The 72,089-nt window shown below is 40.9% G+C and overlaps 1 protein-coding gene across 1 annotated transcript; it reads right to left on the bottom strand.

Moving 5' to 3' along the window:
- Positions 1–34,319: 34,319 nt before the first annotated feature.
- LOC131248678 (protein TRANSPARENT TESTA GLABRA 1) lies at positions 34,320–39,660 on the bottom strand. The gene is made up of 2 exons (XM_058249063.1): positions 38,551–39,660; positions 34,320–34,840 (listed from the first exon to the last, which is right to left on the bottom strand). The coding sequence occupies exon 1, from the start codon at positions 39,563–39,565 to the stop codon at positions 38,552–38,554; it is 1,014 nt and encodes a 337-aa protein (XP_058105046.1). The 5' UTR covers positions 39,566–39,660; the 3' UTR covers positions 34,320–34,840; position 38,551.
- Positions 39,661–72,089: the final 32,429 nt, after the last annotated feature.

The following is a 72,089-nucleotide window of genomic DNA, read 5'->3' on the forward strand; positions in this document are numbered from 1 at the left end:
AACACCTAAGTATGAGCCTCATTTTTCTCCCAACATGGTGAGCCCCACATAGCCCTTCGTGAACCTCACCCATTACCAATAAGGCTTCACATCAGAGCAAAATTCCATCAGTCCATTTTCAATAGTTCACTGTCAATCATGACATAATTAGTGGCTGATCTCCTCACATCTCTACTGACCTTAGTGCGTGGGCTTTAAAGATAACCCATGAGAGAAGCTCTCCAGTCTTCTTCTTTTGTATCAACTCGACATATCTCCATAACGATCTCCCTTTCAAAATTTGATTCTTTTAAATGGTAATCGTCCTCTCGACCGATCCCCTTAGGACATCGAGCCTTGCAGCTAACTACGCTATTTCATTACCATTCATGTTATGATCCCTAGTAACATGCATTAGTTTTACTTCATCAAAGTTATCCATCAACTAAGATGCTAAGGCATAGTACGGTAAAAGGGCTGCACTAGTACATTTGAAGAGGCCCGCCATTTGGTTTATTATTAATTGTGAATCACCCACAATCATCACACTTCTTGCACCTAACTCGATCAATAACTCTACACCGATTATCATAGCTTCATACTCAGCCTGATTATTAGTGCACTCAAATTATAGTTGGAATGCGAACTCCTGCCTATTTTCATTTGGTGCAATTAGGATGATTCCAGCTCCTGAAGCTTTGTGAGTCTTTAATCTATTAAAGATCAACCTCCATCGAGTTAAATGTGTATAATACATATCTAAATCCTGGAGAAAGTTGATTTTCTAAGTCAGATGGATGGACAACCAGAAAATTAGTTATGGCCTGACCTTTTACTGCCTTTTGGGGAATTTAACAAAGATCAAATTCAAACAGAGCCAATATCCATTTGCCAATTTGACCATTCAAAATTGTCCGATTTAACATTTATTTCACTAAATCAGTCATTGTTATTACATTTACTCTCTTGGCCTACAAATAATGCCTTAATATGGTAGTCACGAAGTACAATGATAAATATAACTTTTCTATGGTAGAATAACATCTTTCGGCATAGAGGAGCGTCTGACTTCGATAATAAACTACATGCTCTTTCCAATTATCGTCATCTTGGGTTAAGAGGATTCTGACCGACTTTGTCGTTGCTCCAACATACAACTTAAGTGGTCGACCTTCAACTGACCACATTAACACTGGTTGTTTCATCAGATATTCCTTAATTTCTCAAAAGCCATTTGATGCTTTGCCTCACATTTAAATTTGAGCACCTGCTTCAATTTTACCACTAAAGAAAATGCATTAGTCTTCCCTGTACAGTTAGAAATAAAGCTCCGTATAAAGTTAACCTGACCTAGAAACTGCTGCAGTTCCAGTTTGTTCTTTGGTGGATGGGCATTTGTAATTGCTTGATCCTTGTTTTGATCCACCTCGATCTCTTGTCGATGCAACAAAAATCCTAGAAAACTACCAACCGAGACCCCAAAAGCACATTTAAGGGGTTTCATTTTTATCTTATGAAGTCACATCCACTCGAACGATTTACACAAATGAGTAAGATGACCTTCTATGTCGGTTGACTTTACCACTACGTCATCGACATAAACCTTTATAAACTGGCTGATCATATCACGGAAAATAGTGTTCATTGCCCTTTAGTATGTGGCCCATGCATTTTTAAGCCCAAAGGGCATTACAACCCAATAGCAAGTCCTTAAGGGGCCTGGGCACGTAAATGCCATTTTTGGCACATCATCCAGTGCTACATAAATTTAATTATATCTTAAATGCCTATCCATGAATGACACAACTTGATATCTAGCAGCCCTATTAATTAACTGATCAGCCACTGGCATCGGGTATTTGTCTTTTGACATTGTTATATTTAAATTTCAGAAGTCGATGCAAACTCACAGATTACCATTCTTTTTTATAACTTGGACCACATTCGAGATCCACTTGGTATACTTAATGGGCCTGATGAAACCAGCCTTCAATAGTCGTTCGATTTCTTCTTTTATTTTCTAGGTTACTTCTGTGGTTATCCTCCTAGGTGGTTGCTTATGCAGTCGATATCCTTCTTTTATAGGTAACCTATGCTCGACCAAGCCCTAGTCAAGTCCTGGCATCTCATGGTAATCCCATGCAAAGCAATCGACAAACTCTTTGAGCAAATGGGTCAATTTCAATTTATCTTGGGACTTGAGTAGTCCCCTAATAAACGTAGGCTATGAGTCTTGCTCGGTCCCTTTGTTCACCTCTACTAAGGGATCTTGGACTTGGGCCTGGGAATCCTCCAGCTTATCAGGGACTTCCCTAAGTTTCGTGTCTTCTTCTTCAACTGAAACATCTACATCAGCCATATTCATGAAACAACCATCATCGACATCCTTCATGCTTTCTTTAAGCCTTCTTATTCTGGATGTAAAATTAGCCCTACACTAGTTTTCTTCGGCATACCAATCATGGGATTTCATTAATGATATAGTGTGGAACCAACCGAAAGGGAACAATGTCCCTCTGTAGGTTATCAATCGGACAGATTACTTCCGTAATATCTTGCACAACATTGTCTGGATTCTTTTTTTTATAAATATTCCAGTTGGGTGGTTGTGCTTGTTCCTTCCAGTGAACTGAATTGGACGCACCTCTTTCCATAGTAATATGTTTCATTTGCATTCAAAGTGATTAAGAAGGGTTTATTATTGGCCAAAAGCAATTCAACTTTATCCTAGTTCTAGAAGTTTGTGAGCTGATGTAAGGATGATAAGATACATGCAAACGAATGGATCCAGTCCCTGCTAAGCTAAGCATTATAGTTGGATAAGGTATTGACCATGGAAAATGGACCCATCACTATTTTAGTCCTGATAGTCAGGTCGACTAGAAGAAACCCATGCGTATTTGTAACATGACCGGTGAAATTATTGACAGTGACCTCTGACTGGATTAAGTCGGTCATTGTCTTTCCCAATCGTGGCATCATTCTTAATGGTAGAAGATTGACGGCAGCCCCATGGTCAACCAGAATCCTAGTGACTAGGCAACCTTCAAGGTGAACAAATATATACAATGGTTTCAGATGTTGCATCATGCCGTGAGTGGGTCTTTCTATGACTACTCTTTCTAATGTAGCTCCTAATTCCACCGTAATAGTGTTCACATGTGGCATTTCATCCACTCCTAGTCTCCTTTTATTCATTTCCTCTAACGAGAAAGAAGTGTGTTGTATCACCACAAGAGGACTGGATTCCTTTACATCACCCGCGTCTTACTTGTTTGGGTTGGCTTAGCTTGGAAACTAGAAGGAAAAATTAGTACCATATTACAATGGAAAACGACCGGTGGCAATGTCCCAAACACAATCTCTGAACTCGGACATTGCCCCCCAAGTGTTTCTGGGTCATCTTACATATTTGGATTTTTGTCAATATGCTCAGCGTTCTCATCAACCACAATGGCAAGTGATGTGGTCGTCATTGAGACCACTTGCAATGCTTTAGCAATTGCCGCTAGTTCATTTACTAGCCACTCATCCATTGGGAAACATCCATTAATGAGATAATCAAACATATTATCACCGTCACCCTTATCCTCTAGACCAATTGACCCATAAGGTTGGGCCAGAATGTTAGTATCCTGATCACATAACACAGGTGGTAGAACTGCCTCGATCGTGTTAACAACCAACTGTTCTCCTGATAAAGGAATCCTCTAAAATGGTCGCGACTGCACTACTTCCGATTGGGACACACCCTTAACCATTGCCGACTCTTTCCTCACGACCGATGCCTCTGCCAACAACGTTTTTTAGTTCAAGTCATTGCTTCTAGTACCGCAGGAAATTTAGGATGTGTGATCCATTTCTAGACTCCTTTCTAGGTTGACGAAGGTTTAACCATTCTCTGATTTGACGCTTTGCCTCAGGAGTACTGATTAAGTAGAAAAGGCATCCTTTGCGGCCAATGTTGACTGGTCCCTTCAACCCTCCTTAGAGCTATGTGTCGGCTTTGTGTCCTTAGTCAAGAAGTGTCTCCCCATCTCGGAATAGTCCTTCTGACACATTAGTCACACAATTATGAGGCTCAACCATCTTGTCGAATAGTGTTCAACTGCGTGGCGATCGAGTGGCGTAGTCAACGTTGCCCTTGCCCTGGTCATTGTGGTGCGTCTTCGCAGTCAGTTGGACCAAGATCAATCTTCAGTTGTGGTTAATTAGCCTTTCTTAGATTTTCCGTAAGCATATTAACCTTAAGATTAGGTAGGAATGGATCGGTATCGATCAACATTGCTTCCTCACCTTTTTCGGGAGACTTCAGTAGGCTGCGGTCGATATTATCTTGAACCATGTTCCTGAATACCACACATTTGTTAGTTGAATGGGAATGAGTACTATGACATTTACAGTATTTAATTTTTTACAATTTCTCGGCTGATGGTATTTTATGGTTTATGGGAATCTTGATAAACTACCCAACCAATAGATTTCGAATATCTCATCAGCCCTTGCGATATCAAAAGTGTATACTCTTTGGGCCTTTTGTGCAATTGATGCGATCAATTCTCCTTTGGCCAACATCAAGCATATGAGAGTCTTTTTAGCCACTACTTTGGCAATCGCGACCTCATAATTTGGATCATGGTAATATGTCCCAATTGACAAGTTCTTTTGCTTAGAAGCCTCCTTAAGAAGTCTTCATACCTTGAGACCTTGCTAGGCAGGTCATATAGGTTCATGAATTTTGTTCCAATGAATTTCTTATGGAGTTTGTGTTCAATCTCGTCTTGTGCAATTTGTAAAAATTCAACCTCATTCATAACAAACTTACACTGGCTTTTTTCTCTTTTAAACTAGTTGATATTGCTCTCGCAGGTTTCTCCGGTTAGATGTCGGAAACAGGCTAGATCAGCCATGTTTATTTCCATGTTCTTAAAGAAAATCTGAGCATAGAATTTCTCTTCCATTTCTTGCCAAGTATGAATTGAGTTTGGCAACTAGTTGGAATACCATGTGAAAGTTGCTACTAGAGATTAGACGAATAATTGCAACTTATGATGGTCATCATTTTCTAGATCCCCACACTGCATGGTGAATCATCCAACGTGCTCGATAGTCGATTGGTCGGTATCACTTGAAAATAGGGCAAAGTTCGGTCGATAATTCAATGACAGCAGATGTTGTCGATCGATTCATTTAAGATAGGGCATATGGTAGACCGAAATAATATTGTGGCCAAGTACTTGGCTTGTGACTTCTTGGACCATATGCATGTTTAGGTCATGATCCACTCACTGAGGTTCAACAATCGGTGGTGGATTGGGACCTAATCGGTTTGGTCCCTCTTGGAACAACAGTTCTTAGGGAATTGTTGGATGTTATGCCCTCCCGGTAGGCCCTGATTCTGGACTTCAGGGACAAAATTCCTAGCCTCCCGCTTTGAGCGCCTGGTTTCAGTGGGCGGCGGAGCATTCTGCATCTCTTAAAATGGAATTGGTGGCAAGTTCCTCTGCGAGGGCAACATAGGTGGCAGCTGAACCACGTTATACCAACACAACTTCCCTCGGCATTATATTGCATTGTCATAGGCATTATTATGGCAATCATATCCATTAGCCAATGCATGGCCTTAGTCTAGATGGCCATGTATTTGTTAGTGTTCTTAGTTTGAATACGGAATTGCTCAAACTGGCTCTTTCATATTCCTGAATGTATTGGATGCTCAGTTGAACATCTTAGAATACGACCGTTATCTCTTTAGGAGAAATGGTCTGAGAGGTCAACGTGTAACGCCCCGATTTTCGAAACCCGAGTACAGGACTCGTTTTCCAAAAACTCGAGTGTTAGCTTTTAAAATTCAGTCTAAATTTGAACCGCTTATCATTATTCAAAGTTAGCAGCAAATGTTAGTGAAATAAACCATGCATTGTATAAAAATATTTCAATTACCATAAATATCCAAATGTAGCTCCCATACAGGACTCATACAATCCCAAATAACAAAGTTCATTAAATAAAAGATAGAAATCTATCATCTAATGATGGAGCTCAATATGGGCTGAAGGGACCCCGTCTAGCTCCTTAGCTACCTGATTTGCTCTAGCAACCTAGTGAACAACATCGGCTCGCTTTACTCCTGCATTAACTGATACGGTTTGATAACATCAATGGCTATCACAGTGAGGAGTACCCTCTAAGATTACACACTCATCATTCATAATCCATGATAGATTGCAAGTCATGAAAATGGATATATTAAACAATGCAATTCATAATCATGATCATGTACTAAAAAATTAAGCTAATCAACATAATATCATTATAAGAAAAATATAATAGCAATCGTAATGCAAGTGAATGTGTACAGAGAGTCAAATAATCAATCGTACGACTTTCTATTACACCCAAAATCACATTGTACATGAACTCTACAAGATAGCTAGAAAATCGATAAGTGCACTCCTGCTCCACTCGAAAATCACAGTACAAGTGAACTCCATATGGTAAATAGAAAATTAAGCTTTAAACTTCTACTTCACCCGAAAATCATATTGTACGTGAACTCCATAGGATAACTAAAAAATCGATAAGCGAACTCCCACTCCATCCGGAAATCATGGTACGACTAAACATCGCAAGATGAAGAGAATCAACAAGTGGCATTCCAACATTATCCAAAAATCGTATGAACTCAGTAAGATAGCTAGAAAATCGATAAGCGAACTCCTACTCCACCCGAAAATCATAACGAACTCTGCATAATGGGAATCAACATACAAACATCTACTTTACCTGGAAATCATATCATACGTGAACTCCGCAAGATGGATAGAAAATCGATAAGTGAACTCCCACTCTACTTAAAAATTATGGTATGACTAAACATCGCAAGATGAAGAGACAATCAACATACAAAATCTAGACCACCCAGAAATCATATCGTATGTGAACTCCACAAGATGGCTAGAAAATCAATAAGTGAACTCCCGCTCCACCAGAAAATTATGGTACGACTGAATACCGCAAGATGACTCGAAAATCAACATCCAAATCTCTACTTCACCCGAAAATCATATCGTATGTGAACTCCATAAGATTGCTAGAAAATCGATAAGTGAACTCCCGCTCCACCTAGAAATCACCATACGACTGAACACCACAAGATGAAAAGAGAGTCAATATAGGAACTCCGGCGTCATTCGTAGGGCAAATATGTGATCCAAGCAATGCAACGCAATGTGCGATCCAAACCATACAAGACAAATGTGCGATCCAAGCCGTGTAAGTCAAATATGGACAGCAATATGGTAAGTTCATGACAGGTTCCATGCATTCAATCACTTAATTGCAAATAGTAAACATACAGTTAATTAACAAATGTACAACTAAAGATAGCATGTTATTATCAAATTATTTATGCTTGCTAAAATTAAAGAGACATGTTTATTATCTAACATAGGAATCAATTGCACAATAGATTAACATATTCATATAGTAAGATAAGTAACTCAATGAGAGAAATCAAGGTACCATCTATGTTTAGATTGATGAATTTAAGTGGAAAGCTCAAAGGGTGAGTCCTCACCTCAATCAAGTAATCCAGTTATGTGGCCTGCTAGATAGCATGACTGAAGTCCGATAGAGTCAAGTCTAGTCGATAAACATGTGACCACAACCCAATTAAAACATCAAGGAAAGTAGTTAATACTTGCTTCTATGGTCAGTATTCTTAGTGAAAACGAATGGAGTGAGTTGTGATTTACCTCGACTTGATAGCCTATCTTGGCAACGTGAGTCGACTCAATCGAGACTCGGATGTAGCTCCTCTCTTCCTCCCTTCTTTCCCTTCTCTCTCTCTCTCTATCTTCTGCTTCTCTTTCTTCCTCCTTGCTGGAATGTCCAACAATGGGTGTGGACAAACCAAACCCGAACCAGGTCCAAGCCCAACTTGGTTTCGGCCGAGCTAACTCGGCAGCCTCCAAGGAGTTAAGCTCTCTCTCTCTTCCTCTTTCATTTCTCTCCCTTTTTCTTTTCTCCTTTCCCTCTTCTTCCTTACCTTTAGCTTCTACTTAAACAGGTCCAGCAATGTCTGGACTTATGTGGTGTTTGAGCTGACAACGTCAGAGCAGCAACTCAACCCGAGTCGTCCCACCCGACGCAACAGCAACTCGAGGAAGGGGATCAACGCCCCATTCTCCTTCTTCCTTCCTTTCTCCTTCTGTTCGGATGCTTAAGAAGCTGAGCAAAACTCGGACAACAACTCCCCCTGGCCCAATGAGTCAATGGGTCGCAACTCGGGCAACGACCCAGTGCGGCAGCAACCCAAGCCAACCCAGCACCCCTTTTTCCTTCTCTTCTACTTCCTTCCTTCCCTGCTTTTCACCTCTTCCTATGTTGCTTCCAGCAACGACTAGACCTAACACAAGACTCAGCACGAGTCGAGTTGGTGCGGTAGCAGTAGCAGCCCTCTACCTCTCTCTCATTTTTCTTTCTTCTTCTCTCTCACTGCCTATTCCCTCTCTCACCCTCTCTGGCTCCTCTCTCTCTCTCTCTAGGTGGGAAGGATCCCGACTGGAACCGAGGCTCGACTGAGTCCGCGAGTAGGCACTGCAGCGGAAAGCAAGAAGAATGACACTCTCTCTCTCTCTTTTTCTTTTTGTTTTCTTCTTTGGACAAGGGCTACCCTAAAAGGGTGGCTTTTATAAGCCATGTTAATCCCCTTTAGAGTTTTCGAAAGCTAATCATTGGATTAGCTATAGGATGCATTTTCACTCACGCTAAACACCTGAAGAAACACTGATTGTGTGGACTCCTTTATGCATGGTTATAAGGTATCATACAGATGGATTTTTTGGCATAATGATCCATCTGATGGACGTTCATCAAATGGGCCTCACCACTCGCTGATGGGTTTCTCGTTCAAATGAGGAGGATAATGGACCCATCCATGATAGATTTTAATTCATCAGTTTATCCTCTGATCCAACACTCATAGATGGCCTAGATTGGTCCATTAAGCATTATGGGACCAACCAACTGGAGGAGTTTATTCGAAAACTTGGTGGGTTCCAAGTTGTTCCGCTGCACCAAATATCTCGCATCATCTCGCGAGATCTACAAACCACGCGAAAGGGCTGCTAGGTTGCCCTAGAGCAAATGGCTGGGATGCTCCGAAAGGTTTTTAGAGGCAAACCAACCGTTAGAATAGTGCCAGCACAAGCAACGAAAAGAATGTTCTTTCCGCATCTCTATCTTTTGCTGCCGAAACCTCAGGGTGGGTTTATATTCGAATGAAGAGCTAAGATTACCAGAGAATGGACGGTCAAGATCAATGAATCATCATGCACGGATCGCCAATGTGGAAAGGGAAAAATAGAAACTTCCCATTTTTAGAAAAAATCGTGCGCATGGCCCAGCTTGCGCTCCTGCTTGGGCATTCATGTACGTACAGAAACCCTGTCTGATGATTGGGGTTTGGTCGAAGCTCTCATCTAAGAATGATGGATGGTTCTGATCTTGCACAGGGGCCATGATGGTGGGCCACATCGCTTGCAAATGGGTGATCTATGTTCAAATCCCGTTCGGGCGGCAAAAAGAAAGGAAGAAGAATCCTTCCTTATTTTAGATACTGGCGGGCCAATGCTAGCTTGGCCGAAAGTAGTGTTCGGTGCACAGCGGCTGTGCACACGTTTGTGTACACTCAGATCTAACGCGGGGTCCATAGGAGGTTTGGGGAAAATCTACTCCGTTCATTTGTTTTGTCAACCAACATTAGTGCCCAACCCAAAGAACTAGGCGAATCCATGGCTTAGGTGGGCCATACACGCAAATTTCATGTTTGAGTAGTGATTCGTGGGACCCACAAAGACATTTCAGTAAATCCAATCCGCCCATTCATTTAACATGGTTAGTTAGGGCAGGGGATCAGATGCATGGCCGATCAAAAGGTTCTGGTGGGCCATACTTTTAAATCTTGGTATGTGATTGTGGATTCTCGTCGACCCAATGGACAGATTGCATTCAAATATGACCATTAATGGTCATCAGGGTTTCTAGTCTAATCTAAATAGATCCTTGAGGGTTCTTTTTTGTAATCAGGTGGTTGAATCGCATGATCAGGTGATGATTTGATCAATAGGGTGTGGTGGCCACAATAAACGGTGGATCTCGTGATCCGGGGTCCTAAAGCTAAGATGGTCGGTTAGATTTGTCCATTAATGAAATTAAAATCCTAAGAATAGGTTTTTCTAATGATGGGGGTGATCCATCTTGAAGAATATCGGATGGATAACTTAATATACAGATGGGAACTATTTTCAACGGTTGGATCTAAACTGGAAAGCACGTGAATGTTTGCTTACGATAGGTTTGTATTCATGCTGAGTTAGGTTACACGGTAACACCCGAGGACTGAAAAGTATGGGGTGTTACAATACACCTCTTCTTGATTTTCGATACTGAGTATTGGGCTACTATTCAAATTTAATGTTTCAGGGGCCGTTTGAACTGGTACGCCCTTGGTCAATGTAAAAGGTTCGACACCAGCGATTCCACTACTCCTTCTATTCATAGTCCTGATTGGCAATGTTACACAGGTAAGTTAGAGACAGGGTCCCTCCAGGCATGCCAAATTGTTGCTATTACACGGCCAGTACACAATGAATATTTCTGACCGCCCAGTAGTTTAGTGTTCCACGGAGCATGCCAAATTATTGCTGGATGTTCGTTGTTTTTCCAAGTTGGTCACGTGATAAGTGTGGGCATGCCAAAATTGAATTTGCGCCTCAATTCAAAATGAACAACTATGACCTCAAGCACTGAAATAGGCATATACGCAGTATGTGACTGAGATTGGTCGCCTATTCAGCCACTCGCTCAGTATGTAAATAGGATTATGTGATATTCAATGGGTAGGGTTCATCCTCTGATGATGGGTTATACCTTTGCCTTTCGTACGAAAGGACTTTGAGTACAGATAAAAGATCGAGAAAGGAATTCTTACAATCAGTCGCGGAGAACAGTTGTGAAGCACCTTCCTGGATGGAGAAATGAATCCAGCGTATGAGCATAGACTCAAATTATAGCTAAGATTACCAGCTACTTGATAATTAATGCTACAGATTACACTATTAAATGTAAACATCAGGTGAAAAGTAAATAATTGCACTAGGAAATGTAATGGACTTGTAGAAATTGTAAGATGATTACACTAAGGAATGCAAATGACAGGTAATTGAAAAGATAATTGAAAGATAATATAGGGTTTAATTGGGTTGGGATGAGACAAATTCTTCTTGCTAAATTCATTTATTATTTATATCCTTATCGTGGCCATCTAGATCTTTCCTACGTTCTGACAGTTACTATAACCATTTAACATTACATGGCTTTCTTTGCTTCTGTTCTTGTCATCTATCCTGTAATCGCTTCTACATGATTGTTCTTCAATCGATCTCTTAATAGATGTCGTGGCGTTGCTCGATGTGCTCCAATTGTACTATTGTAAGATCCGCTTCGCATATCCCCACAGATCTCCAAATACATCATGCAAATCCATCCAAATCGCACAGAACTCACTTTGATTTGCTTTCGTAGGAATTGGCGATAATAAGGATGAATAGTAACAACAACAATCTCCTTTGTTACAACAATGATTGCTCTTGTATAACAACAACAATCATTTCTTTGTTACAACAGTGATCAATGTTGTAATAAAATAGGGATCACTGTTGTTACAAAGCAAAGATTGTGGTTGTTCCAGTATCACAGAATCTCACAAAAACAGTCATAACTTATTTATTATAAGTCAGATTAAGATAATCTTGGACTCGTTTGAAAAATAATTTGACGACCTTTCAAATAATACTAGAATTATTTCATTTGGACACCATTTGATCTTTTTTTTTTATAAAAATAAATAAAAAAATAAATAAAAAATAATAAAAAGAGCCCAAAGTTTAGCTTGTGTTTGCTTTTTTTTATAAAAGAAAAAAAAAATTACTCTTTTCTTCTTCTTCTTTTTTTTTTCTATTTATTTATTTACAAAAGATTCATCGAAAAAATCTTTAAAAAAAGAAGAAGAAAAAGAAGAAAAACTCATTTTCTAGAAGTTTTTTTTTTTTGTAATATTCTTTTCATCCCATTTTTCTCATCTTTTTCTGAAACAAGCTTAAAACCCGTTTTTTTGACGTGGGAGTTTCTGGTAGAGAGAGTTGTTAGCAAGCATGAATTATTGTCAAAAGTAGTCGAAAAGCAAAAGCAGGAAAGATCGCCAATGTCCTGTGACAAAAGAAGAGACAGTCCAATAGTGGTGATAGAAGAAGGTCAAGGGGCATTTTTGTCCTGAAAAAAAAAACAGAAATCACTTTAAGTTTAAAAGGGTAAGTTTTTAAAAAATGGGTGCTACTTTTGGTGTCTCGGCAAGCCTACGTTTCTCAGGAAAAAAGCCCATCGTCTAAAAACCAATCTGATTGGTTCCTGCAGATAGTTTTTTAACCACTGTTTGGAGAATCAAACAGCCAAGTGCATCCAACGCAACATGATATTGAGTTTGACTTGAAACAATAGCTAGCGTTAAACACCCCTTTATTTGGAGGGTGTGTCCAAACGGGCCCTTTTAGTAGGTGGTGATGAGAGAACCATCATGTAAAGAAGTGGGCACGAAGGTCCATGTCGGTAGGTGAGCCGTGGGCCAAGGTCGATGAGAATAAGTGAGACATGGAGCACAAAGGTCCAGAGGGTTAGGTGAAACCCAATTGACTTTACATGGTCATCAAAGTGTAGCCTGAAAATAGAATGCAAACGGCAGTTTTATAGCTTCAAAGTTGAAGTTCCTTACAATTGTACATTTGAATGGCTTCCAAATAGAATGAAAATGCACAACTTAATTAACCCATCCAATCATACATGGTCAACCAAAGACGCATCCAGGCGACACAAGCTAGCCAGTCAAAATATTTCAACCATCCAACCATTAAAATTGGCCTGATTGAGGATTTGGATCAAACCAATGATTTGATAGCATATCCAAACCCAAATCAATAGTCCAATTGGATTAATCATGTGGTTCCACGAGTCATTGTGTTTTATTATTTAATTAGTTTTTGGAGTTAGTGGTGATAGGTTGCCTGAACAAGTTGCCCTGGTAGTTTCATCAATTATTCTAAGGGCCATTTTTCCTATATCAAACCTTGTCGGTGGCTGAATCATTTTGCAATCTTATTAAGTTATCTTCCAAACGAGCCCAAGATATTGAGATTCAGATACCACTTTGTTATGTTGTTTTCTGCACTAGGTATGCGGGTGTGCCAGAATTGGAATTGTGGCTCCAATTCAAACCGAACAAAAATGATCCCAAGCGCCAAGATTAGACACGTAGTGTTTGACTGAGATCCAAAGAGATTAGTCGCCTATTCAGCCACTTGCTCAATGTGTAAATTGGATCAGGTGATAGTTAGAGGGTGGAGTTCGTCCTCTAATAATGGGTTACACATTTGCCTCCCGTTCGAAAGGACTTTTCAATACAAAGAAAATGAAATGGGAAAAAAAATCCTTATAGTCGGTCACAAGGAACAGCTAAAGAACACCTTTCTGATGGATGAGCTGAGTCCAGTGTGCAGGCGTAGACTCAAATTATAGCTAAAATTACCAGCTACTTGGTTACTGCTATAGATTATACCAAAGAATGTAAATCGGAATACCTGGAAAGTAAAAATTACACTAATGAATGTAATTTTCTTAACAAGGAAAGTAGATGATTACACATTGGAAAGTAAATTGACAAGATAATTTGAAAGATAGATTCGGTTTGATTGGGTTGGTGTGAGACACATTCTTTATTGCTTTGCTTTGTTATTTATAGCTTTGATCCAGCCATTCTGGATTCTTCCTACGATCATACGATCGTCATAACCATTATCCCTTACTACTTTCTGGATGCTTCCCACATCTCGCTTCCTTTACTTCTCCTCTTGCCACCTATCATGTAACCGTTTAAGCACGATCACTTCCCTCGTCGGCCGCTTTAGTGGTACATGGCACCACCTGATATGTCCTGACTCCACTTATCAAGAAATCTCATCCGTACATATGTGCAGATCTCTAAACCTACCATGTGTATCTGTATAGATCACACGTAATGTCTTCTAATTGGTCGTGGAAGGGAATGGCATTGGTGGGGATGAACATTTGCCCCCACATCACTGTACCTTTGTTGGAAAGGTGATAGGGACGTAAGACCCCTCATTAATGACGCATTTATTGTGTACACGTGTTGCTTGAGCATTAACCACCATCGACTGACTCCTCGTAATGTATCAGCAATGGTCGCATTTTATCGAGGAGATAAAGGAACCTCATGTTGACATGTATCCTTATATTGATTCCAACAAAATTATAATGATGGTAAAATAAATGCTTCCTCCCTTCGTCTGATATAAGCGTCCTTTCGAAACTTCCTCTTCCTATGCTCTCATTCCCTATTCCCTATCTCAAACTTTCTTCTTCTCAAGAACTTTGCTTTCTCGCTCTGATTCCTACTAATGGCTACCTCTTCTTCATTCGCTCCTTCCTTCAATCAGATAGATTTAATGACCATGATGGATGTTCTTGGAGACAAGTGCATTGAGAACATGTCTTTGAATTGCCCATGGGTAATTATCTTTGTTTGGGTCCTGCATTCTCCACTACAACAGAAACAAAGGAGGTTCACGCATTGTATCCATTGTTTTCCAATCTATCCTGGACAAAATTTGTTGATTCACTTTGGATCCGCCCTTGATGTTGTGAACGCTCTAAGGAGTCCCAGGACGTGGCTGAAGCCTCTCCAAGATTGGGAATCCTGGTTCATTCATGTGTCTTCACAATATGAAGATGGCTGGAGAAGGGTTGGCATTTATAAATGCATTAAACTCTCCGTTCGAGAGTATCTAGTAAATCTGACTCTCCTTCTTGCTATCTTGGCATTTTGGAGCACGTTGACAAACACCTTCTTTCTTAGTTATGGTCTGATGAGTCCAACCGTAATGGATGTCTCAGCTCTAACTCGGTTACTACCTTTGGTATGGCAGTTTTGTAACATCTTGAATTTTTGCGGCCCGAGTGTATACTCGTGCCCGAGAAAACTGGGTGTTAATAATTGAATGCTTCAAATCACACCCTTTTTTCATTAAGATCACATTCACGAAGGTACCCAATCACAAGAATAAAATCAATTGTACTTCTTATTCCATAAAGGCATAAAATTTAAGTTAACTGTTTAATGTCCTCTCAAATAGGAGCTTACTACATTATCAAAGTGTGCAACGGAAAATAAATCTAAATGTAATATTATCCTTCTCATTTATTCCGAATAATCATCCATAGAGTGATCAACGTCCACATCTTTGGTCTATGTTTCACCTGCAATGTCTGTGTGGTTGGAGAGGGTCAATGCCCTACTTATAGTGGTGGTTATCCTTTAAAGTTTACAATGATTCAAGTGATTCATAAGAATAACAAAAGTGTCCCGATTGTCTCATACTCCACAAATACAAGTGGTATCAGTATGCACAAACATTCTATATGAGATGCATGCCTAGTAAGGCATGCAAAGTATATGCGGTCCATCACACTCAGCGATCATGATCACAATGTAGAAAGTAGTTTAAAGATATTCGGCTCGCCCCACATCCCATATTACGGAGATTTGTCAGCCTATCCAACGTTAATGTGGATTTATGCGAACATCTCAAGGCGACACAACAACAAGATTGGAAGATTTACGTGACACGATGTGTTCATGGAGTGACTATTTGCAGCATCCAATCCTGAGAAGTGATGTAACACTCATGATGATTTACTTACATCGATTGTGCACCACTTACCAACCTACGGGATTATGTGCCGACTAAGAGAACCGCTACTCGAAACGTATTACGTACACGATATTATATTGATCACTAGAAGTGAGATTTTCAACATAATACTTGCGTTGTGTGATATAAGTGCAATAATTAAAATTACATGTCAATGATTTGCATAGTGAAGATAAATGGTATTAAAACTTGAAGCATGTAAGAAAGATGTAATCAAATAAATTAAATTACAAAATTTAAAGGAAAAACCCTCACCTCTTAAGATAAATTGACTTCAAATTGCTAGGGTTTAGTGTATTTGTACTTTATGATCGAGATTTAATCATGATCAACATACTTTTTGTGGTTAGATCATAATAACACATGGTTCGTATAGTTAAAATAAATGACTAGGTTTGGACCCGTGATGTAGGTCTAGGATAATACAATTTAATGATTTAATTTGAAAGCTTGAACTAGGTTATTACACATGTGGACAATTTACCTCGTTCGGCCCCTAGATCTCAGCTTGAAAACTCAAATCCATCGATGTTGAGTCAACCTAGTCTGAACTGCCATAGAGAATTTGGAGTTACACCGATTTGAACATGCGAACTCAACAGATTTTTTTATTGAGTCAACTCGGCACGACCCGAACTCTATCCTTCTCTTTCTTCTTCTTCTTCTTCTTCTTCTTCTTCTTCTTCTTCTTCTTCTCTTTCTAAAGGGTCAAATAGAGGATATGGACAAACTAGAACCCCTCCCAACCGAGTTAACTCAGTTCGACAGAAGCAGTTCCCTTTCCTATTTTTTTCTCTCTCCTTCTCGTTCTCTTTCTCTAAGTCTCTTGGTGCTAGACGACTACTGTGGAGAGTTCTCTTTATACAGTTTTGGAGGGGATTCTAGTCCGATTTCTCACTGTAACAAAGGCCTGCACATGGTGTGTTTGCGCATGGTGCGTTAAGCACTTGTTTGAATCGGTTTATTATCCTCAGTAGTTAGTCTAATTTTGGTCAGATTTTCTTGATCATATGTCGATCCTAACGGCCCACTAAATGGTCGTTTTGGATCCTGAAGGTGATGGTCAATAAGGATTGCATGGTTGGCTTTCAAACAGGGAAGATGAAAATGGTGGATCTTCCGTCGTTGAACCTTTCGTTGATCCGACGGTTGTGGGTGGTTAGAAAGGTCCGCAAGAAGCTTGTGGGGTCTTTAGATGAAGAGTCCGGATTGTTTCTTTGATGGGTCCAATGAAAAATGTGTGGTTGCCTATCCCTTACGTGATTTCGCAATCGAGACAGTATCTTTTGGAATTCCCAGTGTCGCAGGGACTCACAAGAATTTCCTGGAGTTTGGGTTATGGTCGGATTCTCCTTTGGTGAGGATTGAATGGTTTAGATCCTGTTGGAAAGTCAAGCCGGAGGTTTCGGATGGGGAGGCTTTCATGCGCCAACTATTTTCGGATGTTGTAACAACGTCTGAGTCCGCTTGTTTTGAGAGTGGGTGGGGCCTACTGATCCTTCTGCTGTGGTGTGATCCATCCCGTCCACCAACTCTATCGTGTCCAGCTAGCTCATGGGCTAAAATCTGAGCTAGATCCGACGATCGGATGGCCCACATCAGATACATGAAGATGGGATGAACCCTTTACTGCACCGCCTTCACCACTCACTGTTACTGCATGTGGGTGATTGCATCTTCTGTTGGTTATTTACAATAGGGGGGTCCGCTTGTGATGTTCACAATGTCTTTCATGTCTCCATGTTAAAGAAGTACGAACCTAACCTATCCAACGTCATCAACTAGGAACAAATAGAGCTAAGAGATAACGCTACCTATACAGAAGAACCTATATAAATCCTTGATCACAAGGAGCAAATTCTTCGAACAAAAGTTATTCCACTAGTAAAGATATTGTGGTCACACTACGACAAAGAAGAAGCGACCTAGGAACGCGAGGAAGAGATGAAAAAAAAGTTCCCCAATCTCTTCAACGAGATCTAATACAAGAGGTAGAAAATTTTGAGGATGAGATTTCTTTAATGGGAGTAGATTGTAATAGCCCCAGTTCTGATAGCTAGTTGAATGCAATTATATATATTGTTGGAAGTCTGTGTGTGTTAGTAATAATGTAAAATAGAGCGTCTTTGTCTCCATTTATGATAGAAGTGTTAAATTTTGGGGGCGAAATTCTCTTTAAGGGGAGTAGATTGTAACAATTTGTATTTCAGAATGGGGCGTAGCCTGTTAGCATGGCCCACCTGAGTTGTGGATTTATACCATCAGTGGTCCAATAGCCTAGCGGGACCCATAGAATAGGATAAATAGCATGGATTACATTAATCATCACCGTGGGCCCCACACTTGTGGTGTGTGTACACAGAATGTGTACACTCCCGCAACTCACCAGAACCGTGAGGCACTCAAACCGGGTGTTGTCCTGATACAATTAGAAAAAGAAGGGAGATTTCTCTCTCCTTTATTTCCGCCAGTGATCGGACGACCGTCCGCTATGTTGAGTAATGGGACCTCATCACCATCCATATAGATGATCTAAACCACCCATCCTGCAGTTGGAAAATTTTCGAGCAAACCCTAAGTCGAATCACATGAAGAATAGCTCGCATATGGGCACAAATCCAGTCACAACTGGACTGTGCGTGGAAGAGAAACCTGAAAATGGAAACTGTTTCGGTTTGTGTCACACCCCAAACTTGGTAACCGGGCTCACAAAATTTTCGATCGCCGAATCCGGTGTCGACAGCCTTCGTAGTACCCCATTCTCGACTCCCAGCGTCCATATGCTAGGTTCCGATTGTGGGATCCTACAAGGAGGATTTTTCAACGTACATTTATCTCGTAAGAAGCATAACCACAAGTTTACCCAAATCACAAAGGCAACATCATCATCACATATCCACTAATATAAACATTTGAATACAATGTTGAAAGGGAAATACATATGTCAAAATCAAAGCTCCAGAAGTTCGCTGCATAATCCAAGCTCAACGCTGCTGTAACCTAATGCCACCTACACACATCTATCGTGCATAAGCTTATAGAAAGATAAGTGGGTGGTGAAAGTATATGCACAAGGTAAGTGCCAAGTAAGCAATATCAGAGTAATCAGAATAAGCGAAAATACTGACAAGCCCATAAATCATACAATATCAGAATAATGCGAAAACATGCTAATAGGCCCATAAATACCATCTAAATTATCCAGGCTGTGCGATGCAAAAATATAATAAACGAATATCATATACTGAGGAAGCAATGTAGATCAGTTATGCAATGCGGAGATAGTAAGTCAAATACTATGTGTTGAGGATGCAATGCAATATGCGATGCGAATGAAATGACCAAGCTGGAGTGTGAAGTCGGGATGATAGTACGTAGTATCACAAGATACGAGGTCCACCACAAAGGACTTCTATCCAAACCAGTCCCATACCTAAATTTGGATAGTCAGACTCAATGTGGTAAACTCCTGATCTCAGGTTAGTCGCGCGCCCTAACCGAAATCCTGACCATTGCGAAGGTACACGTAACAAATAGTTGCGCACCACCAGCCCGAGTGGATAGTGAATGAATGAATGAGTATGCAACTCTTACTCAATAAGTTCACATATCAGTACAGTTTTGGGATCATCACTGGGGTCTAGTACACTCTACATGCAAATCGTCGCCCACTGACGTGTGACTATGCAAGTGGAAGAGACCTCACTATCCGCCTAGCGAGTAGTCAACCAATATCTACCCGGCACATCAATAACAAACCCATTCACGAGTTAGTCAAACTCAGCCTAGCTATGCCCCATTCTCTCCGGTGGGTAAGGTCACACCCCTCCTAACAGACCACGACACAGTGGAAGACGCAGCTTCCTGGTACTCGGCACTTGGGCGCTCATGTATCTACTTGGTTTCGACGTTGGGCATCTCCTGGTCTCGGAGGTTTAGGAATTTTCACCCAGGGTCATTTATGGTAGCCTGATGCTAATAACAGATTTTCAGTGTCCCATCTGGCCATCCACGATGTGCCTATGGAGGTTACGACCCTGATGTCGCTAGGGCATAGAGTAATCACAACACACAATATAAGATGCATGAGTCATACAATCCAGTCATGCATCAATCCTGCGCATACCGTGTGCTCATGTAAGATAACTTTCGCCTATCAGGGAGTCTCATAACAACCTGCCCAATGGCATATGCAATGGTCAACCACATCTCATAAAAAATATGCAGATGATGCGTATGGGCATGTATCATGATGTTATGCAGTCACATACTCATATTCGGTATCAATAACCAGCATCGACAATTGACCTCAATAATGTGGACATTTAACCAACATTGCCCCCAAGGAATGGCCCACATAGAGCCTAACGTATAATGGACCCATCGCCTTATACAAGGGCCAAATATACAACATCATGGGCCTCACTTAAGAGCTTATTACACATCACGATGGGCCTTTCACATGGGCCTAACATACATCACAATAGGCTCCATCACCTGGCCCTCAAATACATCACAATGAGCCTCATCACATGGGCTCATATATATCACATTGGGCCTTATACATGGGCTGAATACACCAACGGGCCTCAAATACCTAAAGATAACATCACATATCAGGCCTCGATATCCGGCATCAACAATCGGCCTCGACAATCAGAATCATCCTTGATAATTGACCTCAATAATCAGAATCGGCCTCGACAATCAGAATCGGCGTTGATAATCGGCCTCGACAATCGAAATCGAAATCGACAATCGGAATCGGCCTCGACAATCGGAATTGGATTTGGCCTCAACAATTGGAATCGGTATCAATAATCGGAATCGGCCTCAACAATCAGACTCAGAATCGACAATCGAAATCAGCCTCGACAATCAGAATTGAAATTGGCCTCAACAATCGGCCTCGACGATCGAAAATGGTATCGATAATCAGAATTGGCCTCGGCAATCGGAATCGGCCTTGGCAATCGGAATCGGCCTCGACAATCAAAATTGGCCTTGATAATCAGAATCGGCCTCAATAATTAGAATCAAAATCGTCCTCGACAATCGAAATCGGAATCGGCCTCAACAATTAGCCTCGACGATCAGAATCGGTGTCGACAATCAGAATCGGTATCAACAATCGGAATAGGCCTCAACAATCAGAATTGGTGTCAATAATCGGGATCGGCCTCGACAATCGGAATCGGCCCAGACAATCAGCCTCGACAATCAGAATCGGCCTCGATAATCGGAATCGGCCTCGACAATCAGAATCGGCCTCGATAATCGGAATCGGCCTCAACAATCAGAATCGGCCTCGATAATCGGCCGAACAAGGCCTAAGGGAAGTTCACAATGTAGACATTTAACCATCATCACCCATCAATGTAGACATTAAACCATCATTGCTCCCAAGGCATGGTCCGCCATAATCATCATTACATACATCATGGAGTAATCACACATTGCAATGGACCTCATATACATCACATTCAGCCCCATACAAAGGCCCCACATACGTCTCATTGGGCCTCACTTGTGGTCCTTATATCCATCACATTGGGCCTCAACCCATGGGTCATCAAATACTTTAAGTGGATCGCATCCACGGGCCGCACCAATGGGCCTCATATATATCGAGTCGGCCATATCACACGGGCCACACCAGTGGGTCTCATATACATCGAGTGGACCGCGTCCACAGGCTGCACCAATAGGCCTCTCCATCTGGGCCTCACATACATCACGTTGGGCCACATAGCAGGTGGGCCCTGCACAACCAGCAGGTAGACCTGCACCTCCCAAATGAGCCCCCCCAGATGAACAACATGGATGTACAACACATACATCTAAGGTGGACCCCTCCATAACATTTATTTTCCATCCAATTTGTACACAAGGTCACAAAGACCTGGGTTAAGAGGAAAACAAATTTCATACTTATCCAAAACTTTTGTACTCCCAAAAGGGGATTTCGATGGTAGGCATTCAATCCCCACTGTGCAGTGTGGTCCACTTAATAAATAGATCTGTCTTGTTTTGTCTCCAGCCTTGAGATGAGCTCACCAAATGAATGGACGGTTTGAATGTAACACATACATCAGGCGAACCCACATAACTTGCTGGCATCGTACAGCAATCAGGTGGGGTCCCCACCGTCTAGATGGACGGTGTGGATGGAATACATACATTGGGTGGGACCCACCATCCACACTTTGGACGGTGTGGGTAAATAGATACATGAGGTGGGTCCTACGTGTGGGCCACCCTCCTTATAATAAAATATATTATATTATATTATATAATACATGAGGTGGGTCCCACGTGGTGGGCCACCCTCCTTATAATAATATTATATTATATATTATTTTATTTTATTTATTTATTTTATATGCTGGTTAGTACACCCCACTGCCAATTCATACTTCATGGCCATCCACGTCCAATGTCCTTGGACGCTGGACGGTATGGATACATTGCATCGGATGGATATAGCACATCACCAAGGTGGGGCCGCATGTGCTAGATATAACACATACATCAGGTGTGCCCCACGTGGTGGCCCAACAGTTGGGCCAAGCAGATATTTATATATTTTCCTTTCGCCTGGGCAGCAAAGGCGGCTCACTAGACGGACAGCGTGGATCTACTCAATTCATCAAGGTGGGCCACACATCAAAAGAGAGAGAGATAGAGAGAAAGGGAGAGAGATTGGATGAGGTGGGAGGAGCTCCGCCACTATGAGCTCCTCCGTGATACAATACATCGATCAAGATAGGTCCCACCCTATGTGGGCCCTCAAATCATAAAAACACCCACCTTTGATCTTCTTGGACTTCTTCTTCCATCAACGCATCGTAGAGCTCTGGGGGATGCATTTCAACGGTGGATATGATCTTTTGGTGGTGGGATTATGTGGTAGGGAGGTGGGCCACACCTAGCTTTCTCCTCTCTCTTAGATGTGGGTTGCTCTCATGGAGCTTGGGAGAAAAATGAGAGAGAGATGAGAGAGAAAGAGAGAGAGAGGTAATGTGAGTGATGGAGTGATGGGGAGAGGGATGGGTGAAGTGATGGAAAGTTGAATTTTGGGGAGGGGTGGTTGTACTTTAGGATGGGATGTAGTACTTGACATTTGATGTGATTAATTTAATATTTCTCTTGAGATTTGCAACATGGGCATTTTTCCTCGAACTGAATGCAGGCCCACATCTCTTGGCCTGGGTATCGCCTCGGCGCGCGAGACGCGGCATTGGAACTGCGGCGACGGCGCGGTCGCAAGGGTACAAGTCTCGGGTCGAGCCGACTCTGAAAAATGGGATACGACTCAAAGTCACATGCAACTACTGATTACAGATCGCGAGTTATCAGAATTCGACCGGGAGGACCGTAGAAGCCTACGGAATAGTACGGGCTATGATACGGGCCTCACAGTTTGCCTAGTTAGAAATCCACACCCCTGTAACTCCAAAACAATAGATGAAAATCATCTCAGCCATCCAACCTACACTAGGGGGAGATCCGACTCCAACCAAGAATACCGAAAAGTTGGGAAGATTTCCACAATTTCGGAAACAAAGTCCCTCCGCAAGATGCAATTGGCTGCATTTCAAGACCCCCCACGACTGAAACAGTAGGTCTAGTTCCTATCTGAACCATTTAAATTCGAAAGGGAGGGAATCCGACTCTCCTAGAGGCATCAAAAAGACTGGAAAGAAGACCCCAACTTGCGGAAATCCCCAGATCACCCGGACGTTCGCACAATTGCGGGAGAGACTGTCCACAACACAATTTCGCAGGATCCATCACCACGAACGTCCGACCTGTCCATTCTGTGGGGCCCACGAGTCCCCTGAGACCCATCCAAGAACCAATCCACTTCAACTGAAAAGAAAGGAAGGGAGAAGATGGAGTGCAATCCAAACAGACTTCCCACACGAAGCATACGCAACCTGTTCACGTAAGGAAACGTTCTGCGTACAACTTACACAAGAACGTTCTAAAGGATCCAAATCGGTATAAATCCATCATGTTCAATGCTAGGCAACACACCACAGAGAAGGGAAGAGAAAGAGAGGAAGAAACGAGATAAAGAAAGGGAAATAGAGAAAGAAAGAAAGAGAGAGAAAATCCTGCCAACTTCCGGCAGTAACAGGAGGTAGAGAAGGCAACTAAGAAGCCGGCTGTAGCTCGAGTTAGCAACTTATTGAGTGACGAGTTTAGATCCAAGGTAAGCCCATGACCCAGTCTCTTCCCCTCCTATATTTCTTTTTCTCCCTCTTTCTCCAATAATCTTAATTTAAGATCAAGTCAAAAACCAGTTAGCTTGGACCAAATCTAACCATCCAAAAATTGAAAATATTCGATTAGGATTCAATCCTCCGACGCATACCTATACTCAAGAAAGAAACAACATTAAGGTGAGGGATTCCTTCAAGCTTACATCAATTTGAGTTGGTTTAATTTACTTTGTTCCTTTACATGCTTTTAGATTGTTATAAATCCTTTAAGTTACCACCATCAATTATTTACCCTTTGGGAATTAGGGTTGAGGTATGATGTTAATTATGCGTGAATTTGATGAATTTATGTGATGGTTATTCTCTTTTAACCTTACAATTTTAAATTGAATTAATTGCACCTGTCTTACATGTTTTAAATCTCTAATTTTACTGCAAACTATTGATGAGAATTTCAAAACACCACATCACTATCTTGCACGCAAGTACTATGTTGGAAATTTCATTTCTAGCGATCAAATAAAAATCATGGACGTAATGCGATTTGAGTAGCGGCCCCCTTAGTCGACACGTAATTCCATGAATTTTGAGTGATGGTGCACAAATCGATGTAAGCAATTCACAATGCTCACTTCCGGGATTGGATGTCGCAAATAGTCGCTCCATGAACAAATCGTATCATGTAATTCATCTGAGCCATGTGTTGTGCCACCTTGGGATGCCCGTATAAATACACATTAACATGGGATACGCCGACGAATCTCCGTAGAATGGGATGCGAGGTGAGCCGGATAATTCTAAATCATTTTCCACATTGCGGCGATGGCTAAGTGTGATGAACCGCACATACTTTGCTAGGCATGCATCTCATGTAGGTTGCTTGCCATATTGATACCTCTCATAGTTTTGGAGTACGGGACGTATCAGAACTCTTACATTACCTTTATGAATCTCCTGAATTATTGCTAATCTTGGAGGATAACCATCACTATGAGTAGGGCGTTGACCCTCTCCAAACGTACAGATGATGCAGGTGATATACAGGTCGAAGATCCAGAGGACCATCTCCCTATAGAGGACTACATTGAGTGAATAAGGAGATAGTCTCGTATGGTTTTGTTTTTCCACTGCAAACTCGATAATGTAATAAGCTCCCATTGAGAGAGAATTTGATAATTTGTTAACCTTACATTATTAACACCTGGAATTCTCGGGCATGAGTATGTACTCAAGTGTGAAAATTTGGGATGTTACATCTACTATTGTATTTCCCTTTTAGCGTGCTGTAATCGATGACCTGCAGAGTATTGAATAACTTCAAATGCCAATAAAATTTCCATTTTTTGCATAGGGCATAGGATATACTTTCTTTTTCATAATGCAACTTGAATGTTTATCTAAGGATGTTTGACGGTGTTTTAACCATCGATTGGGCTCTTGATTTACCACTCGATCACGCTATACTTAACCTTTTTGCCTTTTCATGCACGTGCTGACTCAGTAGGAATAATGGTATCACGTTTCCTGGGACGATCCCAGTTATTTTGCCACATTCCCCCACTATCTCGGAAACGAATTATCGCACCATCGATTGGTCTCGGGCTGCCAATCATCACACTTCATCCAAGGTGTGCATTAATTGTTGAACTCCATGTCTATAAAAAAAGCCCTTAGGAATCGAAACACATTATCATGAACATATTTCAAATGAGAAACCATGTCAACTCTACCTCAGATACCATGGATTCTTTCTCACCCTTCTCTCTGTCCATCAGAATCATGGAAGAGATCTTTACAAAGGGGCTCGATTCTTTCTCTCGTTCCTCTTTTCTACACGATCCTCATACCTTCTTCAGGGATGTTGCTAAATTGTCCGCGTACAACAAACCTCCATAGGAGGTCCTAAAGATCATTTCAAAACTTCAGCAACTTGGAGAGGCCTACTCTAGGGTCGACCAGGAGATCGAACGGTGTGTTGCTTTACTGATGCAAATATTGGCCCTTCACACAAAATCTGAAACTCTCTCGGCCCGTTATGAAGTAGCTTGGAAAAACCAACTGCACTAGACTCATGAACATCGTCTCAATAAGGAGATGTTACGATCGATGGAGGTTGTACTTAGCAACCTCTTCATTGACCTCCACAAGGCCCAACGGCTCTATCTAGACCGTGATCAGCCTGAAAATAAAGAGTTAGTCACTTTCATCGAGTCTCAGATAGTGCTTTATCGGGAACGCGTGAAGTCCAGTAAGGCCAAAAAGAAATCGGCCGATCTGGAGTGCGCGGACCTAAATCGGCGCCTTTAGTCGCCTCTCCGACCAGATCACAACCTAGCAACCCTTATGGAGGGAGAGAAGAAAGGTGGTGGTGAAGGTAAAGGCATTGGTTGCCAAGAGGTTTGAAGAGCTCAAGTCGGCTTATCTGTAGTTCGACCATTCGACTAGCCATATCTTCTTTTCCTCGCATTTATTTGTAATCAGTTGACCCTTATTTTAAGGCTTTTATTAAATGAATTATTCATCATTCTCTTGTTAACTCCCCTTCGATCTGTCCCTTGACGACTTCCCATGGTGAAGGGAAATGAGGTTTTAGGAATTGGCCATTTATGGGGCCTTCGTAACTTTTCCGTTCATATCCCTCAGTACATAAACTCCTCCTTTCAGGACTTGCACGATGATATACGGCCCTTACCATGTGGGTGACCATTTTCTATCGAGGGCTTGGTCCTTCTGAACGATTGGCAATACCATTTTCCAGATTGTATCACCTACCCCAAAAGATTTTCTTTTCACTTTCTTGTTATATGCACGTGTTACGATTGCTTTGTGGGCAACGATCGAGTCCAAGGCTCTCATTCAAACCTCGTTTAGTCCCTCAAACTTGGTCAACATTGCCTTTGTGAACTCTGGAGGGGTTTACTTGGCCTAATAAGCGGTCCAAAGTGATGGTACCGTAACCTCCAGTGGCATGACCACATCATGTCCATAAGTTATCGCGAACAGGCTCACCCCGATACTAGTACGGGTGAAATTTTGTAGGCCTAAAGAGCCTCAGACAACGCAGTATGCCATTCTCAAGAATTTTCTTCGATCATCTTCCTTAGGATGTTCTTAATCACCTTGTTGTTGGCTTCAGCCTGGCCATTAGCTTGGGCATAGTATGAGGTCGAGTGTAGAATTCGTATGTTGTATTTAGCACCCATCGCCCACACTTCATTGGCTAAAAATGTTGCACCCCGGTCCATAGTAATGGACTATGTGATTTTAAAACGGTGGATGATATTAGTCTCTACTAACTCAATAATCTCTTTGTGACTGACTCCCTTCATGGGTTTAGCTTCTACCCATTTAGTGAAGTAATCGGTCACTACAATGATAAACTAATCCATGTGGGCCGAAAGGTGGATGAATCTAACTGATTAAATTGATCGCCCAACCTCGAAATGGCCCCGGTATGATTATAGAATGTATTCCAGTCGCAGGCACGTGCTGGACTAGCCCATTCCTTTGGCAAGCTTCGTAGCCCTTAGTGTACTAGACACAATTGGCCATCATTGTCGGCCAGAAGTAGTCATAAAATCTAAGTGTGAGCCTCATCTTTCTTCTAGCCTAGTGGGCCCCACATATCCCTTCGTGAACCTCTCCTATGGCCAACATAACTTCTTTCTTTAACAAACACCAAAGTAAAACTCCATTGGCACCTTTACGATATAGCTCACTATCGATCATAATGTAATTAGTAGCCGATCTTTGTAAATTCATATCGGTCCTAGTGCGAGGGCTTTATAAGTAACCCATAAGGGGAGCCCTTCAATCTTCTTCCTTTAGCTCTGCCTAAAAAACTTCCATGGCACTCCCTCTCTGAAAAATGGAGAGCAAGGACCTTTTTTGGATGGTAATCGTCGTCTCGGTGGAGCCTCTGAGGGCATCAAGTCCTGTGGCCACCTGTGCCATTTCATTAACATCTTCATTATGTTCTCTAGTAACATGTACTAATTCAACCTCGTCAAACATGTTGAGCATCTGGATTGTTAGGGCATAGTATGGCGGTAAAACTGGACTAGTGGATTTGAACAGTCCTGCCATTTGATTTATCACTAACTGTGAATCCCCTATGACAGTCACAGTCTTTGCCCCTAATTCCAATGATAGCTCAAGTTTGATTACCATTGCTTCATACTCAGCCTGGTTGTTAGTACAATTGAACTCTAATTGGACTGTAAATTCTTGTCGGCTCCCATTGGGAGCAATCAAGATCACCCCAGCTCTAGACACATCATGCGTCCTTGATCCATCGAAGATTAACTTCCATGGCGTTTGCTGTACGAAATACAAATCCAGGATACTTGGGGGAATATTCGTCCCTTAAGATCTGAAGGGTGATCAACCAAAAAGTCTACTATGGCCCGACCCTTTACTGCCTTCTGTGGAATATAATGGAGATAAAACTTAGATAAAGCCACCACCCATTTACCAATTTAGCCATTCAATATCGGTTGATTTAACATATATTTTACCAAATCTGTCACTGTTGTTACATTAACTCTTTCGGCCAGTAAGTAATACCTTAACTTAGCGGCCGCGAAATATAATGACAAGCACAGTTTCTCCATAACAAAATACCATCTCACGGCATTGATCAATGTTTGGCTCAAATAGTAGATTGCCCACTCCTTCCACATATTGTCGTCCTGTGCTAAGAGAGCTTTACGCAATACAAATCCAGAATGCTTGGGGAAATATTTGTCCCTCAAGATCTGAAGGGTGATCGACCAAAAAATCAACTATGGCCCGACCCTTTACTGCCTTCTGTGGAATATAATGGAGATCAAACTTAGATAAAGCCACCACCCATTTACCAATTCAGCCATTCAATATCGGTCGATTTAATATATATTTTACCAAATCTGTCATTGTTATTACATTAACTCTTTCGGCTAGTAAGTAATACCTTAACTTAGTGGCCACAAAATACAATGACTAGCACAGTTTCTCCATAACAAAATATCGTCTCTCGGCATCGATTAATGTTCGACTGAAATGGTAGATTGCCCACTCCTTCCACATATTGTCGTCCCATGCCAAGAAAGCTTCGATTGATTCTTCCGAAGTCACGCCATGTAACTTGAGCGGTCGACCCTCGACCGGTGGCATCAGCACAGGTGGCTTCATCAGATATTCTTTGATCTTATCAAAAGCCATCTAGTGCTTTACTTCCCAAATAAATTCAAACCCCTGCTTTAACTTTATCAGTGAAGAAAAAATGTTAGTCTTATAGGCACAATTAGAGATAAATCTCCTCATAAAATTAACTTGGCCTAAAAACCTTTGCAACTTTGATTTGTTTTTCGGTGGTCAAGCATTAACTACGGCACGAGCTTTATTTTGGTTGATCTCGATCCCTCTTTAGTGTATGAGGAACTTTAGAAAATTGCCAGCTGCAACCCCGAAAGCACATTTCAAGGAGTTCATTTTCAATTAGTGGAGTCTCATCTGCTCAAAGGACTTATGCAGGTGGGCAAGATGTTCATCCGCATCGGTTGATTTAACTATCACATCATCCACATAAATTTCCATGAAGCGGTCGATCATATCATGAAAGATGACATCACGACCCAACAGTAGGTTCCTAATGGACCTAGAGACCTAAATGTCGTCTTCAGCACATCGTCTAATGCAATGTAGATTTGATTATACCCAGAATGTCAATCCATGAAGGACACAACCCATGTTCGACAACCCGATCGATAAGCTGATTGGCCACTGGCGTGGGATATTTATCCTTAGGTGTGGCCAAGTTTAAAATTTTGAAATCAATACAGACCATTAACTTACCATTCATTTTCATCACTGGGACCACGTTCGACATCCATTCGGCATACTTAATTGGCCAAATAAACCCAGTTTTCAGGAGTTGTTCTATTTCTTCCTTGATTTTGAGGGTAACTTCAACTGTCATCCACCTAAGCGGTTGTTTGTACGACCGATAACCTTCTTTAGTGGGTAATCTGTGCTCAACTAGGGACCGATAGAGCCCCTACCATTTCATGATAATCCCACATGAAACAATCAACGAATTTAGTAAGCAATTCCACCAATTGCTCTCTTTCAGGCAGCTTTACACAATTCGTCAATGTATGATGGTTTTGAGTCGAGCTTTGTTCCCAAATTGATTTCAACTAATGGATCCTGAATTTGAGGTTGATAATCTTCCATCTTTTGTGATGCTTCTTCAAATCCGACGTTGTCTTCCTCAGCCACTTCCTCCATCTCGGCTAGATTCACAAAACAACCATAATCCATTTCTCTCAAGCTTTCTTCACGCCTTCTTATTCTGTCCGTGAGGTCGGCCTGATTTACTTTCTTCTTTGGCATTCTGATCATGAGATCTCTTCAATGGTGTAGCGCGAAACCGGTTGACGTGGGACAATGTCCCTCGACCGATTGTCGTTGGCTCGAGTAAATTTCAGGATTGCCTGCACAACACTATTCGGGTTCTTTTTTATTGTAATTCTAGTAGGGCAGCCGAATTTATTTTTCGCAGTGAATCTAATAGGCCCTACTTCCTCACCATAGTAGTAAGCCTATTGGCATTCAAAGTAGCCAAGAAGGGTTTATTATTGGCCAGGACTAGCTTGACTTTATTCTGGTTCCAAAAGATCACAAACTAGTGTAGAGAGGATGGGATGCATGCAAATGAGTGGATCCCTCTCCCTAATAGAGAATTATAGCTTGACGAGGTTTCTACCACAACAAATGGTGTCAAGACTGTCTTGGTGGCTATAGTTAGATCAACCGGCAAGACACCATATGTGTTTGTGACATGATCGAAAAAATTGCAAACAATCACTTCTGATGGAATCAGATCGGCCGTGGTTTTTCCTAGATTGGTCATCATCCCTCAAGGCAATAGGTTCACTGCAGCCCCGTTATCAACCGGGATCTTGGTAATAGGGCTTCTGTCTAAATGAGTCGATATATATAATGGCATGACGTGTTGTGTCATGTCATGGGTAGGCTTGTCGATAGACACCCTTTCAGATACACCCCCGGCTGCTACGGTAACCGTGTTGACATGTGGTGCTTCATCACCATTAGACTCATTTCCCACTCTTTCTTCAAACAGGAAAGAGGCATATTGTATAATCACCAGAGGAGTATATTCTTCCATGTCACCAGCCATACTATTCAACTAAGTAGGTCTAACCTGGAAGCTGGACAGCAATGTGAAAACCATATTGCAATGAAATGTCCAGTGTTCCAGATTCCATCTTCTCAATTTGATCCGAGTATTCATCAGCCACAAGCTCGACCGACAGATCAACATGCGAGGGGATTCCTCCGTTGGGAAACATTCTTTGCTGAGGTAATCTAACAAGTTACTGTAGCTATCTTCCTCTTCGCTGAGGTAATCCAATATCAAACCTTTTCAGTGACTGAATCATTTTGCAAGCCTATTAAGTTATCTTCCAAACAAGCCCAAAATCTTGAGATTTCGATACCACTTTGTTATGTTGTTTTCTTCACTGGGTATGCGTGCGTGCCAGAATTAGAATTGCGACTCTAATTCAAACCGAACAATAATGACCCCAAGCGCCAAGATAGGCAAACACGTAGTGTATGACCAAGATCCAGAGAGATGGCCCGCCTATTCAGCCACTCGCTTAATGTGTAAATTGGATCAGGCGATAGTTAGAAGGTAGGGTTCATCCTCTAATAATGGTTTACACATTTGCCTTTCGTACGAAAGGACTTTTCAATACAGAGAAAATGAAATGGAAAAAAAAAAATCCTTACAATCGATCGTGAGGAACAGCTAAAGAACACCTTTCTGATGGATGAGCTGAGTTTAGCGTGCAGGCGTAGACTCAAATTATAGCTAAAATTACTGGCTACTTATTTATTGCTTTAGATTACGCTAAGGAATGTAAATCAACAAGCTTGAAAAGTAAAAATTACACTAATGAATGTAATTTGCTTAACAAGGAAAGTAAATGATTATACTATGGAAAGTAAATTAACAAGATAATTTGAAAGATAGATTTGGTTTATTTAGGTTGGTGTGAGACCCTTTCCTTATTGCTTTGCTTTGTTATTTATAGCTTTGATCCAGCCATTCTGGATTCTTCCTATGATCAGACGGTTGCCATAACCACTATCCCTTCCTTCTGGATGCTTCTCACGTCTCGCTTCCTTCACTTCTCCTCTTGCCACCTATCATATAACCGTTTAAGCACGATCACTTCCTAGTCGACCGTTTTAGTGGTACATGGCACCTCTTAATACATCCTGGCTCCATTTATCGAGAAATCTAATCCGTACATATCCGCAGTTCTCTAAACCTACCATATGTATCTGTATAGATCACACGTAATGTCCTCTAATTAGTCGTGGAAGGGAATGGCGTTAGTAGGGATGAACACACTTAAGTGAAAGTTTATAAATAGATTAAAGGGTATTTTGGTTATTTTACATTTTTTATGAAATAGATGGTTAAAATTAAAAGTATTAGATAGTTAGGATTAAAGTCATTTTAAGGATTCCTTTTACTACGAGAATAAATATAAAAACACAAGAAAGTTGTGTTCTTGGGTGATAACATGCATTGCTTCCTTATTGATATGCATTGTGTATGGTAGAAGAGCCGGGGGAAGCTTGCCGTAATGGGATCAGATTAGGTGCAGGTCCAGCCTCACCCAACAGATTCGGCCCTGAACGTGGGGCCCACCTTCATATATATTTTGTATATCCACACTGTCCATCCGTTTTTCCAGCTCCTTTTAGTGCATGGCCCAAAAGTCAAGCAGTGGGCCACAAAATAAGAAACAGTGGTGACAGCGTGGATATACAAAACATATACATCAAGGTGGGCCACACCTAATCCGCTCCTGACGATAATTAGCATAACATCTAGCAGGTTGTTAGATATCATACGGAAATTTTATTTCTCATGCATTAAATTTTGTGGTCTGATCTTCAAGTACATGTTACATATCCAAACTGAGATTCTCCCTCCATTTCGATTTAGTTGTCATTAATGACCCTATAAATGGACAGTTTAATGGCTCAAAAATAGAGCTGTCCATGGATAGCATAGTAATGGACTCGTGACTTGAACCGCTGAAGGAGCTCTGGTTCTAGTCACCCAGGGTTTAGGTCCAAGCACCACATTCAAGGTAACCTGATGAATGGTCCACACCAATGGTTTCGATTAACACACATGTATGCCACATGTAGGGCAGACGAGGTTACGACACTTGTCTGAGTCCAGTGCGACTTGGAATCAGTAGGACCCAATCCAGTTCAACACCATGACACCCCTTATTCGGGTGAGTCGGGCCGGTTTAACCCTGACTCTGGGCTTTTCAATAATGCTCGGGTGAGTTGGGCCAGTTTAGCCTTGACTCAGGGCAGTGTTCAGAGTATCATTAATGTTACATGTATCAATGATTGGGAAATGGAAACATATATCCGTATCACTAATCTCATTGTCAATGCTCGGAAAAATATTGCTGTCGTCTGATGGAAACATTGAAAAAAGGTGGAATTTTTTAGTGAAACTTTCGAAGAAGTTAAAAGAAACATGTTTATATGTGTAGAAATCAAAATATCATACACACACATAATAAGTTTCCTTTATGGGGCCTAACCATGTGTCATTGAAAAATAATAAATAAATTCACAAAATTTGTAGTCAATCAATAGATTGGATAACACATTAATATAGAAAATTTCCATATTAATTAACAGTAAAGAACACATTTTCCAATATAGAAATGAAAAAAATAGGATTTTCCTAGTTTCCCTAATTTTTCACTTAAATGTTAATTTTTGCCACAAATCTATGTCAACGCATGAGACTCATACGCAGACATGAATTTTCATTGCAATCCATGCTAACATTTGAAAAAAGATTAAAAGAAGAAGTTTTTTTAATGAATTTTTCATCACCTATGAATTCTGGCATGCCTTTGTTTCCGGTTGAGATTTCTCCCCAAATGTAAACTTTTCTTTAAAAATAAAAAAGAAAGAAAGAAAAAGTGATCAAAATCACCCAAGGAGCAAAATTTCAAAAAAAAAAAGACGAAAATTTTCCAATTTCTTGTCAATTTTTGCCTATTTACAGATGTTTCCTCAGTATTGAGGATATAATCATTGGTAACAGGGATATTACCAAGGAACTTTTGTAACAAATTCTTCTCAAAGTATCACTAATATCGATAAATATCATCAAGTATCGCCAATATTATGAAAGTTGCAAGACTAGTCAACACTAGAGAAGATTCATATAAATGAATTATGAAAAAGAACCACACATTTGTGATCGTTTAAAATTACTCAGACCTCCCTACTCTTAGTTTACAAATTAGACTGGAACATAATGATGCTGCAACAATTTTAATACTTGCAAGGACTATGTGCAATCTGATATTCGCAAGCATTACATACAGCTAACATCCTCTTTTCAAGGTTATGACTTGTGAATATAACCTACCTTAAGTTTATGAAAGCATGCCCAGTTGTAAGTTCCAAAGGAACAGACGTGTTTCACCTGAGTCCCTTCTGAGATGCTGTAATCGACCATTGTCACTGTTATCTGGAAGCCATTGAGACTAACATGTAGTGGTACGTCTACATCCAACGGTCGCTGCACCCAAACCTCACATCACAAATAGATAGCATATGATGCCGGAAATATGTTACAATCAACCCAAGCAAACTTGAATTGTGGAACCCAGAAGCTCAGCTTGCACAACGTCTCTTACAACAATCCCATAAATTGATCTGCATAAAGGTACATGAAGGTTTAAAGAATTTGAGAGGGAGGCAAAAGAAGGAAACAAGTATGAAGAATTAGAAGGTTCCGATGCATCGGAATGTGAATAGCAGTCAGATATGCAATTTCCTACAAGCAGGGCCCAGTTTTAAGTGACCATTGTTGAGTTCTCTCCCTAACCATATATTTTTAGGCCACTGATCCAAGAGATTGAATCATCAGGACTCATCCCGGTGGTCCACTGATTCCTCACTTCTCCTACACATGAAACACATATTAACTATCACCATATTCCACTTTTTAAGATTGTCCACAGTAAGGATTTTATTGGCGATGGCTATCCACACAACATCTTGAACCCAGCAGCTATCCATAACATGAAGTCATGAACTTCAACTTGGGTACGAACCCAAACTCAAAGAACAAAGACATTGCAGTGAGCAAGTCTCCCATTGGCTGTACACTGATTTCACTAACCTCTAGAGAGTGGGTTATCACAAATCTCCTGTCATTTCATTGCCGAGGCACACTGGGCAAGCTAGGAAGACAAATTTATTATTAAAATCAAAGGGCCCTTTGTAATCCAAACTAATGAGCAGCCAAGCGAAAACGATGTCTAAGTGGTTAAAGATGGTACTAATTATAGATAGACTCGTCAAAGGATAGGATTTTTAATATACATCCTAAGAAGCAACTGCTCAACTACAGTCTTTCATTTGAGCCACAGTAAACAGCCTCAACAGAGAACTTACAAATCTTCCCATCAAACATCTACCTACAGCAATAACAGCATTCCCCGTTTTGACTTTTCTACATAGGCTTTGAGGATCACCAAAACAAAGTTGAAGAGATTGACTGAAGTAGTTTCCTCAAATCTTAGATGATTACTTATGCTCCATTACATGGATACTTCAAATAAGTTGAGCTTTGCTAAGCCCACGCACGTGTGAAGGCTCATGTACATGCCACACATGTGCCGGTATGGTAAGATAGGTCCGAGATCCAACCCATCCAACAGAGCGGCACCACTATAATGATGCCCTAGTCCAAGAATCAGCTTGATCCACTGGTCATGTGGGCCACAGTTTGCTAAACAAATGTACGGCTCTGAAAAACTTGGCTGAAGTTTTCTAACCCATCTACCTATTAGCCCACATGCTGATTGGACCAGATTTTATTTTTAGGAATATATAAGGTTGGACCAACCTGATGGATGGATTATATCTTGGATGTATGTGCCATGCTGGTAATGTGTGCCATGTACATGAGCTTTACTGCACAAGTATGTGCACTTAACAAAGCTAAAATAAGTTTATGTGAGATGCACCAATATTATGATGCTTTATGAAAATGCACGTATGACTGACAACAAGACATCACATAATGTGCAACTTCACACCTGCTTGCAAGGATGGTGTGAGTTTTACAGGGAAAGAAATTGGTATTCTGGACTTTCAAATGCATTTAACTAGGATACCCAGAAACATGTATGCATTATGTGTTCAGGATACTGGCATTATATCATGCCAACACCAACATTGATACCAAAGACTGCATGAATACTCGTAACAAGCATTTAAATAGTATCCTATCATACTGAACTCAGTGGTTTTTAAACTACTGAATTTTTTCTTGGTAATGAAGTATCAGATGGGATACAGGTACCCGCATCCCTATCCTATATTTTGGGAAATGCGGAGTCCTGTCCTGCTCTCAGCATCCATGCCTATATTGGGCATCATAGCTAACAAATCAATGCAATTGCATGACTACCCAGCTTCCTAAAGTCATATATTTGTAACTGAGTTTGTTTGGCTATTAATGAGCATATATATATATATATATATATATATATATATATATATAGACATACTCAACAAAGATCTACTCCAATGCACTGCTGATTACACAAGATTCAATTGTTTAGGGCTGTTTCAGTGAGTTTTTAATTGTGAGACAGCATTAGGAATTTGAGTCATTTAAAATTTTCATACTTTTGCCATGATTAGGACTTCTCCTAATGAGATTAAAATTCAGTTTCCTATTCTAGTTTGATTTAAGAGATATAATTAGGTTCTTAAGGATTTAGAAATATATATGGGTTTGACATAGGGGAGTTCTACGTTGAGACAATAAGACATAAGAGTGCGTTTGGTAACACCACCACAAGCTACTTCTGGCACCTTCTCTTTCGAAACATAAGCTATTCTAAAGTGTAGAATGACTTCTATTCTGAAAGAGAAGCTGCTACAAAACACAACCTTAGTTACTTATGGAGCTTCCAGAGGGAAATCTTCTCAGGAAAGATGGGGTGTTTCTTCCATGGAATCCCTCACATGAAATCTAGATCTCTAGATTCTTACAGAATCAAAATTTCAAGTGTGTTCCTCAAGTACAGAAGAAGCTGATGAAAAATTTCACATTCTCTTGCCTAAAATCCATCAACAGTCATGCAACTGGAAGAAAAGGGCAATCTGTATCAATTTACATGTGCAGCAAGCATTACAGGATGTTCGAATTTAGTGTCATTGGTATTACAGGTTGTTCGAATTTAGTCTCATTGGTATTACAATCATCCCAATATTGATTTGGAAGGCAGAGGAAGCTGAGAATATCCTGGCATGGCAAAATCTCACTCCTGTTCTCACATGAAAATCTAGTTTAAGCCCATCCAGGGTACACACTCAGAGAAGTAGGACCAGTGCAATCAGCCAATCATATGCCTGGATGTTAATACTTGTGGAAATGTCAACAAAAAGCAAGAACCGAAAAGAAACATACATGTTTGGAAAAAATTTCAGAAAACCATACCCGTATCCTGCTAATCTCACATGTGCAAGAGAGAAAAGGCTACCAACCATGGTATTTTGTAACGGTAACGGTGGCGGCCATTACGATATGGGCCGTAACGGCCGTTACAACCTTCTTTATCTTTATCTTTATCTTTTTCTTTTCTGAAAAAGAAAAACTGAAAAGAACCTGTATTGGCCCTGTAACAGCCATTACAGAGGTCTTTTTATCCGTAATGGCCATTATGGCCATTACAATCCCATAATGTGTAATGGTTGCCACCGTTGCCGTTATGTAACAGCGGTTACAACACACCTTGGTACTAACAACTAACAAGCACATTAATCGGCCACATAGGCAATCAACCTAATGGAAGAAGGCCATCATGCTTGGATGTGCCTCTCCAATAGTCAGTGATGGAAACCCATTTGCCCTGTCAAATACCAACATTTCTCACTTCCCACATCCTGCATCCGTTTCATGCTACCAGCCAGCTACTATCACAATTCCCATAGAATGAGCCGGTCTATGCATCTTTTTCCTTCATTCATTTCTCAATCTGGTAACCATGGTGGGTCCCAATGCCTACATAGACTAATCAAGAAGTATGTGCCCCGGCACCTTACCTTATTAGTATGGTCGGTCGAACCGCCGTACCCAAGCTTCAGCATTTCCAATTCATGATCCAATTCTATATATTTTTCTTCTACTAGATTTAAAAAATAAAAAAAATTTAAAAGATCTAAAATATGTGTGCATTTAGAATGAATTGTTCTGTTGTAATTGTTTATTATCTTGTACAACGGTATAGAAGCACATCTTCAAATGCTTGATTTAAGGGGGAGAAAAAAGGAATTTCGACTTAATCAGAATCCAAGCTAAAAGTGCTGACATCAGTTCAATCTAAGGAGAAGGGGACGATGCACACCTCAAACCTTCAGGAGCTGCATCTTGTTCCCAAACGCGATCGCCATCCAATCAGGCTGGAGGGGGGACCACTGCAGCTGGTTGATCTCCGACCCAGCTGAGTATGCGAGGATGGGGTCGATCCCGTTGGGGTCAGCAACAGCAGGCAGCTCCCAGATGAGTGCCTGGGCGTCATCCCCAGCGGAGCAGATGTGGTGGGCACTCTGCGGGGCCCAGGCGATGGCATTGACACTGGCACGGTGTCTCTGCAGCTCAGCGACGGGCATGGCCGGGGCACGTATGTCAAGGATAACGACCTTGTTACAGTCCATGAGGACGGTGGCCATGTAGCGGAGATCCTGCTTGTTCCAGGCGAGGCGAAGGAGGGGTGTATCGGGGAGGGGGCTCTCGTAGATAATGGTGGAATGCTCCTTGTCGCGAAGGTCGAAGATGCGAACAGAACCGTCGGCGGAAACAGAGGCAAACACACCGGCGGGGCCCCAGGCGATGTCGTAGACCTCCTTGTCGTGGGCGATGAGCTGGGTCTCGACGGTGAGGCGTTCAAGGTCCCAGATTGTGCAGGTGGTGTCGATGCTGGAGGTGCCGATGAGGCGGGGATCGGCGTCGTTCCAGTCAAAGGAGGTGAGTGGGGCCGAGAATTCGCTGGTCTTGCTGTTGTTGAGGATGGTTTTGGGAGGGAGGTCTGGGGAGGGATCTGAGCCGTCGGATGGGATGTCCCAGAGACGGAGGAAGTCGCCGGAGGAGGCAAGGAGTTTGGGGTTGGAAGGGTGGAACATGAGCTTGGTTGGGGGGTAAGGGTGGTCGAAGGAGACGGTGGGGATGAAGGTGGGGTCCACCTGGTGATCAAAGGAGAGGATTTGGATCTTGTTGGAGTATTCTTCGTTGAAGGAGCCAAGGGCCAGTCGGTTGTGGCTGTTGAATGCGAGGGCGTAGATTGGGAACGGGGACTCGTAGCTGTACGTGCTCGAACCTGCCTTTTGCTGCTGCTGCGATTCTTGGGTCGTCGATGCCTCCATTTCCAGTTTCCAACCACACGCAGCGAGAGAGAGAGAGAGAGAGAGAGAGAGGCGTTTCTGTTGGGTTCTTTGGGACGGGAGATATTTGATACTATGGCTTCCACCCGACCGCAAGCCGTTACCTGCTTAACTTGACTGGACTGAAGCTGCCACGCACGTGTGGACCCACTTGATGTTGTTGATCCTCACCGTCCAATCTCTGGACGTTGGGGAAAGCGGATTGGCTGGAGTACCCCCACACCACCTATATGGCTGCCGTATATCGTCAGCAAGTTCCGTGGGCCCCATCGTAGCTTGTGTTATATCCAAACCGTCCATCTGGACAGTGGATCCCACGCAGCTGAAGCTGCTGTTTGACGTCAGCAAAGTCTGTGGGCCTCCAACATTAGGTATGCTTTATGTCCAAACTGTCTATCCACGCTGCTGGAGAAGCAGCGCAAACATCACCTTGGTCCACACGTGTGGAGCCGTCCAGCATTCCCGACGGTGGGAATCCCACGTGATATATGTGTTGTACTCCCCCGTCTAGAATGTGGACGGTGGGGTCCTAATGTAAGTGTTTTATCAGCACCGTCCTTGTACATGGGACGGTATGACCCACCGTGATGAATGTTCTGATCCACACCGTCCACATATCCAATGTGGACGGTGGGTCCCACAATGATGTATGTGTTTTATCTACACCGTCCATAGGACGGTGGGCCCTATCGTGGTGTATGTATTTTATCTGTACCATCTAGCTAGGACAGGATTCACCCTTATGTATGTATTTTATCGGCATCGTCTAGCTGGGACGGGACCCACCTGAGGTATGTTTTGTATGCACGCCGTTCATGAGCTACGGCCCACCATGATGTATTTTTATCCACACCATCCAGGGCAGGCAGCCCATTGTGATGTATGCATTGTATATTCATGTTGTCCATCTGGTGGGGCTCATTTGACTCGTGCAGGCCCACTTGCCGTATGTGCAAGGCCCACCTGCTGTACATGAGGCCATGTGTGAGGCCCGATGTGATGTACATGAGGCCCGTGGGACGAGGCCCATTGTGATTCATTTAAGGCTTGTGGAATGAGGCTCATTGTGATGTATATGCGGCTCGTATTTGAGGCCCGTTGCGATGTATATGCGGCCCATGTAATGAGGCCTATTGTGATGCATATGCGGCTCGTGTATGAGGCCCATTGCGATGTATATGTAGCCCGTGTATGAGGCCTAGGTGATGTATATATGGCCCTTGTGTGAGGGCCGATATAATGCATGAGAGGCCCATGGGACGTGGCCCATTGTGATATATTTGAGGCCCAAGGGATGTGGCCTAATGCGATGTATGTGAGGCCTTAAAATGAGGCCCAATGTGATATATTTGCAGCCCATTCGATGAGGCCCAATGTGATATATTTATAAGCTCATATAATGAGGCTCGATGTGATGTACATGTGACCCATTGTTACAGCCCATCTTGATGTGTATGAGGCCCATTGTTACAGCCCATCTTGATGTGTATGAGGCCCATTGTTACGGCCCATCTTGATGTATATGAGGCCCATTGTTGTGGCCCATATGATGCGGCCCACTTGATGTATAAGAGGCCCATTGTTGTGGCTCATTGCGATGTATAATGCCCATATGATGCGGCCCATTGTGATGTATTTGAGGCCCATGTGATACGGTCCAATGGGATGTGAATTGGGCCCTTGTGTGAGGCCATGGGCCCACTATATGTTAGACTCTATGTGGGCCACTCCTTGGGACCAATGTTGGTTAAATGTCTACATTGATGGGTAATGATGGTTAAATGTCCACATTATGACTTTCCCTTAGGCCTCGTTAGGCCCATCCTTGACATGAGGAGAGTACATCATCATTATATAACATGCTTAATATAGCTCAACGATCCATACCCATACGCATCATATGTATGCTTGATATGAAGAGTGATTGATCATAGCACATGTCATTGGGTGGATTATTATGGGACCCCTTGAGAGACGGAGTTGCCCCACATGAGCGCGCGGTGCGCACAAGTTTGATGCATGACTGGATGGTGAGACTCATGTATCTCACAATTTATGATATGACCACCGTACGCCCTATCAACATCAAGGTCGTGGCCTCCATAGACATGTCGTGGATGGCCAGATGACACATCGAAAATGTTTGGTTTTAGCATACGGGCGTTATAAATGTCATTGGGTGAAAATCCCTAAACCCCCGAGGCCAAGGGACGCTCCAACGTCTAAACCGAGTGATATACATGAGCGCCCGCATCTCCCACTATGTCGTGGTCGGTTGGAATGGGGTGTGACCTTATCCGCCTGAGTGAGGGGGCAATATTTAGGTTGAGTTTGATCAACTTGAGGAATGGGTCCGCTATCGACAAGTCGGGCCCAATATTAGCAGGCGGATAGTGATGTCTCTTCCACTTACCTATTTGTGCACTCGGATAGGGGCGATAAGCTGGTATAGAGTGTACTAGACCCCGGTGATGATCTTAAAGATGTACGGTACTGATATGTGGACTTATTGAGCAGGAGTTGCATACTTAGCATTTTACTCATTCATTCATTCATTCACTATCCACTCGGGCTGGTGGTGTGCAACTAATTGTTGTGTACCTTCGTAATGGCTAGGATTTCAGTTGGAGCGCGCAACTAACCTGAGATCAGGGGTTTACCACATTGAGTCTGGCTATCTAAATTTATGTATAAAACTGGTTTGGATAGAAGTCCCTTGTGATGAACCCCACAGCTTGCAATACTACGTACTATCATCCCGACTTCACACTCCAGGTTGGTCATTTCATTCGCGCCTCATATTGCATTGTATCCGCGGCATATGGTATTTTGGGTTGCTATGTTTCTGCATTTATATGGCCTAGATATGGCTGATGGTATTCGTGGACTCGTAAGGATTTGCATATTGCATTGCATCCTCAGTATATGATATTGGCTTATTATGTTTTTGCATCGCATAGCCTGGATAAGGCTGATGGTATTTATGGACTTACCAGCATGTTTCCGCATTGCTCTAATATTGCATACTTGACACTTACCTTATGCACACACTTACACCACCCTCTAAGCTTTTTATAAGCTTATGCACGATAGATGCGTGCAGGTGGCGTTAGGTCGCAGCTTCGTTGAGCTTGGAACGTGCAGCTGTCTTCTGGAGCTTCGATTTTCAATATATGTATTTCCCTTTCAGCACTGTATTCAACTGTTTATATTAGTGGATATTTGATGATGATGTTGCCTTTGTGATTTGGGTAAACTTGTGATTATGCTTATTACGAGTTAAATGTATGTTGGAAAATCCTCTTTGTAGGATCCTAGAATTGGAATCTGGCATATAGGCGTTGGGAGCCGAGAATGGGGTACTACGGAGGCTGTCGGCACCGGATTCGCTGATTGAGAATTTTATGAGCCCGATTTTCGAGTTTAGGGCGTGACACATAGTGTAGATTTCTACTTATTAATGGTGTTTCCTTGATCTTAGTTTAGGATTGGTGATTTTTCTCCAAAAACCCTAACCTTAAGCGCTATTAGGTTACGCAAAACCCTCTAAGGTGCAGACTATTATATATAGGTTATCTTTTATCGACCCACGAGTGTCTCAATCAATGATTAGTTATTTGTAGATAAACTTGCGCATGCTAATATATTCACATTTTGATTTAGTTATAATTTATGCTATTAGTTGGATTTAGACGCTTACATGTTCGATGAAATATCTAAGGGGTTGAATGTATTGCTTTGTCGATACTCATATGCTTGATTTAATGCTTAAGTGATTGTACTACTCTCCGCATGCTCACATGTTTGATCTAATGCTTTAGTAAATGTATTACCTTATGGATTCTCACATGTTCAATGAAATGCCTAAGTGGTTGTGTAGTAGAACCTACGCTATGATTGCGTGACATAGTGTTTAGTCCATAGCAATACTTAGGATTGCTACGATATTGGGTCAGTTGGCTAATTGCCCAAACTAAGGGGGTGGCCCAAGTTAGGGCAGCCACCCCTGACTTATTCGGTCGACCCAGGTTGAACATGGATGACGACAATAACTGGGCTACACAAGTGCTCGCACCCAATAGTAGTCGAGCCGGAGTTCCCCAAGCCGATAGAATTAACCTAAGATTCGAATGACCGTGTGTTCACCATATATAACAACGACAATTATAATATAGGATACACCATTTTCATTAAATGAATCTACTTATAACCATTAGTTGTAGGACCCGTATCCTAAACCGTACTGTTCCGTCGAATCCCGCGATCCTTCCCGTCAAATTTCGGCAACCTGCGTCCGATAATCGATGTTTGCGCATGACCCTAAGTCGTATCCTGTAGAATTGAGTCGGTTTAATCCGAGACTTGTACCATTGTGATCGCACTGTCGCCGCGGTTCCAACGCCGCGGCTCACGCACCGATCCGATACCCTGGCCAAGAGATGTGGGCCGACGTTTATTTTGAAGAAACGCAGCGCGGTTGCAATCCCAAGAGAATCTCTCCAACATGTCAAATCAATCCCATCAATCACCTCATGTCAAGTACAAAGCAACCCATGCTTTCTTTCTCCATAAGTCAAGTAAACCCAAAGTCAACCAATCCATCACCTCACCCATCACTCACATCCATCACCCATCTCCCATCACTTCTTTTTCAACCACCCTCTCTCTCTCTCTCTCTCTTCACAAAATCCAAGCAACCAAATGAGCTCACATCCAAGCTCTTCCATGTGAGAGAAAGTAATTTTTGGTGGCCCATTTTCCCATCCATTTAACCTTCATCTTAGCCATTCAAATCTCATCTCCCTCCATCAAAGTGAAGCACAAGGAAATTGGCGTTCCAACGGACCGAGAAGATCAAACGGTGGGTGCTCATTAGGCTAGATTTTTCATGTTTTGATAATGGGCCAAGTGAGGCCTACCGATTGATGGTATGGATCTCACTTTCAACCCTAGGTGTAGCTGATGGCCCACCTTGATGCTCATGATCTTTCCGTGATGGGGCCATTCTCCATGGACCCCATCATGATGTTTATTTTTCTTGCATGAAGAGAGGTCATCTAGACCGTCCATTTTGGGTGGAGGAGGGATCTCCACCGTTGATCCTTGATTTGGTAGGCCCACATGTATTGGGACCTGCTTGATGTATGATTTCTTGCAAGGGAGGGCTCATAGTGGCGGAGCCCTCCATCACACGCGTCCCACTCTATTTCTCTCTCTCCCACTCTCTCTCTCTCTCTTTTCCTTTTGTGTGATGGTGTAGTGGAGTGGCCCACTTGGATGGACCCCACTTTGATGTATGTATTTCCCATGCCATACAACCCTTTCTTTTGGTGGCCCACGTCCATAGGTGGGGCCCACCTCAAATGTATGTGCCATGCCGAAACTGTCCAGTGTCCAGGGACGCTGGATGTTGAAAGGAAACATAAATATTAGCCTTGGTTCAAGGCTATTTGGGTGGGCTACTTGTGTAGGCCCCACCTTGATGTAAGTATTCAATCCACTCCGTCCATTACCTTCCACGTCTCATTTTAGGCGTTGAGCCGAAAAATGATGTTAATCCGATTTTTCTGGTGGGCCATAGCATAGAAAATATTGATTTTTACCGTTAAAAGTCGACTAGGACCCATCTTGAGCAAAAACATACTGGATATTGGACTCCTTTGGACGGTATAGGGCCATGGAATCTAGTGGCTGGGGTGGGTTCAGCTTAAGCGGGCCCCACATATGAAAAACATGATAAATCAGGTTTAAAAATAATAATAATAAAACCAACAGCAGCATTGTTGCTGCTGCTGTCAGAGGAGCCTGCGCCTGCGCCTGCGGCGGGCGGACGGTAAGCAGGACCCACGGCTCTAGCTTTGGGCCCTACCATGATGTATATTTGTCATCCAACCCGTTCATATGGTGGGCCACTTCCATCAGTGGGCCCCCTCAAAAAATCAGCCATATCCACGGCTCAGGTGGCCCACATCAGAGGAAAGAGTGGGATTGAACGTCTGCCCTTGAAACTCTTTTTCTGGGCCACAGAAGTTTTGGATCAAGATGAAATTTGTTTTTCCTACTCAGCCAGGTCCGTGCGACCTTATTAACGGGTCGGATTGCATACAAACATAATGGTGGGCCCCACGTGGGACCCACAGTGATGTATGTGTTGTATTCCCACTATCCAGCGGACGGTGAAGCCCACCATAATTTATGTGTTCTATCCACACCGTCCACATTGGACGGTGGGACCCACCCCCATGTGTGGGATGGTGTGTGTGTGTGTGTATTATATTAAATATAATATTGTATTATATTATATACAATATTGTATATATTATATATATTATATGTAGATTATATTATGTTATATATAATATATACTTGATGATGGGCCTTCATGTGGACCCCTCCCCCCACCATGATGCATGTGATGCATCCAAGCCATCCAGCTCCTTTGAAAGTTCATTTGATGATATGAGCTAAAGAATGAGTCAGGTCCATAGTTCATGTGGACTCCCACCATGATGCATGGGTTGCATCTAAACCATCCACCATTTGGCAAGCTTGTATACAGGCTTGAGACTAAAAATAAGACAGATCTATAGTTCAAGTGGACCCCACCTTGGTATGTGTATGAGGCCCATCTTGATTTAATTGTGGCCATCCATTGAGGCCCATATGATATGCATATGGCCCATGTGATTAGGCCCATTTTGACGTATTCTAAGGCCCATCTTGATGTAGTTATGGCCCATCCATTGGGACCCACCTTTGATATGTATGAGACCCATCTGTGAGGCTCACCTTTGATATGTTTATGGCCTATTGTTGAGGCCCACTTGATGTACATGAGGCCCATATGATGTGGCCCATTGTGATGTATCAGGGCCTATGGGTTGAGGCCCATTGTGATGTATTAGGGCCCATGGGTTGAGGCCCATTTTGATGTATTTGGGGCCTATGGGTTGAGACCCATTGTGATGTATTTAAGACTCGTTATTGAGGCCCACCTTGATGTGTATGGGGCTCGTTATTAAGGCCCACCATGATGTGTATGAAGCCCATTGTTGAGGCCCACCTTGACATATATAAGAACCATATGATGAGGCTCAGTTGATATATTTGAGGCCCATGGATCGAAGCCCATTAGGATGTATACAAGGTCTATTGCATTGTGTGATTCCACCATGGGTTATGTAATGACATTTATGGTGGGCCATGCCTTGGGAGCAATGTTGGTTTGATGTCCATATTGTAAGATTAATGTTGATTAAATGTCCGCATTATAACTCTCGCTAGCGCCCATTGATAGGCTCATACTTGTTATGTGTTGGCCGTCTAAGCCCATTTGCATTGTAAGGATAGTTCATTACCTTACAACATGCTTAGTATAATTTCATGACTCATGCCATACGCACCATATGTATGCTTGATATGAGTAGTGACTGATCATTGCATACACCATTGGGCAGACTATTTACGGGACTCCTTATGAGATGGAGTGCCCACATTATCGCGTCGTACCCGCAAGATTACTGCATGACTGGATAGTGTGACTCATGCATCTCGCATATATGTGACTTGATCATTGTATGCCCTAGCGACATCAGAGTCGTGGCCTCCACAGACACATCATGGATGACCAAATGGGATACCAAAAATATTAGATTCTAGCACTATGGGTACTTAAGATATCCTTGGGTGAAAATTCCAGAACCTCCAAGGCCAGGAGTAGTCCCAACGTCTAGACCGAGTGGAACATGAGCGCCCGAGTGCCGAATACCAGTAGGCCGCGTCTCCCACTGTGTCGTGGTCAGTTGGGAGTGGCCTTATCCGCCCGAGTGAGGGGGCTATAAGCTAAGCTGAGTATGACCAGCTCGTAAATGGGTCCGCTATCGACGAGCCGGGTAGGTATTGGCAGACTACTGATCAGGCGAATAGTGAGATCTATTCCTCTCACTGGGCTGTGCAGCTAGGGAGGAGGCAGTCGGAGTGGAGTGTAATAGACCTCGATGATTTTCCCAGAGAGCAACCGTACTGATATGTGGACTTATTGAGCATAAATTGCATATCCATTCATTCATTCATTCACTATCTACTCGGGCTGGTGGTGTGTAACTATTTGTTACATGTACCATCGCATGACCAGGATTTCGGTTGGGCGCACGACTAACCTGAGATCAGGAGTTAACTACATCGAGTCGGACTATATAAATTTAGGTATGGGACTGGTTTGGATAGAAGTCCTTGTGGTGGACCCTGTAGCCTATGATACTACGTACTATCATCCCGACTTCACATTCCAGCATGGTCATTTCATTCGCACTGCATATTACATTGCTTCTGCAGCACTTATCATTTTTGGTTACTATGTTTTTGCACTTATATGGCCTAGTTGAGGTTGATGGTATTCACGACTCGTCAGGATTTGCATATTGCATTGCATCCTTAGCATTTGTTATTGTCTTTTTATGTTTCGCATCGCATGGCCCTAGGTATGGCCGATAGCATTCATACCTTATATCAAATAGCTTTGGTACAATTAATAGCATTCATGGACTTACTGCATATTTTCGCATTACTCTAATATTGTATGATTCATGATCTTGTCAGTATTTCCACTTATTCCGATAGTGTATGATTTATGGGCTTTATTATATACTTGGCACTTACCTTACACACACTTTCACCACCCTTTAAGCTTTCTATAAGCTTATACACGATAGATGCATGCAGGAGGCGTTAGGTTGCAGCAGCGTTGAGCTTGGAGTGTGCAGCGGTCTTCTGGAGTTTTGATTTTCGACATACGTATTTCCCTTTTAGCATTGTATTCAAATATTTATATTAGTGGATATGTGATGATGATGTTGCCTTTGTGATTTGGGTAAACTTGTGGTTATGCTCCATACAAAAAAAAATCATACTGAAAATCCTCCTTGTAGGATCTTAGGATCGGAATCTGGCACATGCGCGCTGGGAGCCGAGAATGGGGTACTACGGAGGCTGTCAGCACTGGATTCGGCAAATCGAGAATTTTGTGAGCCCAATTTCCGAGTTTGGGGCGTGACATTAGTGGTGTGATCCACCAGACTCATGAGTCGGGCATGGTAATATGGGAGACCGTGTCCAAGTTTTCGACCTACGCTGGGGTGATGAGTATCCCCGTAGTGATCAATGAGCAATCAAGAAGGCTATGGGCCTATTAGATCAAATTGGAATGATGTCACGACCGGCCCACAATTGTGTTCGAGTGATGACTCTTGCATCAATTGTGGGTGTCCTCCATATGTCGATGGGGTGCCTAACCCTATGTATCCGGGCTGTGTCATCTGGGTCCTTTATGATTGGTCGAGCCAATTGGTCGGGTTAGTGTCATTTGAGTCCTTTATGATTGGTCAGGGCCAGTTGGTCGGGCTAGTGTTAGTCCCTCATTGGCTGGGGAGTTGTCACTTAAGTGATGAGCCCAGAAATGGATCAAGGGGCACAGGTAAGGAGCCGCTTCAGCCACCCCGAGCCTCATGATCCAGTTGAGACCACGATAAAATAAGGGTACCTTAGCTTCCCCAATATGTTGGATGAATGGAACTTAATAACTACTCGTCTAACATACGCATTCATCGCATTACATTAAATAAGATTTTGTGAATGGGTCGTGGTGTCGCTTGTGAGGATGTGTTGGCACATGCAAAATAAGCATTGAAGTCGCTTGTGAGGAGTGTCGGTTGGAAAGTGCATGTATTATGTCATAATCTCATATGTGTATTTAACAAGAGTATTTATGAAGTAATTGATTTCTTGTTTCATCATTGCTTACGCTGATTGGGTTGATAACGTGTGAAACTTAGAACTAATGAAACCATTGAGTTAGCTACTCACTTTCACTTGTGGTGGTGTTTTAAAATACTAACCATGCATTGTTGTTGATGCAAGTTCTATAAAAGGCCTCTGGTGGATAGGCTTGGATTAACTTGTGCTTTCATCATGATGTCTTGGGAGTGGCGGGCGAAACTGAAAGATCTTGCATTTATTTATTTTGGTACTTATATATGTTGGAGTCCCTGATTGGGTATGCTTAGTATGTTCATTGTGGCTAGTATACTCTCCATTTTGGGCAATCACCACTATTTGAATTGTATTTTTGACTATTATCCTTATATTTCTGAATTTTTTGTTATATTTACCTCACTTTGGATCCATTAAGTGGAATTATTTTACTCTGATTATTTGTGTGTGGAATGAATGCGAATCTGAATGAGGTCACATGTACATTTTCATTTGGTTCACACCTTGGAACTCAGGACCGGGGTCTCTGTACTCAGGTATCAATTTTTGGGGTGTGATATAGTATCTACGAAGTTATCGTAAGACTCTTAAAGAGAGTTTAACAAAATTATGACTTGATCTTCATTGCCAATCTTCACTTCCACACTCGTCAATTTGTAAAGTCTCTGATTGAATGCACTGATGTGATCATTAAGATCCAACCCTTCTGCCATTTCCAAATTATAGAATTTATCTTTCAAATAGATGATTTGACAACGATTTTTTCATGTACTTGTTATCTAACTTCTTCCAAAGTCTTGCGGTGGTATTTTGATTAAGGACATTGTAAATGATATCATCCACCAAACATAGTTGGACCGAGGTTTTCTCCATCTCATCTAATTCTTTCCACTCCTCATCACTCATAAATACTAGACGCTTCTCTACACCAATGAGTGCATGTCGTAACCATCGCTAAACTAGAATGTCTCTCATCTTCACCTTTTATTGTTCGAAGTTATTTTTCTGGGTGAACTGCTCTGTTTCATACTTCACGTTTGATTCCTTAATCGTTATGTTTCAAATCTAAACTTGAATTCCTAACATTAGATCTGATACCACTTGTTGGGGTACCGTAGAAGCAAACCCTCGAATTCAAATCACAAGACAATAAGCAAATGCAAATAAAGTATGCACAAGTACACACAATTTTTATGTGGAAAAACCCTCGTGAGAAAAAACCATAACACAAAGTGACAATGATCAATATGAAAATAATAAGTATAAGAAATAAAAGAAATTATAATTTAGAAAACTCTTGTTTTCTTCTCTCCAAACTCAAAAACATTTAAGCCCCGATTGGAATACCATAATCTCGCGATTGCACCCATATATATAGCATAACATTTGGTATAGAAAACTGATTGTACAACTATACAAAATTATGTGCGCGGTCGATCTAAGTATTAATCGATCGACATCGATTAAGCAGTCCTTGATCAATCGAGCCTCACACATTCGATCATTCAAACATGCTCAAAAGTTTTAAAAAAGATTACAAGTATTTCCGAATACTGTCGATCGATCGAGACTGTCTAAAACTGTCCAAAGACCAATTTGTATATTCCAAGGTTCACTCGATTGATTAACTGGGGTGGTAGATGGGTCGAACTCGTGTTTCATGTATAGATTAAAGACATCTGACAACAATAAATAATATTTATTGTGGCCGAACTAATAAGGCTCCAAAAGGGCAATGAAAAGAACATGAATGAAAGATTTGATGACCTATGGTATAAAAGAAGGCATGACCCTTTATAAAAATGGAATGGTAGAACATGGTTAATGGAGTTGAAAGCTTAGATGATGATGATCTTGTTTTGGGTTATAGGGGTAGGTTGGGTTAGGTTGGTCTAAACTGGAGCCCTACCCATTTATCTAAATGGTCTCATTTTCTGGCCCGAGGTTAACCTGTGGCTCGACTTGACATGGCTTAAACCCTGCTAGGAAGTGGTCTGTCTAATTGACTTGTGGGTTGATTCCATTTCCCCTCTCCTACATCTCACAAAATTTTGGTTCATACCAGGGCCATGGTCCAATGATCCAACTCGTCAGTCTAGTTGGCTGTAATGTAGGTGGTCGATAAGCAAGCCCCATTTAGATGTTTTAGATGTTGGCCCTCCTTTTTCAGGCCAAACCCGCCCATCAAGATCACGGGGCCTGTTCTTGTTGCATGTAAGGTGGGCATTGACAAAACATTTGCTCAAGTCTCACTCATTATTAATGATACTACAAATTCAAGTCCCTGTGGAGGTTAGAGGTGTACATGAGTCGATCCGAGTTGAGCTTGGCACAGCTCGACTCGGCTCAGCCACTTATCGACCCCAGTTCGAACTCGACTCGGCTCGGTCCTTGAGCCTAACTGGCCAGCTCGGCTCGGTTCGATCAGTAACTTGGGCGAGTTCGAGCCAAGTTCGCCTTTGCGGCATTTTCACAAACACATGGACTGCATCTCAAATTCTCACTATTTGTAAAATAGCGGCAGAGATTTTTACATGTATTTCATCAAACACCTCAAAGGCAACATGAAAATCAAGAAAAAGGCGTATTTGTTTCACATACATACCTTCCTTGCCACTAGCCGACACTTGGTTGGGTCGTTTCATCAAAAAGTTGGTTTGGATTTGGGTGAACGGACGGTTGAGAGGATTTGGGCGAACGACCGAGAGGATTTGGGCGAACGGGTTAGGATTTAGGCGCTGGTCGCTAGGGTTAGGGTTGGGCGAATGGGTAAGGTTTTTTTTTTTTTTTTAAAACTTATATATACTCGACTTAAAAATTGATCTGAGTCGAGCTGAGCCTAACCTAGTCGAGTTGAGCTCAATGCGGAGTCGAGTCGAGTCAAGCTAGGTCTAGCTCAGACCCAACTCGAAATGTTTTGACCTTATTAAAAATGGCTCGACATGGCTCGACTCGGCTCGAACACAATTTCGATCTGAGTCGAGTCGAGCTTTTCCGAGTCGATCCGAGCGAGCTAACGTGCTAACTCGACTTGTGTACACCTCTAGTGGAGGTGGGCCTCTATTATAGGTCCGAGCCCAAATTGTATCCGGCCAGGACCCGAAACCCGACGGGGTAATTGGTGGCCGTGTCACACTAGTGGGAGTAGATTAGTTGTGGCTTGGGCCTTACCCAGGATGGTGCGGCCCTTACTTTGGGGCCCACCTTGATGTATGTATTCTATATCCACACAATCATTACATTTTTCAAGATCATTTTAATCCATGAGCCTAAGAACGAAAAAGATAAGTGTCAGGCAGACTATACCGTACAAAACAGTAGTAATTAACTATTAAAAACTTCCTGTAGGCTACAAAAGTTTTGAATCAAGTGGTTATTTGTTATTTTTTTCCTTCATGCAAATTTATGTGACCTTATCAACAGATTCAATGGAAAATAAATATTACACATATTACACAAACATTCCGATGAGCCCTAAGAAGTTTTAAATGTGGGGTACTCAATCACCCCTGTTTCCTTTAGTATGATCCGCCTGAGATTTGGATTTGCTTCATTTTTGGGATCATACATGAAATGATCTGGAAAAATGGACTGACAGTGTGGATAGACTGCATACATCAAGGTGGGCCCCACGATAAGGGCACACCATCTTGGGCGTGCCTAGGGCGGCACCCAATCCGCTCCCCACCCCTATTGGGATCTTTCACAGGGGAGAATTTTGGGTCATATGGTAAATTCTCTATCGATCCAATGGTCTTAGGACGTGTTATTGTGGCCTCTTATGAAGCGCATCCCAGCTAGTATGTAACTATGTAAGCATGTCCCGAAAGTCAAGCCTCTCATCATCGGTGGGCGAACAAATATGACCACCGCGGTCAACGGTTTCGATCCATTTTCTTAACCACATGCGCCCCGCTTGATGATCCGATTACAACTTCCCCTGGCCTGTACATATGGTATGAACGAGTACTATCTTGCACATGCTTTCCTGTTTCGCATGCATGGGAGAGCAGATATGTTGAAAATTAGTGGTTTTTGAAAAAAAAGAGAAGAAAATTTGAAATTTTCAAATTTTCGGGATTTTGCCGCCAAAACGCTTTTCTGAAAATTTCAAATCTAAAAAGTGTGGTGTGTGCTTTGTCCCACATTGAAAATGGTTGAAATCCTTTTGTGGTTTATATGTGGACTTGTGAAAAGTATTCTTACTTAGAGTTTTTGGAGGAGGTGATACTCGGGTTGCGTTGGAACACGCGGACGCACCCACACGGGCCCGCGCTCGCACTCGGGCTCAGGCAAGGGGGTGTGGGCGAGGGCAGTGTGGCTGTAGTGGCGCTAGATGACGCACTTTGCACGTTTTATAGGAGACAGAATGGTCGGATCATAAATTCGATACGTTTAACAGTTTCTGAAAATGGCTCTCTGACTTGAAAGTCAAACGGTTCGAAAACGAACAGACCATGATGATCCAACGGTCAAATCCTTTGATTCGATGACCAGAAACGGCTTGAGTTAATGATCAATAGTCAGAAACATTATCCAAATGTTCTGAACCATTGAAAATCGTCTAGCAACGGTCCACTACCTGATGCCTATATAAGTTGGACCATTCTAGTCCAATTTCATCATCTCAACACACCATCTCTCCCATTAAATCAGATACGATCCAAATCTCCATTATAAAATACTTTAAACATCTCTACCATCTGAGTCTGCCAGAAGAGATCTGCTGTGTTAAAACTGTTCTATAGTGGACCTATCATGATTGCTGCACGCTGGATCCAGATAAGGTTTGTCTTATACTGGAAGCAATTCGCCTGTAACCCATCAACAGTTGATAAGGGGGCGAATCACGTTTTAAAGATAGCATATTTTATACGTGATTCAACCTAGTGAAATAAATTTTTTGATTTATTTTTTAATATTTTTGGTGTATCCAAACATCAATTCCTAACAATCTTAAAGCGTGATTTATTGACACCGAAAGTGTTGCATCAGTCAAACTGATGAACCAGGATCTGATCCGATTGGACTGATTCGATGGTTCAAATTTCACTAGATGGCAGGACAAGCTAAAATTCTTACTGACCAATCTGAAGATCTTCTACATCCTGGACTTGACTCTCCAGTCTCTGCCTAAAGCTAAGGAAACTGACACTCCAGAACAGGTTGCTGCTAGGATCAAGCGACAAGAATATGAACTGTTATGTTGTAGACACATCCTCAATGCTCTCTCTGATCGATTGTACGATTTGTACACGGGGACCACATCAGCGAAAGAAATTTGGAGCGCGCTGGAATACAAGTACAAGGCTGAAGAGGAAGGTACACAGAATTTTTTAATTGTCAGGTATTTCGACTTCACGATGGTAGACAATCTATCACTGCTTACCTAAATCCAAGAACTACAGCTTATTGTAAATAAAATAAAAGCAATAAAAATTGATCTTCCTGAATCCTTTCAAGTCGGAGCTATAATCGCAAAATTGCCTCCAAGATGGAAAGACTACAGGAAGAAACTACTGTATAAATTCGAGGAGTTCACCCTAGAACAAATCCAAAAGCATCTTCGAATTGGAGAAGAATCCCATAACCGAGACAAAAAAGATGACGCTAATGGTGCATCCTCATCTAAGGTGAACGCAGTAGAACGGACATCCCAAAATAATTCCTATGAGAAAGCTGATTCCCTTAAATCTAACAAAGATCAAGAAAAATTCAAGAAAATTGAAAAGAATAAAAATGGTAAACCTAAGGGAGTTTACTATGTCTACGGCAAGACCGGGCATTTCGCTCGAGTCTGTAGGGACTGAAAAAAGCCTAAGAAAGAGGCTAATGCAGTAGACGATGAAATCGTAGCCATGGTCATAGAAGTGAACCTAGTTCAAGAGAAAATTCCTAGTTGGTGGTATGATACAGGTGTCACAGTCCATGTATGCAATAATCGTTCTGCCTTCAAAACCTATGAAGACGAGATCAATAGTCAAGAGGTTCAAATGGAAAATGAAGGACGATCGAAAGTTGCAGGCAAAGGAACCGTGAAATTACTCTTTACCTCTGGAAAGAGGGTAATCCTGACCAATGCATTGTATGTCCCAGACATAAAGAAGAATCTTGTCTCAGGGAATCTCTTAAGCAAACTTAGGATTAGGGTTGTGTTTAAATTAGGCAAGCTGATCTTGTCTAAAAATGAGAACTTTGTGGGTAAGGGTTATGCTTGTAATGGGATGATTAAGCTTTCTTTAAATGAAAAGAATTCTTCTGCTTACATGATTGAGTCTGTAACGCTATGGCATGGTAGACTAGCCATATTGGCTACAATACCATAAAACTCATGGCTAAGAACGGCCTAATATCATACAATGATAGTGACAAAGATAAATGTGAAGCATGCATATGATCTAAAATAATCAAGAAATCATTCCTAGCGTTGAGAGATCATCTCAAATATTAGACTTAGTGCATACTGACATATGTGAACTAAATGACATTTTTACCCGTGGAGGTAAAAGGTACTTTATAATGTTTATACATGATTGTTCAAGATATGTGTATGTGTATTTGTTAAAATCGAAAGATGAAGCATTTAATGCATTCAAGATCTATAAATCTAAAGTAGAAAATCAATTAGTTAAAAATATTAAAATCCTTCGTAGTGACCAAGGAGGAGAATATTTCTCTAATAAATTTTCTAATTATTGTGAAGACCACGACATAATACATCAGTGCACAACACTTTATACACTACAACAAAATGGTGTAGCAGAGGGAAAAAATAGGAGATTAGTAGAAATGGTCAACTCGATGTTAATACAAGCACAGTTGCCATTAAACCTATGGGGAGAAGCACTGTTAGCTGCACATCATGTTTTAAATCGAATTCCATCTAAGAAAACCAAGACCTCTCCATATGAAATATGGAAATGAAGAAAACTAGACATAGGATATCTTAGAGCGTGGGGGTGTCTTGCATACTACAGAACTTCAGAACCTAAAAGAACTAAGTTAGGACCAAGAGCTATCAAGTGCGTCCTAATAAGATATGTACAACATAGTAAGGCCTATAGACTTCTAGACTTAGACTCCAATGTAATCATAAAGTCTAGAGATGTAGAGTTCTTTGAGAATTCTGTATTCACGGAGAAAAAGAATGTTGAGATTCAATTTCCTAATGAAACTATAAAAGAAACACAAATAGAAGAGAAAACTCCTAGTGAATCTCGTAGGAGTCAAAGAGTAAAAGTAGAAAAGAGTCTTGATTCTGATCAAATAGACTCTTAGCGACTCTATTTTCATCTAGTTGAGGGTGATAGAGAGAAGGTAATTAGAAAAATACCTATAGTTTTGACTATAGAAGATGAACCTAAAACCTTTAGTGAAGCTATGTCTTTAAGAGACTTCGCTTTTTAGAAAGAAGCCATTAATGATGAAATGGATTCCATAATATCTAACCAAACATGGAAATTGGTAGATCTACCTCCAGGTTCTAAACTAATATGTTGTAAGTGGGTATTTAAGATAAAATATCACACAGATGGTACAATTCAAACCTTTAAGGTAAGCTTAGTTACTAAGGGTTTCCGACAGAAAGAAGAAATCAATTATTTTGACACTTATTCACCAGTAGCTCGAATAACATCGATTAGGATCTTATTCGCTTTAGCATCTATATATCATCTTCATATCCATCAAATAGACGTGAAGGTAATATTCCTGAATGGTGATCTCGATGAAAAGGTATACATGGAGTAACCAGAAGGGTTTCTTCTACCAGAAAATGAAAGAAAAGTATATAGACTTATTAAGTCTTTGTATGGATTAAAGCAAGCACCAAAACAGTAGCATGATAAATTTGATTCTAAAGTTTTGTCTTATGATTTTGAACATAATATTGCTGATAAATACATATATTCAAAAGTGTATAATGATTATGTTGTAATCATATGCTTGTATGTAGAGCTGTACACGAGTCGAGTTGAGCCGAGTATCGCACTACTCGTACTCGGCTCTTAATGCCCGAGTCGTGCTCGTACTCGACTCTACTCGGCCAACGAGCATGGACTCCCTGCTCGTACTCTACTCGCCCGAGTACAAGCCGAGTACGAGTAGATAACGAGTCGAGTCGAGTCCAAGTTTTCGAGGCGAGTTCGAGTACGAGCAGAAATTGGCCAGATTTAAGGCCATCCAAGGTCCATATTTTGGACAAATTTGTGGGCCGTCTAACAGTCCAAAAATTGGACAGATTTAAGGCCATCCTCGCTGTCCAAAATGGAGAGATTGTGGGCCTTTCTCATGGCAAAAAATTGGGCAGATTTGAATCACATTAGGCATACAATAATAAAAAGAAAAATAAAGTATGGATAAGGATTAGGGACTTATACTCTTTGCGGACGAGTAGGGCAGCGACGAGCGTGCAGGGTAAGGACGACGAATGGTAGGACAGGGACGACGGACGAGTATCTCCACCCTTTGCGTGCAGCGGACCAGCGGTGCAGGGCACCGGACAGGCCACAGGGACGAGAGAGAGAGAGAGGGAAGAAGCGGGACGGCCGGCCGGTCGCTGGGGGAGAAGAGAGAGAGAGAGAGAGAGAGAGAGAGAGAGAAGGGGGTTTTCGTTTTTGAACGGGCGCTGTTTGAAAACGACCCAGACGAGTAGGGTTTTTTTTAAAAGCGAGTTATATATACTGGTACACGAGTCGAGTACGAGTCGAGTACCGAGTCGAGTACTTCTCAACTCGTACTCTACTCGTTTTCTAAACGAGCCTTATAAACCCGCTCATACTCGGCTCAAAATCACACGAGTTGAGTACGAGTCGAGTATTTCGAGTCAAGTCGAGCGAGTACTCGAGCCTTAGTCTGCTTGTGTACAGCTCTACTTGTATGTAGATGATATGTTAATAATCAGTGATAAAATGAAAGGTGTAACTGAAACCAAGAAGTTTCTCTCTTCAATTTTCAAAATGAAGGATCTTGGAGAAGTAGATACTATATTAGATATCAAAGTTAAAAAAATAGTATGGGTTTTGCATTATGTCAGTCTCATTATATTGAGAAAATAATAAACAAGTTTAATCACTTGAAAATTAAAGAGGCAAAAATCCCGTTTGATCCAAGTATCAAGTTAAAAGAAAACAATGGAAGATCAGTTGCACAACTAGAGTATGCTAGTGCTATAGGTAGTCTTCTGTATGCAATGCAATGCACAAGACCAGATATAACATACGCTGTGAGTAAACTAAGCAGATTTACGGGTAATCTAAGTATTGAACACTGGAAAGCAATAGGTAGAGTTCTAGGTTATTTTAAAGAAACCAAAGAACTAGGGCTATTTTATTCAGAATTTTCAGAAGTATTGGAAGGATATACTGATGCAAGTTGGATCTCAAGTGCAGGGGACAACAAGTCCACTACAGGATAGATATTCACCCTAGGAGGTGCAGCTATATCTTGGGGATCCAAGAAACAAATTTGCATAACACACTCAACCATGAAATCTGAGTTCATAACTTTAGCTACTACAGGCAAAGAGGCTGAGTGGTTAAGAGATCTTCTATTAGAAATCTCATTCTATGTGAAGCCTATACCAGCTGTTTCACTTCATTGTGATAGTGAAGCCACTCTAGCGAGGCCTGTAGCGGTACTTATAATGAAAAATCCAGATACATAAGTTTGAGACATAACTATATAAGGCAATTGATTCAAGATGGAATCATTGCAATCTCATATGTAGAGTCGAGTAATAACTTGGCTGATCCTTTTACTAAACCTCTAACGAGAGAGGTAGTAAGGACAATATCTAGAGGGATAAGGTTGAAACTCTTTACTCAAAGTTTCACCAGTGACCAAAATTAGAAAATTTCTAAAGATTGGGTTTAATGGGTAACAATAATTCACTAATAAGTGAAAAGTTTTGAAAAGGCCGAGCTAAAATCCTAAGGGGAGGGGGGGTGAATAGGACTATGCCAAATTAAAAACTTAAATGCGAAATTAAACAAATATAAATAAAGATAGCACTTAAACAATCTCACAATGAAGAAATGAATAACAACCTCAAATGTACAAGTATTGAGAGGTTGATACAGATGTTGTTCTAAGGACAACCTTACACCAAAAATCAATAGTTTATGATAGGACAACCTGATTCCTAGAAAGATCTGTGTATCAAATCTCAAACTGATATAGAGAAATAAATAAATAAATAATAAAGAAAATAAACTAAGCTATTATAACATTCTCACACTTGCATAAAAAAGATTACAACATTCTTCCACAAATACATAAAAGGAAATTATAACATCCACACAATGTCACAATCAATCATCCACCACAAGACCAGAAATTATAGTGGTTCTCTTGTGTGTACACCAACTGTTTAGAAAAACAGCCACACAACTACTCCACTCCCAATATCCTCACAGAGTGGATATCGGTGTTCACTATAAAATAGGTTTTTCAAGGTTCACCTAAAACCTTCACAATTATGTGTTTCAAGTGTGCTTATATAATTCAAAAACCCCACACCGAGTTTTCTAGATCACCTCAGACAAACCAAAAATAAAGAGATTTTTCCTAGCACAATCTCAATAAAACCAAAAACAGAAATTGTAAAATACTTATCTGGATATTCTCCTTTGATGAAGCCCGGTAGAACTGATTCGAAGTAGATGTTCAACGTAGATGTTTAATGTCCACACTCACTTATGAAAAAGTTTTAAGTTCTAAATGATTTTTAAATTAAATCACCTTGGGCTTGCTTGATTTGATTTTGATTCCAAGAAAGGGAAAAACAAAAATCCCTTCTTCAAAATATGATTGGAATATAGAATCACAAAATCAAGTACAAAAAGTTAATTAAAGAGAATATTAAATGAGCACTAAATAGCTTAAAAATATCACTAACTTATCTCTCAGAGTGGTGTCTTGATTTTGCTTGAATTGAATGAAAAACTTTGAAAATCATTCTCTATTTATAAGTGAAGAAACTGTTCACTCGACTGGTCCAGGAGACAGCTCGACTAGTCGAAGGACTAACAAACTTTTGAAAATTCGGGTGCGATAATATAAAACCGTTCCACGGCTAGTCGAGTGGCTTACCGGTCGAGTAGCTTGCACGACCGGTCGAACCCTGCTCTCGACTGGTCGTGTGGGATCCAATTTAGTTGTTGGACTTTGAGTCAAGGCTGCTCGACTGGTCGAGCACTATTCACTCAACTGGTCGAGCAATCTCCAGGACTGGTCGAAGATCCAACAAAAAATCTCGAAAATTAGTAATAAATCTTGAACTAGTTGAGGAATTTCTTGGACTAGTCAAGCCAGTACTAAGACTAGTCGAACATAGGCTAAGCCTATACACTTATAAAGTGACCCAATTAAAGTATGCAATCAATATGACTTAACCTATGGTCAATCTAGGGTCATTCATACCTTATAAGCGATGTTTGAACATTGAAACATCTTTTGCTTCGGTTAATAGTTGATCTTAACGTACATGAAGCTTGACATCTTGAAGTATGTTGAAGCTTGAACTTGTAACACTTTGAAGCTTGATCTTGAAACACTTCGAAGCTTGATTTTGAAACACTTCGAAGCTTGAGCTTGAGGTACTTTGAGTTGTATCTCACATTGAGCTTTGAGTACCAAAGTAAAGTATATTATCTTGACTTAGATAAAGCTTTGAAATCTTGAACTAACACTTGATGTTGTACTTGAAGTCTTATACTTGTGATGCTGTACTTGAAGTCTTATTCTTGTGATATTTGAATCTTGAAATGAATCATCTTGAACTTTGAAGACGAACAAAACAAGATAAAGATTTCAAGAGGTTTTGGTACTCTAAAATTTGACAATCATAAGAGCTAGAAAAACATAGCACTTACAAGTTTCAGCACTAAATAAAATTAAATAACCTCATCCGGGATGATAGTGCTGGCTATTATAAAAGAAGGATGAATATTAAACTCTTAATGAAGTTCAGTCAAATAGGACAAGTGTTTAACCGAAACACTGGAAGGATTTCACCTATGTGAACGTAGAAGTGGTAACGCTTCTCATGAGAATTAGAGTTATCTCGAGATTATTCATGAAATAAGATAAGCACATGACCATTAAAAGTGCTAAACGAGATTATGAAGGAACATGTAACGCAGGAGTTATTATGTGTGTAGTATTTTCGGTTATATCATATAGGAATAACTGATTCAATGCTGCGGCAACCAGAAATTTCAAAATAACTTTAAAATACTTACACTAAGGAAAGATTCAAATCACAAGATATCTTTTTTTATGCATAATAATTGTTATTTTTCTGTTAGAGTTTTCATTATTTTAAAAAACCAGTGGGGGATTGTTGAAAATTAGTGGTTTTTGAAAAAAAAGAGAAAATTCAAAATTTTCTTAATTTCAGGATTTTACTGCCAAAACGCTTTTCTGAAAATTTCAAATCCAAAAAGTGCGGTGTGTGCTTTGTCCCACATCAGAAATGGTTGAAATCCTTTTGTGGTTTATATGTGGACTTGTGAATAGTATTCTTACTTGGAGTTTTTGGAGGAGGTGATACTTGGGTTGCATATTCCAGTACGCATTGAAACACAAGCACGCGCGCTCGGGCTCGGGCACGGACACGGGCGTGGTCGTGGGCGAGGGTGTGGGCAGTGAGGCAGTGTGGTCGTAGTGGCGCTAGATGGCACACTTTGCATTTCGCATGTGCGCATCGTGTCACAGAATGGTCGCTCCCTCGTGACCTTACGCGAATCTGCGCGAGATGGTGCGATCGTGGTGCGATAGGTCTGGTCAGTGCCTGTGTGTGGTGGGGTCTGAAATGGTTTGAGTTTTATAGGAGACTGAGAACGGTCGGATCATAAAACCGAAACGTTCAGCAGTTTCTGAAAACGACTCTCTGCCTTGAAAGTTAAACGGTCCGAAAACCGACGGATCATGATGATTCAATGGTCAGATCCTTTGATTCGATGACTAGAAACGGCCGGAGTTAATGATTAATGGTCAGAAACGTTATCCAAACGTTCTGAACCATTGAAAGCCGTCTAACAACAGTCCACTACTTGAGGCCTATATAAACTGGACCATTGCAGTCCGATTTCATCATCTCAACACTATCTCTCCCATCAAATCAGATACGATCCAAATCTCCATTATAGAATACTTTGAACATCTCTACCGCCTGAGTCTGCCAGAAGAGATCTGCTGCATTAAAACTCTTCCATAGTGGGCCTATCATGATTGCTGCATACTGGATCCAGATAAGGCTTGTCTTATCCTGGAAGTAATTCGCTTGTAACTCATCAGCAGTTGATAAGGGGGAGAATCACGCTTTAAGGACATCGTATTTTATACGTGATTCAGTCTAGTGAAATAATTTTTCGATTTTTTTTAAAAATATATTTTTGGTGTATCCAAACATCAATTCCTAACAAGATATGGATGACTACTCTGGCGAGTAGCCTTCCAATTCTGGAGGGTATGGTTTCATGGATAAGTGAGATCATGCGATTAAGTGCCCATGTGGTGTGGATGGATGGGTTAGATGTGTGCCTTTGTGAGTGTTTAAAAATAAAATAAAAAAGCCTTCTAACTTGGGAGAGCGGTGGTTAAAGGGAGCGAATTAGGTGCAGCCCGCCCTCACTCCACGAGGAGTGGCCTGACGTGGGGTCCATCTTGATGCATTTGTAATATATTCAACATTTGAATGATTCTAAGGCACGAGTGCAAAAATAAAGCGTATACAAATCTCAGGTGGTGTACACATGTTAAAAAATTTACAAGTCACAACATAACGTTTATTTTCCGCCCAACCTGTAGGATAACTGGAAGAAACGAATATTAGGTTGATGGAAATCTTTTATAGCCCATAAAAAGTTTTAAATTGTCAATCGCCACTTCTTCATGTAATATGGTCCACCTGATATTTGGATCCGCTTCATTTTTTGGTTTCATTTACTCAAAAATATCTGAAAAAATGGATGGACCATATGGATATACTACAAATATATCAAGGTGGCCCATGGTCAGGGCCGGAGGAGGCATGCGTCCACTGAGGTGGGTGGGACCTCTGACTGTGGGGCTCACAGTAATGGATGTGATTACATCCACGCCATCCATCCCTATTGAAAGCTCATTTTGGGAGCATGATCCAAAAAATGAAGTAGATACAAATCTCAGGTGGATCATAATACGCAAACAGTGGCGATCGACCATTAAAAACTTCTCATGGCCACAAAAGTTTTGAATCAAGCTGATATATGTGTGTGGTCTCTTCATCCAGATCTGTATGACCTTATTAACAGGTTCGATGACAAATAAACATTCTGGTGGCCCCTATAAATTTTTTTAATGGTGAGGATTTAATCACTACTGTTTTCTGTAGTATGGTCCACATAAGATTTGGATCTGCTTCATTTTTGGAATCATGCCCTAAAATGAGCTTTTAAAACGGTTGGACGGTGTGGATTTAAGGAGCATACATTAATGTGAGCCCCACAGTCAGGGTCCCACCCATCTCGGTGGATACTGTGACCGTCCATTTTCAACGCATAAAAACTAAATTATCATAGGATTTAAATAATCCAATTGAGAGTTTTTATTTACTAATTTTCCAAGGAGACTTATTGTTTAAACGGTTTGGATCATTGGAAGATAATCCTGATTCAAAGGACAAAGTCCCTACGTGGCGTGTTTTAATCCGTTGGGATGTATCCGGGCAGAACTCGTGCGGTAGACTCGGAAATCAGGAATGGTTGGTGGCGGGCGCGGGAGTTCATTTGACTGGTAGTCGTGGCTACGCAGCTACAATCAGAACAGGCGCGGTTGGCAATGCGCCCCCGACTCGCTCTCCAGGATCGCTCGTCGTCGTCGTGACACACGTGCGACTAGCACTCCTGTGCAAGATCCTGCCATGTAACAGGTGGACCTCATCGCATAACACCTATTGAAATCCAGGATAGTATGTATTTTGAATATGGACCGTTGATGCTTTTCTACTGTCTATTTTCTACATACAACTCTGGCCCATCTAAGGAGCGGATCAACCTGATTTCTAGAACGTGATATTTCCACGACCATACACGTCTAGCGATTCGATTGGATGAAGTACGTACTTTACACGTGTTTTGCGATTCGCCTGTTCATTCTATGCCCATGCGAATCTCCGTAGCGTGCTCGGTCTGGAACTTGAACGATGGACTGCGTCAGAATCCTTGACTCAATCACGCGTTTTGATGAGGTCATCCGCACGCATGATTGGCCTTCTAAGAAGAATGCTACGTCGCATTTGAAACAGTCGAGCCAATCATCCGGTTGGCTCATGGTAAATGTACCCTAGTCCAAAATCAGAATGGTCCATTCGTCAGGTGGGCCACATGTGTATTGAATTAACGGTTAAATGAGTATTTACCCATTGTCCATAATCCAGATACAAGGAGGATCTGTGGTCCACGTCCACCTATTCATTGGATTCGCCCGATTTTAGGCGACGCTCATCTACCTAGGGTATCTCTCACGAAAGGCCCCAGCCTCGGACGCATCCCATGTTGGCAAATGGCACGTGCAGGGCGCTTGCGTTTGCAGTTTGCAGTTTGCAGATGCATAACTGTAATTCGAATTCTCCTTGGATCCTAACTAAGGAACGAGAAAGGGTCACACGCGCTGCCACGGGCTTAGTTCTCGGAAATTTCTAGGCTTTTGAATTTCTTCCAAAGGAAATTTTACTACAAAAATCCTCGGGGAATTCGATTTTACCAAATAATGCCTCCATAATTACAAATTTATTGGAAGTGATTTCTAAGGGATAAATTATAAAAATGTACTTATTTAATATTTTCTTTGAAACGTACCGAAGCTTAAGACTTGGGAGGCCCAGTTGTATGTGTATAACATCCAACCCTTTAAATGTACGCACCACACTATAGTCATAACATGAACAAAACGTCATGTCAACCAGGTCATTAGATGGGCTACACTAGAACTATAATATTTTGAACGGTTAACTTTTTTTTTTTCGAATGGACTCACCTTATCATTTGGATCCACCATATTTTTGGTTCATCTTATAATAATGTTCGTGTACAAATTATTATTTTTTTTGAATGCATTAGATGTGAGACACAACTTCTGATTTTCCACTTTGTTGTAGAGAAAAAATAGAGTGCAGTAATGTAATTCCTCCACTTTAAAAGCATTGCCTTAGAATACCCGTTATAAGAGCCACTGTTTGTTAAAATTCAGTTCTTGAGGATATTTGCAGTACGTATTTCTTTTTCAAAATTTGATGTTTTTCTGAAGTATTATTGATAAAATCTCACTGAAAATAAAATATTAAAAATAATTATTATACATCAAAAAATGATTTTAAAAATATAAGATCTACATATAAAATAATTTATTTTGACTCTTAAATAAATTCTGCATTATAATTTCCCAATAAATTTGCTAACTCTAGAAATTCGAAACATTGGTTTGATAAAAGTTCTGCCGCAATATAATGAGATTTTCGAAATCTTAAACTTATATATGACAATGGTGAGTTGGCAATGGGTCGGTTTGGGTTGGGTCTGCCCGAGCCTAACCTATTTTTTAAGTGGGCCAACAATCCATGCCCACGTCTCATTAGCTTGTGCCCAACCTGACACGACCCATGTAATTGCAATTGGGCCAGGCTCGTCTAACCTGACACAACCCATCATGACCGCGCTTATGTTTAAGAATAGAATATGGGGCTAAGGGTATGCTAGCCTTGTGAAATTAATGGATACATACGAACATACATACATTCATTGTACTTATTGTCCTTCAGTGTGTTTTAGGTTTTGGGCCAGGTTAGGTCAGCTTTCCCAGCCCATTGATAATATATATGACTGGGTGGTAGAGTTTAACCCCAAGCCCAACTCGTTTACTTAAATGGGCCACTTGAGCCCTGCCCACTTCCCATTTAGCTTGGCCCAGAACGTGGGCTGATTCGATCCATTGCCACCCTTCATCAAGATGCCGGTTCCTCAACAAGTCCCAAGTGCTGCGGGTGGGGTCAACTGGGCCATGTGCATGGCATCTAATCTACAAGCTCACATTGATCCATCTCCGGCAAAGAAAGATATCTAACAAGCCCATTGGCTTAATGCCAATTTTGGGCTTAAAATCCTAATCCGATGATGGTTTAGATGGGACCCAGCCAGAAGGATGTTGAAGCTGCGTGAGGGGGAATTGTGATGGCAGTTCCTATTCGGTTGAATAAGGGCCTTAGCGACAAAGAAGGGGTTAGGCACAAATTTCTAACACTTGTTCAGTCTTTACCTTATAGTATTTAGGGATTTTCAAGGATTTAGTAAGCTTTAGAGTACTTTGGAGGATTTAGTAAGCTTTAGAGTACTATTGCCATCGAGGTTAGAATTGTGGAGATGGTGCACTCAATGTTAACCCATACCTTGGAACAAAAAGAGAAAAAAAGAAGAAGTGAAGCAAAACAATCATGATCACCAACTTGGAGATGCAACACTCAACATCGATCTTACCCATATAGTATGAGTAATTAAGAGATGATTGTACATGGAGGTGCACCACATGCTATATGTGGAAGCTTGGTAGAATTAAGGAAGGAATGTTATGTCCTCGAGGGGAAGAGCGATTAAGATCAATTAAAATTTAATTCTATTTAAACACAATTGTTTAACTTAAACTAATATGTAAATTAAACTAAGTAAAACAATTTAATACTAAGGCTTCTAAGCCATTAGTTGATCAAATCACATAGATTATAATTGATGTGGCAATCACGCAACTAGTCTATGTATACAATAGTGTACATGTGTCTGTGGGATGTGCTACCTGCCTAATTCTAATATTTTTCTAATCATGCATATATATAGTTCATCACTTCATTCACATAAGCATAATTAAATAAGTGTTCAAAGACAATTCCAAACACAAACATGTATAGTGGTTCGGTTTTCCTACTCCACTCCCAGCAGATACACTCAACTCATGAATGTATTAGTTTTCACTATTAGATATTTTAAATTAGGTTTACCTTTAACCTTTAAAATCCTATACAAGGACTGACTCCCATAAGATACTCTACGTGATTTTCTATAAGCTCATCATGAGTCTTAGTCCTACATAAGAACCTACTAATGTACACCTCAACCGGAGTGTAATGCCCTGAATTTCGAGCGTCGAGCAAAGCTTTACTCCCGAGATTCAAAACATCACTTATGCAGTATGAATGATGATATTCAGATTTCGTCCATGCTAATGAGTTAAGCATGCGTGAGATTATACTAAACAACATATCATACTCCGGGTATAATTAGGTTAAGCAAGCGGAAGTCTAAAATATATCTATTTAAGTATGCAGGTGTTTCACAAAACCTCCAGAGTATGAGTATGTAACCGGGTTCAATATATACATGTATTGTTTCAAAATGAACAAAATGAATATCTAAAAGTGTTCGACTAAGCCCAGATGTCCCATTAGTCCCTGCGTATTGGCACGAGGTCTACATCGACTTGCTCGAGAGTTGAAAGTAGGAGAATTCCTCCTCCTCATCACAGAAGTCCTGCTCCATAGCATAGACGCCATTAGTACCTGCATCTACATCATAGTTTGGTTGGTGTTTTAAAACACTGTCCCAGCGTGGGAGTGAGTGACACAATGTGGAATACGATTTATAGATAACCGGCTCGACCTGCAGTCTCACTATACGGATATTCGCCAGCATAGCCAACGCTATCGTGAATTTACGAGAACTCCTCAGAGCGCACAACACATAGGCTGGGTGATTTATGTGACACAATTTGTTCATGGAGCGACTATTTACGACATCCAATCCCGGAGTGATGTGACGCTATTGCAACTTACACATCGATTTGTGCACCACTACCCGAAGGCTCAAGGACTTACATGTCCCAAGAGGGTCTCTACCCAGAGCGCATTATGTCCATGATAAAATATTTGAATCACTAGTTGTGATACATCTTACACATCACTTGCACTTACAGAGATAAATTGAATCTTAAACATATAACTAAACCTGAATCATGAAGGATATAAACTGAATTATGAAGGTCCTGGAATAGTAAGACACATACCCAAGCCGTAGAGATAGACGGCACAAGGCCAACATAATAAAGAGAAGAGTGACAATGTCAACTCAACAAAAGTGGTAATGGCCAATATAATAAGAGAAGAGTGACAATGGTCAACTCAATAATAAGGAGAGTGGCAATAGCCAACTCAATATAGAGATGAGTGGCAGGGTCAACTCAAATAACGAGACGAGGCAGGAGCAAGGCTTGTACACTACGTGAAAAATGGAAAAAAAGGACGAATTTAGAGACGGTTTTGGACCGTCTCTAAAAATGCTTGGTTTAAGGACACTTTAGAGACGGTCGTAAACCGTCTCTAAAATTTTAGACGGCCCCTAACCGTCTTTAATACTGTCTTAAAAATTTCAACGTCCATAAATCATTTAAGACGGTCGTTGACCGTCTTATATGGGTCATCTGAGACGGCCATTGACCGTCCGCATTAGAGACGGTCCTTTACCGTCTTATATGCGGGCATTTGAGACGGTCATTGGCCGTCTACATTAGAGACGGTCATTGGCCATCTTTTACTTGCAATCTGAGACTGTCAATGACCGTCTCTATTAGAGACGGTCCTTAGCCGTCTCACAACCCTGTCAAAAACCATCTCTATTAAGGACTGTCAAAGACCATCTCTATTAGAGACGGCCCTAGACCGTCTGTATTAGAGACTGTCAAGGACCATCTCTATTAGAGACTGTCAAGGACCGTCTTTATTAGAGACGGTCCTAAACCGTCTTATAGCTCTATCAAAGACTGTCTCTAATGCTCAATTAAGCTATTCGAAAAAATTATGAATTTCGAAAAAAATAGTTAAGAAACGTAGAAAAATAATTAACAATGCTTAAGAAAAATTTGAATTTTTAAAAAAAAAAAAAAAAACTACTGATAATTTTGAAAAAAAAAATGATTTCGATAAAAAATGATATTTCGAAAAAGAAAATTTTAAAAATTAAACAAAATTGTGAAAATTTTGACAAATTGAAAAAAAATATATTTTTTAAAAAAGAAAACTAGATTTTGTATTTTGACAGGAAAAATTGAAAAGTTATATATAACAAAAGTGAGATTAAAAAAATGATATTTTAAAAAAGAAAATTTAAGAAATTAAATAAAATTGTGAAAAAATTGACAAATTGTAAAAAAAAAATATATTTTTTAAAAAAGAAAACTAAATTTTGTATTTTGACAAGAAAAATTGAAAAGTTGGATAACAAAAGTGAGATTTCGATAAAAAAAATGATATTTTGAAAAATAAAATTTTAAAAAATAAACAAAATTGTGAAAAAATTGTCAAATTGTAAAAAAATATATTTTTTAAAAAAGAACACTAGATTTCATATTTTGACAAGAAAAATTAAAAAGTTATATAACAAAAATGAGATTTTGATGATGTGTTGTATATCCTTGCCGCCCATACGTTTCTCCAACCCATTTTTTGGCCAGGTATAAAAAATTGTGTAGATTTAAATCTCAAGTGGACCACACCGCTGGAAAGAATGATAATATAGTACCTCACCATTAAAAATTATAAAGAGCCCATCGTATGGTTTTAGTAATGTTTATTTGCAATCCAACTTGTTGATAATGTAAAGAAGATCTAGATGAAGGTAAACTACAAAGATCAAATTGATCTAAAACTTTTATGGCCTTCAAAAGGTTTTTAATGGTTATTCATCATATTATTTTGATTGGTATGGCCCACCTAAGATTATTTAGTTCTTATGATTTAAAATTACATCATAAAATATGATGGAAAAATATATGAATGGCGTCGATATACATAAAATATATCAAGGTGGGCCCTACACGGTTAGAATAACACCCATGAAAGACCTAAAATAGTGAAATGGTACTATAAGGTCACCTCATGGGAACTTCCCATGAGGTTAATCTGTGTGCGCCCCACCATGAAGTATGTAGAACATCAACACCATGTATTTAATATGTCCCCTTTAAGTCCAAAAATCAGTCATATACGAAACTCAAGTGGGCCATAGCATCTAAAACTATGTGAAGACATCCCTAAAACATATAAAAGCATTTGGTGGGGCCCACATGAGTTTTGGATGTGTATGAAACTTGGTCTGACTCCTCATCCAAGTGAGACACACATAATGAATGGGTTGGATCTATGAACCACATCTAGGTAGGCCCAATAAATGATTATGAATGTTTTAATGGGAGGGTAACCCTTTCAACTATAGTATGTGGTGTGGCCCACCCAAGTCATGGATTGACTTTATTTTTAAGCTCGTGGCCCACCATGGAATGGTGCATCTGTTTGACGAGGTAAATCCAAAGTTCAAGTGGACTCACCATAGAAAAGAGTGGGATAGTGACAACCACTATTGAAACCTTCTTAGGGCCCGCCGCGATGTTTATTAGAGCTCCAATCTGTTTATAAGTTAATACAGACATGGATGCGGTTGAAACTTGGTATGATATCCCTCATCCAAGTGGGACACACATAATGAGTGGGTTGGATATGTGAATCACATTCAGGCAGGCCCAATATATGATTATGAATGTTTTAAGGAAACCCTTCTTTACTACATTTAGGTAGTTACTTGTTACTTTTACCAAAGTAAACTCTGTGGGGTCCACTATTATTTATTTATTTTATCCACTCCATTCATCCATGTTAACAGGTAATTTGAGGTCAAAAGAACAAAAAGGAAGCATATCCAAAGCTCAAGTGGACTACACCACAGGAAATAGCTAGTGTGATTAAACCTCTACCATTTAAAATTTCTTATAGGCCATAGAATTTTTGGATCAAGCTTATGTTTGTGTTTTCTATTCATTCATATATTTTTGATATTATTAACAACCTTTAACCGTTTTTGGACAATCTGATGTCCAGATTGAAAAGTAAATAACTTCGGATGTTTAAATCAAAATTCACTCAAATTGTTAATCAGTCTTGTTTACCCAATATCTCTCTCATATGTAGCATGATCGGGGCGAGTAACTAGTCAATTTGAGGGTAATGATCAATAAAATAGAGTGAATGGACCAGACATGTAAAATGGACCAAATATTCTGGTCAAAATTGTGACCCAACTTATTGACCTCGTGAGAACCTGTTATTTAATTTATTTTATCCACTCCGTTAATCTATGTTAATGGATAATTTTAGGGCGTGATCTGAAAAATGAAGAAAATTAAAATCTCAAGTGGACCACAGCACAGGAAACAGTTTGATTAAACATCTATCATTGAAATTTTTTTAGAGGCCAAAGAAGTTTTGGATCAAGTTGATGTTTGTGCTTTCTCTTCATCCATGTCTTTGTGATCATATTAACAGGTTGGATGACAAATAACAATTACTTTAGACCCTAAGAAGGTTTCAACAGTGGAAATCACTATTCCACACTGTTTCCTATGTAATGGTCCAATTAAGCTTTGGATCTACTTCAATTTTGGGATCAACCCCTAAAATTAGCATTAAAAAGGTAATATTTAAATGATTTAAAATATCTAAATTTATATATATATATATATATATATATATATACATATATATACATATATATATATATATATATATATATATATATATATATATATAATTAAAAGGTAATATTTAAATGATTTAAAATATTACATGAAAAAGAATATTGAAAAGTTTAGAAATTTTAACTATGTT

This window comes from Magnolia sinica, chromosome 6 (assembly GCF_029962835.1).
Source record: "Magnolia sinica isolate HGM2019 chromosome 6, MsV1, whole genome shotgun sequence".
Lineage (NCBI taxonomy): Eukaryota > Viridiplantae > Streptophyta > Magnoliopsida > Magnoliales > Magnoliaceae > Magnolia > Magnolia sinica.

What these genes read in the sequence shown, in the direction of transcription:
- LOC131248678 (XM_058249063.1), bottom strand. Translation starts at nt 39,565, where the DNA reads ATGGAGGCATCGACGACCCAAGAATCGCAGCAGCAGCAAAAGGCAGGT.